This window comes from Dermacentor variabilis, unplaced genomic scaffold (assembly GCF_050947875.1).
Source record: "Dermacentor variabilis isolate Ectoservices unplaced genomic scaffold, ASM5094787v1 scaffold_12, whole genome shotgun sequence".
NCBI lineage: Eukaryota > Metazoa > Arthropoda > Arachnida > Ixodida > Ixodidae > Dermacentor > Dermacentor variabilis.
This window is the reverse complement of record NW_027460280.1, coordinates 53,090,437-53,162,205: the sequence shown is the minus strand read 5'-3', so window position 1 is coordinate 53,162,205 and position 71,769 is coordinate 53,090,437. Positions and strand designations below refer to the sequence as shown.

Below are 71,769 nucleotides of genomic sequence, written 5' to 3'. Positions count from 1 at the left end.
TTAACGGCCCATCTGGCGCTTTAACTGGCGCGCCCCGTCCGCGACAGCGGGCGTGACAGATCACCCATCAAACTCATGTCGGTATTATATGTGGTGTTGCTCTTGAAAGCAACTTGTTTTTCTGTGCGACGGGGAGCACGAAAACAGTAGTAAGGTCAACAGTTGTTAGCGTTATTAGGCCTTGGTCAAGTTCTTAGCGCGTTCAATTCCTGTGTCTGTGGCCGAATGTAAACTGACACGTGCACACCTCCTCTCGCTTTCTTTTCGTGTCTTTTTTTTTTTAAAGAAAGTTCTTGCTGTGCCACGTCGCGCCCGGGCACATCGGTTCAGAGTGCTAGCTCGCGTTGGGAACGAGAGAAGTACTTGCATGCGTCTCTGGCTCAATGGGCAGATCGTTTGGGCTGTTAACAGTGCTGGAGGTACTTGGTTCGAAACCTACCATCGGACTCGAATTTTTCCTAAAGAAATGCATTCTTTGCGTACTCGGACCCGAAGCGAGGCGAGACAATAATCTATCTACACCGCAACCTGCATGGTATGAGGCAAAGAATGCTTCGCGTTAAAACTGCGTTGTGTTGTGGGGAATCGAATCAGCGTTTATACGCCTTTAATATCGCTCTAATCACTGCTCCACGTTCGCCTTCTACAGTAATCCACCATTATAAGCCAGGAAATAGGCTAAACGTGTCCGTCTTTGGCTGAGCCGAGTCCCCTAACCGCGTGCAGCGATCCGCAGGGAATCAGAAATGTGGACATAAGGTGGGCATAAGGGGTTGCGTGGACATAGATGAGCATAAAAACAAGCCTCGCGCAGGCTCTTATTAGCAGTGCAGGATGAGGCTACGGAAAAAGAAAACGCTCGCGATCTGACCGCACGATCTGACCGTCTAATCGAGTTAAGGCAATCAAAGTGTCGCTGGAGCCTTCCAGTTGTTTTCTTTTCTTTATTGTGTGTTTTTTTTTTTGGTCAGTGCAATAGAGGAATATCATCGAACTCAAACCATGCAAAATTCGATGATCACGTATGAGCATTATTGCCTGCTTGCAAGCTTGCCCTCGTCGATCATCTATGGCTGAGCTGAAACACGGTTGTAGAAGATAAAACGTGAACAGCATCGGCAGAAGGCTTAGGATGAACGCCCGAATTTGAGACTGGATCTCGTGCCTCATGCGTATGCATCATAACTTCTCGAGGGTGGCAAGCAGGCACGATGCGCGCGTCGCGTTTTCAGCCCACGAGAAGTTTGTAAAACGATGTCTTCGCATATGCCAAACTAAGCGCTATGTGTGAAGTACTGACTTTGGAAGCATGTTAAAAAAGTAAGGACGAATGATTATAAGTATGCACATTGTTTTCTACATGTTTGAGCCAGCATTTAGAGAAAACAATTCTGAGAAGAAGCGCTAGCAGAACGGCATGATCACCTTTGGAGGCATTTTTCATAAGAAAGAATAAAAAATGACTGCGTTAGCGCGTCTTCACTGTGCTTACACTCGAGGGCGATGTCGTTATTGAACAAATCATGGTGATGCGCGCGTGCTTTATATGCATATATTTCGTTATTTGATAGCTGCGAATGCGTCGCGCAGGCTATATTCCTTTTGCAGTTTGAGCACTTGGCATCGTCGCCTTTCTTCATGTGCCTGTGTCCCTTTCTTACCGTGCATTGTTTAACAGCTCGCGCGACAACAGGTTCTATTGATGCACAATGTTGAAACACCAGTACATTGAGAATTCCAGGGGAAACAATGTGATTGAAGTTGTTGAAGTTAACTCGGAGCTGTCCAACACACCATCCTTCACGGTTAAGGTGCAGCCCTGAGGAGTAAGCACATGACAATCATAAATGGCATTTATGGTTTTGTTAAACGACCTTGACATTCTACTCGCTTACTCGGCAGGAGCTGGGCAGGTAAATTAAATGTATGGAGAGGGCAGATTTTAAATTCCGGGTTGTACTAGGTGTGACGCCTCCTGTAAAGTTGACCGGCTTTTCAAAAGACTTTGCCAGCGCTTCCAGTGTTAATTGAAGTGTTTTTGTTCCGCACATAACCCAACCTCTGAGTTTTAAAGCTAAAAAAATAAATTATGGGATTTTACGTGCCAAAATCACTTTCTGATTACGAGGCACGCCGTAGTGGGGGACTCCGGAAATTTGGACCACTTGGTGTTCTTTAACGTGCACCTAAATCTATGTACACGGGTGTTTTCGCATTTCGCCCCCATTGAAATGCGGCCGCCGTGGCCTGGATTTGATCCCGCGACCTCGTGCGTAGCAGCCCAACACCATAGCCACTAAGCAAGCACGGCGGGTCTCATTCATTAAGGTTAGAATACGTAGTTACAGCAGGCCTTTCATAATGCTTCTTTCGTCCTTGCATTCAAGGGAACTAGGAAATACTTAACAGGATCCTCGCTACGTGCAGTACAAACTACAAGCAACGAATATTGCGTGGCGCAGAAAACTTCCTACGCGGCACTGCGTACTTGAGATTGAGCCTCGAAAAGAAAGAAAAAAAGAAAGAAAATAAGGAACACGCAGACAGAGAAAGAGAAAATAGCTTCCTAAATATGAGCGCAGAGTCACAAATGAGCCGTCTAAACTTGTCTTAATGGACGCTGTTACGTTGGCAGTATGAAAATAATAATAACAAAAAGAAAACAGAAATCTTATGCAGTCATAATCAGAGAGTCTGCGTAACTGCAGACTCCGTGTTGACACACACACACAAAAAGAAAGAAAAGAAAAAGAGGCCTAAATTACTTATTTCACCATCTATTTTTAATCAAGTTTATAAATTTTGTAGACGACTGTCAGAATACCCCTTTACGAAAATTTTTAAATAAAATGGATGTAAAGAAAACAGATTTAGTCACCTTATAACGGTGATAGCTCCTCCTTAGCACAGAAAATTCGCTGACGCCAGACATGAGCTTACCGCACGAGCTAAAAACAAGCCTGCCGTGTTTATTGTTGCCAGTCTGTACTCAGCGGTACTTTATGTGGTTCTCCTATGCATGCGTATATGCAGGTCTAACCTTTCGAGAAGATTCGCAAAAATGACTCCGAAGTACTTAGACACGCAAGTTTTCCACTCAGGGCACAGCGTTTGAGTTAGAAATATTGTTACCTGGCAATCCATCTGCGGAAATTGTGAATTTGCGCATCGGCTATCCATGTGCAGAAAAGAATGTGTTCATTAACGTGCACCTAAATCTAAGTACCGGGGTGTTCTCGCATTTCGCGCCCATCGATATGCGGCCGCCGTGGCCGGGATTTGATCCGCAGACCTCGTGCTTAACAGCGCAACACCAAAGCCACTAAACAAAACCACGGCGGGTCGGGTGTGTAAGTGCGTGCGTGTCTGAGCATGCGTGTGTGTGTTAGAAATGCTTTTACAAAATTACAGTACAACTATAGGGTAGTCACACCACAGCCGAGATTAGGCGACGACTTTTCTGTCAACGCATAGTAAGTCAAATTATTTTAATGGTCAGCGTAACGTGGGCCCCGTTATGCTCACAGAATTGAAAACAGCAAGGATGTAAAGCAAACCCATTCGCTTCAATTCTTGCGACAAACACCAGTTTCGAGAGGTAACCATACGAGGTCAAAAGACAACGAAGCCGAGTAAAGCACCTGGAAAATTAACTCCAGTTTAATGGAAATGCCGAATTAATAATAAAGCGGGAATGGAAGCGGAAGAAAATACAATTTGCCTCCGGTGGGAGCCGAAACGACAACCGCCGTCATCGCCGTGATTGGCGCACCGACAGACTTGCTGTGCTACCACAACTACGTATATGGCGCGGGAAAGAAAGAAGGGGAGTGAGGCATTAAAAAAAAAAAAAGAAGAAGAAGAAGAAGAACGTACATTCACGCCCAAACGTGGTATGACAACTTTCCCCGGAACTTCTGTGTTGAGTGTTTAGTAGTGTTTGATTAAAGTTCCCACTTTTTTGCGCTTTACGCCAGTGCTGTCACGACTTCTGAAGGACGGTGCTTTTTCGTGAGCTTTACGTTACAGTTCCTTTTGGCCTTATTATTTCTGTCGTTTCCTTTCCTCAGTTTTAATTGAAGCTGCAGCTATGAGTTATGTGCGTTCATTCGTGCTGTCATGCTTTCTAGGTTAATTAGATGGGCGTGTTTTTTTTTGTTTTTCCTTTCTTTGTAGGTTTATGGGTATTGGATTTGTTTTAGTTCTTTTAATCGTGTCCTCCAAACGCATCCCTTTGGCTTCGGTGGCAGATGGGGAGCATTGTTTCCTTGTTACACAAGATTTCTGCTTTGGTTTGAGCTTTGAAGTCTCTGAAACTGTGCTATATTATAGATACTCGTTCTCTCGTGCAGCCGGCCCGCTTCCTTAATCAGGCGCGCACGCCTGTACCGTGACAACCCCAAGGCCATCTAGTTTCAGCTCCGGCAACGGGGCATTCATGTGTTCTGTCTACCGGTCATTTGGGGTAGGGCCCCACGTTTTCGTGTAAGGTTGGTGGCCAAGTTTAAGTCGAATTAGATTACGGTATCGTTCTGCCGCACTGCTGTTACTCTTTAATACTGCCTTACGCGCAAATTTTTCAAGTGAGCATCCTGGTTCCACGCTCTTGTCGCATCGTTGTATGCTTACGGGATCCTTGTTTCGATCCTTGTTTGGATCCTCCTGTTCTCGCGGGGTAGCTGTTGTGTTCTGTCAACTAATATTGCCTGCATAAAGGCCAGATCGCATGTTCGGTACATTTTCAAAGGTGCGTGACAGGTACTTAATCGCAATATTCCACAATATCAAGGAGCGAATTGATCCCTGATGCACACCAGTTCTCAGCCGATGCGTGAGGCCGGTATACTGTCCTGTTTTTACTTTCTATGTAGTTCGGTAATCGGGGAAGTTCTTTATATAATTATAGAGGCGTGTTCTCAGCCTCTTATTGTTGAGTTTCGCTGAAATGACTGCGTGCGACAAATTGCCAAATGCTTTCCCGCTGTCTATACCGACGATCAGACTTGCTGAGCTGAACTGTTGCTGTCGTATACATCGTGTTTTGTCGTTAATCTTGCGGCCTTGAGTAGATACGTGTCGTCTAAATCCGCCTAACGTGACGCGTAGAACTGCTCGCTAATCGCGGTGCCATTACAGCCACTGTGGTGTCATTTCCCCCCCCCCCCCCGTTAATTTGTGCAAGCATGATACCTGCGCTGTTTCCGCACCGGTGCGCTCCAAAAGGCGCCACGCATGCACGCAGTGCTCGGGCGTGTACACAAGCTCCGCGGATCGGTGGCTCGAGATCACGCGAGGGCTTCGTGAGCGGCTGCGAACAGCTCGTATACATCTTGTATTACCATATTGTAACCGGCGCACGGCGCCTTGCCCACAAGCTCTCCCGATTCTTCGGCTGTCATGCTCCTGGCGCTCTTCGCTGTGTTTGTTTTTCTTGCGCCAGTGCCTCCACACTGCATACGCGGCAGTGCAGATGCCGGTCTCGCACTTGCCCAAGCACGTACCCGCGCTCCGGGGCAATACGGCCTGCTTGGCAGCGGCCGCGCGAGGAGGGGAAAGGGAGGGGGGGGGAGGGTGCGACTGCTACCGAACGCGTTGCGGCGTTTTCCCACTCGGAGGCCCCTGCACGCCTTTCTTGGGCGTGTTCCAGAACAGGTTCATCGCTGATTAAGTTTGCCGCTAATGACTTTGTAATGCTTTCCTTCATAACCTGCCTGAGCGGTGTCAGCGTTCTGTGTACGCTCGTGCTGGCGGGCCGGGCTGCGAAGGCGTTCCCTACGTCTTTATTGGAATGCCCTAAATACATCTTCACAGAATCGCTGTTTAAGGAGGCATGCGAGTCAATATAGGGAGAGCTCAAAAGGCGCCGCGGTAAACTAGCCGGGCATAGTTTGCTTAAAGAAAGGAGGTTAAGAAACCGAGAGCTTGTTGCGAAGCTAATTACGGGTGAACGCGATACGCCCGCGCATCTGGCGTGCTCTTTGCGTGTACGCCCTTGTATGCGTGGCGACAAGCCGCCACCTGAGAACTGAAAATGACGCAGAGTTGTCATTGCGTCTTTGAGTGTTTGATTTCGCTGGGGATAGTGAACCAACGAAGAACATGGCCGTTATGAATTATCACTGTTAACAAAATATAACCTATTTAAAAAATATATTATAGCAAATGAAGCTGCCCAGCATGAGTTCAAAGTGGCATTCCTCAGCGTGTAAAAAGTGCCATCCCCTTTGCTCGACGTAAACTGCATTGCATTCTGGATCACGTTTCGTGCGGCAGGATACAAACATTCTTTTCCCGACCGAGAGGTCCGCACAAGTGGTGCGGTCGTCTCCGCATCAAGCTAGCGCGGTGGCAAGGAGTCGGGCCATGAAAAACATGACGACACAAAGCGCGTGTCTTCCTGTCTCCTCTTCTAACGTGCCAGTCAACCCTTTCAACAGCGGCTCACCACGGCCCGTCATAACAAGGCTCCGTGCGCAGCTATATTTTCCTCTTGCATTTACTCTCTTTCAGGCCACGTGCAGCATGCGCTCAAAAGAACGATGTCGCAGCGGCTGCGTCGCCGGAAGCGCCACGAATTGGAAGCATAGTGCGTAGTTTCATCCGCGAGTGCCGATTTTGCCTTTCAAACGCAGCCCCTGTGGCTCTCCGGATGCACATATTTTTTTTTTTTTTGTATGTAAGTGACAGGTTACATCTTAGTGGTATAGGGAGAAAAAAGAAGTGGGGTTGACAGAAATCGTGTCTTGGGACTGGCAGGATGACACTCGCACGACATGCGTCCAAGCGAAAAGAAGTCAACCCTCCTTACTTATACTATAGATGTAGATGCCAATGAAAATTTGATGATCACTTTCATATTCAGCCGGGAACAGCGCTAGGTACAAAAAGTGGGCACATTGGAAAACGGCCCGTTTCTACATCGTGCCCTCACTTTGACCATGTTCTCAGTGCTGTCCGTGCCTAAATATGAATAACCAACTAGCCGGTGCCACCACCTTATTAGGTTATCTCGTGCTCAGACCTAAGATGTGCCATCGCACTTCTATAGCGCCTGCTTTCTATATGCCCTTATATTACACGTATTTGTATTAGAGTTAATTTTGCCATATTAATTCCTCCCGCGCACTATTCGATTAGGTTTCAATAGAGGAACCGCTGCGCATAGAGCGTGCCCAGCATGCTCACTTTACCAGCGTCTGCTATTGGTGTTTTACGCACATGTTTTACGGCGGTATTTGTAAATGTATGTGACGGTTGCCACACCTATGCCAAATCTGCTCGATACTGTATTTTATCAATTCTAGATTTTCATCAAGCCCCCTTGATATGGCAGCCTACATATTCCCTCCTTAGCAGCCGACTGTAACATCGACGCACGGCAAGTGGTGCGTCGACAAACAGCACCGCGTCCACAAAACACGAAGGACCAGCACCGAGCCCGCCGTTGTTCGCAAAAGGCGGCTGCCCTGTTCGTGCTCAAGGTCTGGTGGCGGAGCTAAAGACAGCGTCTGCCATGTTGACAGGCTGCGTTCCAGAGGGGAGTGATGGGGATCGCCCACCTGGCGCAGTCGTCCTGGTGCCATTTGGCTCCGGGGGCGGGGCCCCTCTTTCAGGAAACGCGAGCGCAGTTCTTGTCCCAAACGCGGCGAGATGCGGGCGTGCTGATGATCCGCCCTTGGTTCGTCGCCCACAACACTCGAATTCCCGTTCACAAACAGGAGGGAAATCGAGAGAGAGAGAGAGAGAGAGAAATGCTTAAGTAATCGTTGTTGTTGTTGCTCCCGGGACGAGGGCTATAAATAAGTGTCAAGAAAGTGAAACAAAGTGTCAGCCCGACAGTGACGACTCTTGGCAGCTACACTGCGGCAAGGAAGCTGCAGGTGATCGTTATCTGGAGTGTTAAAATACCTTCGTGACGCCTGCAGATAAAACGAAACGAAAATCTTAATCAGGTTGGTTTTTATTCTGAGCTGTGTTATGAAAGCTGAAGGCAATAGACAAAAGAAAGCTGGCACATATGCCAGTTTATTGCGCAATAGGACGTGACACCAAGTGTCTTGATTACTCTAATTCGGCTCGGCAATCACTTCGAAGAATTTCAGGCCAGTACAAATGGTAAGTGAGAGTTCGGGTGCCTAGTTTGCGAGAAACTAACACATAGGCTAGCAATGACTTCGATTCGGTTTTGTTGGGCCCCTGCACATCAACTGCACCCTCGGCCAACCCTGAAACGAGCGATGCGATTGCTTCAAAATGGGGCTTTCAATGATGTGTGTAAATCAGGCCCGTTCTCGATACTTACTAATTATTTCAAGGCCTGATAGTACGTATAATCAAATTCTAAACAAATGTCGGTATACTTCATCTACATATACTAAACACCCGTCATAAGCAACGCATGTATACATACTAGATTAACTCAACCCGGGTGCATGAAAAATTTTAAACTGACCCTCCACGTCTTCACACGACCCTACTACATGTGTAGTACTGTGATCAGACTTTATGTGCCTTTATGCGTCTTTTTCATGTGCCTTTATGCGAGTTGTGTTGGTAGGCCATGAACTTTATGGGCCTTTGTGACAAGTGGTCGGAGTCTGCTGGATATATCTGTTCTTATTATTCATTTTTGTCTTGCTGTATTTGCACTTATTATTGTAGTTGCTTTGCGTTCTTTTCCAATTTTCTAACGATGTTGCTAAATAAGTCATTGTGTGCTTACGTGCGTTGTGTACTACTGCATTTTGCACTTGTATGATCACTTTGCAGCCCCTCCCCTCTATAATGCTTAATAAAGAAGTCCTGAGGGTATCACAAATAAATAAATAAATAAATAAATAAATAAATAAATAAATAAATAAATAAATAAATAAATAAATAAATAAATCCCCACCCAACAAGTGAACTATGTTATTGCATCCTTTTTGTATATTCATCCTATGTGAAAATGCATAGCTAGAGCCCACTCACCAGCCTCGACGTCTCCTGATAAAAAGACAGCTGCTAAACCCCAGATAGCGGCATTGAATCCCGGCCGCGGCGGCCGTATTTTGATGGGGGGAGAAATGCAGAAACACCCGTGTAGCGTGCATTGGGTGCACGTTAAGAGCCCCAGGTGATCGAAATTAATCCGGAGCCCCTCACTATGGCGTACCTAATAATCAGATCGTGGTTTTGGCGCGTAAAACCGTGGAATTAAAAAAAATAACAGACAGACAGACAGACAGACAGACAGACAGACAGACAGACAGACAGACAGACAGACAGACGGACAGACGGACAGACAGACAGACAGACGGACAGACAGACAGACAGACAGACAGACAGACAGACAGACAGACAGACAGACAGACAGACAGACAGACAGACAGACAGACAGACAGACAGACAGACAGACAGACAGACAGACAGACAGACAGAAAGACAGACAGACAGATGGGCGGCCAGACAGACAGACAGACACGAAAACCTCGTTAAAATCTGAGCGCAGTCATTCATTATGAGCACAAGAGCGTCCAATTTGGCCTTTGAAGCCAGCCGAACTTGTTTCGATTCAATGTTCCTCCTCACAACGGCTGAGTGAATGTTTTCCATGCAAGCCCACTTGCGGGGGCTGCTGCGGCACGCCTGCTGCGCCTCCCCAGTGATGACGGAAGGCTCGGACAACTCGGGGAGCGGCTGCCGGCTAATAGAGCGAGGTCGTAGAAAAGATTCCACGAGACGGCGGCGCAAAAGCGGACAACCACGCTGCGCTCTGGTGATGGATACGACGCCACCTCGGACACCATACTCCCTTTTCTCCTACGCGGCTCTTCGTTGCAATGCACCCCAATGGCAGCATTCTGCTTGGTTGGCTAGCTGCTCCCAGCCTGCCCCACTTTATTATTTCTTGAATAAAAGAGCGGGTCCCTGCTTCTCCTTGAAGGGACCCGAAAGCGGTCGTGTCCTCCTTCGAGCGAGTTTCAATTCATCGTAATCTTTCGTATCTGCTGCCGCACCAGGATGGCTTCCGCAGCGAGCGAAAAAAAGCTTGCCGGTTTACAAGCATAGAGTGCCTTGACTTATAGTGCATCAGTCAAAAACACACAAAACAAAACAACAGCGAAAAAACAAAACTGCAACGTGGTTGCACTGTGCACCACCTAGTTTGCCGCCATCCATTGTGCTTCCAATGTCGATAGAAGTGAGAGAGCAGAGGAGACGAAGTGACCAGCCGCAGTTTCGACGATTGGTATTCTAAGATGCAACTTTCTGGTTAATTTATACTCGTGATAGTTCAAAGCGATGATGATGATGATGATGATGATGATGATGATGATGATGATGATGATGGGGAGGGGGAGGAGGAGGAGTCGGTGTTACGTGGCGCAAGGGCCAAGTATTGCCAAAGAGCGCCAGACTAGTATTGCGTCAAAGTTCAAATTTGCTAATGCACCGCAAACATTATTAAACGCGCATGTTGTAGCCACTCTCTTAGTGCTTATTATTTTCTCAAACAATGCCAGCATTTAACGTAACTGCGTGTGCCAAATCAACTATGCCCGATGTATCCTTCTATTCAGGCCTGTTAAATATGAACGCGCTTGAACCTGGGATTGATAACGCCTACACTGTAAGTGCAAAACAAAAAGTAACAAGCAGCCCGAAAACTTTGGTGAGCGGTGCCGAACAAGCCATTCAGATCCGTCGCAAGCCCAGGGCCGCGTTCTGATTTAATGCGGTTATGCAGTCGCGTGGACGTGAAGGAATAATGTTGTTCGGGAGCTGATTCCGGGAATTCACCCGCGTTAATCGTAGCACAAAAATGGTTGAAGAAGGTAAAAAGGGGGTAATACAACAAGAAAATTAAAATGCCTAGCCATGTAAACACAGCCAGAATTTTCTTTCTCTGTTTTAGCTGGGTGCTTTTCTCTTTTGTTTGGACGCACAATACAACAGCAGTCTAGCTAACGGCCTCCTCACCCTGCACACTGGCCTGGTTCACTTGTTCTGTTCAGGTAGAAGACGAATTGAAAACGCATTCATATCAGAAGCTGACTTTCTCATTAAAGAAAAGGCATAGAATGAGGTCGGTTCGTCCGATTTTACACAGAATCATTTTACGGCGCTTATAGTTCAGATTCGTAAAATAAGAAGCGAAATTTTGACGAAGCGGTTTGTGCGTGGACACGATAACCTTTTGAATTCGTTGCTTTATTTGGGTCATAAAAAGGGGAAGTAGTTGACAATCACGTATTTGTAATAGACAGTTTCTAAGTATTGCCTGATTTGGATTCTTTACTGGTCTAACACTACGCGTCCTCTCTGTTAGTAGACAGCTTTAGAAAAGCGTTCGTCACCTTACGTAAGCTTAAAGAAAGCTCTCTGCAGGACGCTACGGTGCACGTTCCTTGAAGATACCCAACAGGGTTACGCAAAAGCTAAGGATACGGTAAGGGACAGGACGTCATCTGGTGACTCGTGCTAAACCTCTCCAAGACAAGACCATCCACTAGCAACCTTTCTGTCGTTTCTATGGCAATGCACCTCGGCAGGCATTCCAGCATCGCCGGAAAGTATAGGCGCGCACAGCTATTGCACTTCAGGCGAGTTCAGAGGAAGCGAAAGCTTACTTCATTTATCGGCTGTCAGGGAGAACGCCGCCATCGGGGCAATTCGCACTGAGTCCATGTGTGCTGGCAAGTTTTACAACGATATTTCTTAGCCTATTTATTACGTACGTTAAGCTCCATAAAGATAATGTACGTTAGCACAGTGTACGTAAGCCAGCCAAACCCAATGGAGCATGGAACATAAGCAGTGAGGGTGTGCTATTCACGTGCGTAAGGCATTTGCGTTTGCTTGGAAACGCTATTCTAAAACTCTTTTTAAAGCTTCCAGAGTGCTTTAATTAGACGTGTTTGAAGTCGTACTACAGCCACATCTGCACGCGAATTCTGCCAGTCTTGTGGAGAGCGCTTAGGCATTGTGCTGCGGAGAGTGCAAAATGGGCATTGTTTAACAATGGCCATTAAAGTGCGCAAAGACATACATTGGACAAAGCAAAATATGTGTGAATCAGATTGCAAGAGCACAGGCCTTCACTCTCTGTCCCCTCGCGCTCCGCATTGCCGAAGGTGTGGGTATACGTATGCACCCCCGTTTTTTGCGATACGATCCCATCATGGTTGGCCCGTGAAGTCATTGAAGCCTTTCATAGTAGAAGGAGAGGTGTCATGGGGGGTTATTCAGACCTATTTTGCTCTGCGCGATAAAAAATGTCAATATCTCGCGAGCATCTGCAGAGTACCATGAGTCTAACCCTTATGCTTGTTGTGCAGTGGTGATCATAACCCTTTCCTAATTTTCGCTCACCCATTTTGTGTGCATGCTCACGTTTTTTTTTTCCCAATAAATATTAGTTGAGAGTTGAAAGCACCGCATCCTGTTCGTATACTTTCTTCAGTTCTCGCCCAGTTTTGCTTTCAGTTTACTGCGGCACTGTCTCTACGGCCGCCCTGGCATTTCACACGGCGGGAAACCCACCGAGCAGACGCGCCCAACCCCGACGAAGAAGGCGTACAAATGTTTGCAATTTAATAAAATACTTATGCACTTGAAGGCGTGCCTATGTTGCCGTGAGGATATTTAGCTACCATATTATTGCCTCATTGCGCATTTTCGTCGAGTACAGAGCCGGCTACCGGCACATCTGTAAGGGTAGTACAGATGGCTACATATAAGCCCGTTCGTTATTAGAGCGCTGCCCTGTGTGTGGGCTATTTGGCACGATAGCATCAGCAGCAGCCGTGGTCAGCCAAGTTCCCGTGGTCACCCGTAAACATAGTTTTTGAGCCGCTATTAAAGCGCAGTCGCTTCGTCCCTGTTGGCTTCACACGACGGAGCAAATCGCTGATCCTCTGCGGCGACAAGCATGGCGTAGCTCAGTGCTACCGAATCACGCTGCGGGCACCGGAAGTTAGCTGCTACCGCCGCCATTTGCTACAGCTCAGCCACGTTGCGCTCAGGCGCGGCCTGAATCAGCTCTCCACCTAGGAATGCTTGCCTGGATCGGTGAAACAATACTTCTGTAATACCAAAACACGTCAGTCCTGCTGCTACCGAATTTTTGGTGAGCCAGACAAAGATGCAAAAGCGAAACACTGATGGCGACACAACCTCGAAATGTCCGCCCATGGCGCACTATAGCTCGTCGAGCGCCTTTTCCGGGGCAGCATGTGGCCGGCTGCGATCAGCCGGACCAGGAGGAATTTTAATTCAACTCGGATTCAGATTCAGATTCATTGGTTCCACTGCGTAAACTATCTTTGCGTATGGGTTTCCTTTGTAGATTCGGGCTACAGGCGGGAGCACGAAATTTCTTTTTCTTTCATGAACTGCCGATCATCACCACAGCCTCGCCCACCTACATAGGCGCCGCTGCCCACAACCCCTTGGCCCTGTTCAACCGTGCCGGCTGGAACGAAAAGGGTGTCATTGGCGAAGGAGAACAAAGGGCGCAGCCACAAAATACGATTGTCCGCATCCCTTCCCGTTCTTCATCTCGACGGTGGTGGCGCTCGTTTTTCATACACGCGATATATCCACGACCGAAGAGCACGGTGACTGCTCCCTCGTTTATCTCGAGAGGTCGCGCAAACATCTGCATGGATGCACCGCGAGTTACGATAAGGCCTCGTTTTTCAGCGCACTGCTCGCTGATACGAAGAGGTACACACGGCCTCGTATACACTGGATATATTCATACTCCAACCCGCTCTCGTGCAGACAGATCTCGCTATACGGGCAGATCTGATCCCAAAGCAGGACCATATGACATAGTTTCATACCGTACCTCTCATATATACGTGTATACAGTTCATGTGCCAATTTATTACCCTCCCAACTAGAGTTGCGTCGCTTTCAAAGGGAAAATCAGAAGGGAGTAACCTCAGTTCAGTTTCACCTCGACGCAAGTAAGCTGCACGCTTGTCCTCTAGAAACAAATGATAGCAAGAGCCCAGTAGGACGAGGACGAAGAAAAACTGTGGCAAATATGTTTGTTGCACATATTCTTCTTGGGGTGTTCGTCGCCTCACGTTATTGTTTTCGCTGGGAACTCTGACAACCAATCTGCACACATGCCGCAGCTTTCACTAAAACATGGCGGAAGAAAGACTAGACACAAAAGAGCAGTATAGATGAACCAGGCTAGCGCTGACTCACGACCTATTCCGGAAACCTCCTCTGCGTGCGAGGACTCAAGCCAAAACGGATACGCATTAATCTATGTGTGCAGATACAGATAAATTGTCGGGAAAAAGAAACACAAGTTAAATGCGCAAGAAATTCAAGCGATAACATTGCAGCTGCGCAGAAGAGCTGACGCAGATGTCCAGGAGTAAAATAGGTTGGACTTGCTAAAGGAAATTAAATTATGGGGTTTTACGTGCCAAAACCACGCTCTGATTGTGAGGCACACCGTAGTGGGGGACTCCGGATTAATTTTGACCCCTAAGGTCTCCTTAACCTGCACCTAAATCTAAGTACACGGGTGTTTTTTGCGTTTCGCCCCCATCGAAATGCGGCCGCAGTGGCCGGGATTTCATCCCGCGGCCTCGTGCTTGGCAGCGCACCACCAAAGCCACCAAGCAACCACGGCGGGTGAAGGGCTAGTTGGATTCCGCTCATCATGAATATAGAAAGCGCAAAAAAAAAACTACGGAGGCAAGATGGACCGTATAGACGAGTGCTCAATCACAACCGAATGTTTACATTACGAACGTCATGTCACTATACGTACACATGTCAGTACCAACTCGGCAGGCAACAAAAACCACATCACCAGCAGTCTAAAGCTAACATCTAGCCAAGCGCTTTCACAAGGACCAACCGAGCATCCGTTTACACCGATGTGATGCACAACAGTTGTATGTAGGCTTGCATGTAGTGGCAGTTGCTTGTGGTGCATCGGCAGTGGCGGCAACGAATGAATGAATCTGTGAACCGTACCTACTGAACAAGATCTAGTTTAAAAATAACACACAGACTGACTTAGACAACTTCAGCAGCCTTGAGTCATTTACTGTGCACTATAGTTAATGGCACGAAAACGACGACACAATGGCCACGACGACGCCGGCACGACACCAACGACGGTGACTGTTGTTGGATCTGGAGGACAATGCCAATTGCTGTCCCCCATATTTTGGACCTTGCCGTTGGGTGCGGGAGTTGGCCGAGGTTGAGGAGGACTTTGAGATGAAAACTGGAGGTTTATTTACATTATTTACAGTGAGAGTACAAAGAAATTAACAGTCATAAAGTCATTACGGGTCGGCAGCAACTCGGACGCTGCGGCCCGTGGCAAGAAACTCGAAAGAGGTGAATGAAAGAATGTTCCCTTGCTGCTCCCGGTCTCTGGCTTTTAACCCCTTCGGTGTCTCGAAGTCACGTCATTTTCGGCCAATCGGCGAGCCCACTCAGGTGGCGTCATTTTCTGCCAATGGTAGGCGCCCGTGCGAGTGCACGTCACACTCGGCTCAGAGGGTCCCTCCTTGGGCTCCAATTGTCCGAGGGATTACTTGTCTGCGGTATTGCCTTTCTGGTCTGCAACTGCCTTCACAAAGGCGGACGGGGGGGGGGGATTGCTGCCAGGGTTTCACGGTGCATTGCAGCCGTCTTGCCTCACGGCTTGCAAGTGCTCAGAGGGGCCAGGCGGTTTGTTCTCGAGCGACCTTTCAGAGCCGCAAAGCAGCGTTGCTCGGGACCTACGTTACCTGGAACCGTGCCAGGCTCCCGCTACACTTTCGGGAAGAGTCAAGCAGTGAATAGCTCCACATGCGGCGCACGAACTTGGGGACGCCAACTTGTTTGGACGTGCCGCGCCTCGGGAACGTGGTAGATGTGCTTCTGCGCTCCCTAATTCGGTGTGACGCGTTCGATGTGGTCTGGTGAACTCGAAGGAGGCTCAGGAAAAGGTCCCGTATCTAACACTGTGCTGTGACGACGAAGGCGCGACAATGGCAACAAACAAGGGGACAGAAAATTCTAAATGGCGAGAAATTACTGAGCCATGACACAACAGGTGGTATATAGTTGCAGGAGTGAGCTTAGCCTTAGGTGACAGGAAATTATTCACAATCAGAAATCAGCTCAGGAGGTCAATTCCATTGTCCTACTGTGTCGGCGGGAATACTTTATCGCGCGCACTGCCTCACGGCTTCCCGCGGCGAAGAAAGCACTTTCGAAGCCATAAGAGACACTAATGAAGCACAATAGCTTGTATCCCGATTTAAGTGCAATAAAAATACTCTAAATAAAAGTTTGCACCCTTTGGGACTTGTCCCCAAACAATAACCGTCATCTATTTAGCATGCATTTTATTTACTTTCATTAACACTGCGCTCTCAGTTCACTTACGGCATACGCGTATCAGAGTGACACAGCTTTCCTCACTGGAAAGTAGCGAAAAAATAAAATGCACGATAGATTGGTGGCGATTATTGTTGTGGAACAAGATAAGCCCCAATGAACGTAATTTTTTTTTCTTTTCTTTTTTAAAGCGCACGTAGTTGGCGAGCTAACGCTAGCATTGTACGGTTCCTCTCAAAATTTCAGATTTCTTTTACGATGCATGATGCCATACAGCTTACCGACTCGCCCGTGAAAGCTGACGTTTCGGCGAGTTGATAAGGATGCATGGCGGGAAACAGCGCCACGTCACACGAACGCAGAGAGACAGCGCCGGTCTATAGCTTTGTTTCTGCCCGTCTGTGTGTATAGTTACACTGCTTGCGCCATGTAACTCGCCGGGCACTCCGCTGGCGCGTGCACTTTCACGCAACTGTAAAAGGCCACCATTCTCGCGGCCAGAGCGCACCAGTCCATGCGAGTTTGCGCTGTGCTCGCCAGCGCCTTGTTTGCAGCAAGAGTGAAATTCAGTGTGAAGCCCACATCCGGCTTCATTCTGAATGCGGCCGCCGCGGTAGCGAGTTATTCCCCATCGCGACGGCTGCATTTCGATGTGAGCTTAATGAAAAAAAAATTGAAAACGCGCGTGTCTTCCATTACGTTAAACTACACCAGCTGGGGGACCAACTTTAATGCGTAATTACTGAACACGATCGATTAGCCCCAAATTCAGACGCGAGAAGGCTAGATACGAACATATTTAACGGCGATAAATGCGTCAGCGTCTATATATAGTGTTGCTGTAAAAGAGAAATAGTTTTGTCGAAACAAATTGATGCCTAGTTTGCATACACGAAAGCTGTGACCGAGTATGACAACTGAGGGCCGAGTGATGTCTTTGCGACCTCCCTGGGCAGCGAGCGACTGCACCTTATGGATGCTGTGACAATCTCGCACAGAAGTAAATACTTTAGAAGTGTGGCGTTGCCTCTTTGGAGGTGCCCTGCTTTGTCCTGTCCCGATTCTGACGCCGGTAAATGCTGCTTCCCAATACTTGTAACCAATTATCCTAGCATTCGTTCATTAAACGGGAATCTACCCCCCCCCCCCCCCCCCCGGCCTCACTGAGGCGACTCTAATGGCACTGGTGTTGCTTTCATACATCAATCTATACGTAAGCGTTGCTGTCAACGACGTCGGCTGACCATAGCTCCAAGCGACCAAATTTGGGAAACTCCTGCGATAAGACAGGTTGCATTGCGCCGGCGACATGTAGTGTAATGCACTACGAGTTACATGCACATGCGCAGATGGCACGAAGGCATGCCCATGCCAAATCGGTTACACGAATACATCCACTCGCATTGGGATCACCGAGCACATTGAAAACGTTTATTGGCACGATAAATTGTCATCACGATCCTCAGTTAAAAAAAAAAAAGTTTTGTTGAGCGAGTTCGTTCATAACGAGGAAGTAAAAATTATAGTGCGAGAAAGACGAGCAAAAAATAAAAGAAAGGTTCAACCAAGTGTCAGCGCTAAGGAAGTCAAGGTCGACGTACGTGGTGGTTAAAATGAGTCGATGATTACATTTTGATTATATCTTTTTATTATTTCTCTGCCTCTTTTTCATGTTCGTTATTCACTCATTTCGTACCTTATTCATATCGTATTTCACGCACAATTGCGTCGACCTGGTCTTGTTTAGCATCGACACTTGCTTGAGGCTTTCTTTTCTCAGCGTTTGACCCTCGGGAATGACGCCCCTCGCCTCGGTTTTCTTGTTGCTCCTCCACGCTACACTCTGGGCCCACTAGTCCAGAGTGTTTACGGCCTTTTTCGAAACACCGCCTCACATTTATTGTGGCCCCAAAGTGTTCTATGTTTCATTCCGCTTCCGCTTTATCTTCAGATTATCTTGGCGGGCGCTTCAGTAAGTCTTTCCTTCGTATGCATACACCGAGGTAATTGTACTGCTTGAGTATGGGTATGACTTGCTGTTGAATTCATACCGCGTAATTACTACTCGTCTCTTCATTAAAGATAATAATTGCCGATTTCTCTGTGCTAAACTCGCGCACTGGACACACACACACACAGAGAGAGAGAGAGAGAGAGACAGAGAGAACCACCAGCATCAAACTCTCTAAACTACTATCGGGAACTTTGTTTTTGGCGTGAAGTGCCCGTGGAGGGCGCGGCAGTTAAGTTAGACGGCACTTGGCGGCACGGCATAGGGCAATAACGACACAGGTGCTCACATCTCATTCCACTTTTGACTAATTTTACTCGTTTTTGATTATATACTTAGTTGCTGACTATTACTATGTGTTCTCGGCATGCCGAGGTATCATTTCGTACCATTTTCATGTCCATACGACACCTACAAGTCACCTATAACCTATTTTCTGGAAGTGATTATAAGATGCCCAGATCTCAGATATGTCAAATCCGCCTTAAGTCAGCTAGGACCTTGTCTTCAAACCCCTGTACTGTGTTTTTTGTCCTCGTCTTTTATGTGCTGTAGTTTCTGCTTCATCGGCGAAATGACTCTCGGAAGTTCTAGCGTTTTTTTTTTTCGGGAGTAATAATAATAATAATAATATTTGGGGTTTTACGTGCCAAAACCACTTTCTGATTATGAGGCACGCCGTAGTGGAGGACTCCGGAAATTTTGACCACCTGGGGTTCTTTAACGTGCACCTAAATCTAAGCACACGGGTGTTTTTGCATTTCGCCCCCATCGAAATGCGGCCGCCGTGGCCGGGATTCGATCCCGCGAGCTCGTGCTCAGCAGCCCAACACCATAGCCACTGAGCAACCACGGCGGGTTTTTTTTTTTTTTTTCGGGAGGGATATCTGGCATTGCAGAATAGGGAATGTGTTTTGTAACGATTCATTTAATTTTCCATTCTTGCTGCCCTTCGCTCAACAAGTAACCGTGTCTGCGCTATCGCCATGATCGGCCACTTGTTGGGAAGTGTAAGAAAGGAATAGAAGAAGAGGAAAATAATCCTTACAGAAATACCAGCCCACTCCAGTGTATCCCATGAGGCACATCCATTCGTGCCAAGCTCACGAAGAAGCTTACCCGGTTCCGTACACGATCCTCCAAAAACAACAAGAAAAAAAAAAAGACTGAACACTTGGCAAAACATTGCCTATGGAGCAGTCTATCCTATACTCCGTGATGTTTTGACAGCTAGAAAGTAGTTCTTCAGGCCAGTTAATTACAACTATGCTTGCGTAATCTCTATGCCGACTGCTAAGCAAGTGCTTCCGGTTCCGATGTGAGCGTAGTTTTCTTACTAACGAGCTGTTAAACGTTCCAGGATCGGGGGCTACCTGTTTCTCTTGGACATTAATTGACTGCCTGAGAGATAATGATGCCAACATCGGGCGCTATAGCGGCTTAATTGCGTTGTAGCATGTCAACCACGTGTGGATACTAAGTGGCTCTTCGCAACACTGGAAGCTTTCCTTGCGCTCTTCAGACCAATTAGAAGCGACATTTTTTCACAGCAAAAAGTGCACTGCCTCAAGTGTTTCGGCGAAACAGGTCGAGAACTCGGAGCAGACACCGAAGAGGCCACAGAAAACTTTCTATTCATTTTCGACCCGCAGTGGTGGCTCAGATGACATATGGCATTCTGCTGCCGAACAAAAAGTCGTGGGCTCGACTCCCCGCTTCATTCCGTGAGGGTTGAATGCTAACACTCTCATTTACCGAGGTTTCTGTGCACGCTATCGGAATCCCAAGTGGTCATGATTAATCCAACCTTTCACTATATTGTGTCTCATAGCAGGTGGGGTGTTTTGGAACACTAAACATTATGAGTCAGAATAAATCTTTTTGGATTCGAGTTTCTGGCGCTTACGCTATTAGTTGAATCCTCTTTCGTAGGGCTAATTTCTTTGCTGCTTATCTCATGCCTGGTATAGCTGACACTGCCCTGAAAGATTTTGCACTTTTTGGAATTGACGCGCATCCCCTACCTTCACAATCGTCAGAAAAAGCACACTCTCATCGACGCATCCCTCTAGTGTTGTTCCTGCGATCGGAACTGGATCCGAACGACAGGCTGTGTTCGGCATACCTTGAAGAATTTGATCCGTGGCAGATTGAAACAAAGCATGCACATTCGATACATCCTAATGCATTCGTCCGAACCGAAGTATCCCCTGGCGCTGCATCTTGACAGTCATAAGTTGTTGTAAACGGCCTAGTATATAACAACGCAGAAGATATGATGGACCGTGGCGGACAATTATTGCGAAAGCATCGAATTTATGTATACAGGAACAAGACACGTTAGCGCCAAGCGATGCGAAAACAAATAATTTTTCAGCCTGTTAGCAAACATCACGGTACAGTACCATGAAATGGTTGCAAAATATTATTCTGCAGTTGTGCAATTTCGCCAAGTTCAAGATAAATGATACACATTCTATAGAGTACAGTAAGGTGTTGTCCACCGTGCAACAACCGCGATGATATCGTCGGGCAAATGAAGCGGCTAGCGATCTACTTTTAAGTGCATATTATCTGCCACGTTATAATCTCTCCGGCGCTGCATGCACCGATGTATTCTTCGTCGGGACTACATATAACCAAAAACATAGCCCAATAGCAGTGTTGGGTGATGTTGCCGCTTTCTTCAGAAGTCGTAGCGCCGTTTTTAGTGTTCGTTATCACTCATTGTTGCATTCCAGACCACGGCACCCGGACGACCGGGGAAATAGCTGGGGCTCACTGCATTTATTCTCACACACATTCGCAGCGCGCGTTGCATGTCGTCTCCACTTTTGTTTCGCGGCGCGGCGTCGCACCCCCGTAGCGCTCCTAATGTAGCCGCAAGTGCAGCCGCACATAATCGGAATGACCTGGCCGCGAACAAGGTATTATCACTAGATCTTGCCCGCTCGCAGTCCCGAGCACGCAGCTCCCGGGTTCTAGACAGGTGCATTACCCTCTGTACAAAACATAAGAAGCCAACCCTTAATCAGATTCATGCTCTATGTGTAAACGAGAGCGTCAGTGATAAGGCGCTCGCACGTGCATGAGCAGTGTTGGGTAGAAACAGACAAGATACAGAGTCGTCCGGAGTCCCTCAGCACCGTGCGCGCCTCATAATCAGGTCGTGGTTTCGGCACATAAAACCTCAGAATTTAAACTACTTGCGCACATACGTATATGTACGTACTACGTACAGAGACGACCGTCTAAGGCCGTCAGGCAAAAGGAAAATCAGGTGGGGCACATGACCCTCGTGTCTGCGTGTTCGCCGGCTGACGTATCATTCAAACTGCAATGTAGGTCTAGCGGCTGAGCCGTCCACCTAAAGCGCCCACACAGAACATTCGCGAGCAGATTAAGGTCGCTGGCCGAGTGGAAACGCCCCGCACGTTTGGACGCCTCGAAATTTCGCCTCCTACCAGGTAGGCTGGAATGAGCCTGAACATACACACAGTACTTGGCCCAAAGAGCGTAGTCGTAATAAAAAAAACAATAAAACAAAGCAGTTATAACATACCGGTCTGCAGTTATCTTACTTAACGATGCGACAACAGTGTTGCAGTGTAAAAAACACCATTCAAGTGCAATGTTGTAGTCTAAAAGCTACCCACCGTGGTTGCTCAGTGGCTATGGTGTTGGGCTGCTGAGCACGAGGTCGCAGGATCGAATCCCGGCCACGGCGGGCGTACTTTGATGGGGGCGAAAGCACCCGTGTACTTAAGTTTAGGTGCACGTTAAAGAACCCAAGGTGGTAGAAATTTCCGGAGTCCTCCACTACGGTGTGCTCATAATCATAAATTGCTTTTGGCACGTAAAACCCCACAATTTAAAGAGCGTAAGTTTAGATATGTCAGTATCCCATTACTTTTACGGTTTTAGCGCACGAAAAGGGACGAGAGACAGAAGTACGACGCTGTGTCCGCGTGGTACTTCTGTCTCTCGTCCCTTTTCGTGCGCTAAAACCGTAAGACCCATAATTTATTTTTTCAAGTCTAAACGCTGCAATGTAATATGTGGCTAGAGATACGCTGGTTTACCTGCACAGCCACGACGTTGCTTCGCGATTCCAGTAAAGAAACGCTTGAACACAGTGGGTTTGTATTAACACAAGGCAACTCAGTGACTGGCACTGACCTTTATCTGGAAGATAAGGATGGCATAGCTAAATCAAAAGCCGTTGTATACAAATTTATGTATGCAAGCTTTGTGCTTGCTTTAACCCTGTAAGGTGCTGCGCTGTTGAGCATGAGGTGGCGGGTTCAATTGCTGGTGGCTGCATTACGTTGAGGGCAGAATGCAAAAAGAAAAAAAGAAGTCGTGCACCGTGCTTTGTGCCTACGTTAAAGAACCACAGGTGGTCAAAGTTAACGTGTAGCCCTCTACCATGCGGCGTCCCTCATGACCCACTGCGCAGTTTTGGGCACGTTAAACCCTAAAATTTAAATAAAATTTGTCCTCGCTTACAAGGGCAATGTGTTTAAAAAGCTTGACTCAAGAAGCAATGTCTAGCAGTGTTAAAGGTGACAGTTAAAAATAATGCTTCAAAATAAAGGTCATTACCAAAATAGAAATAAGCTGCGCACAAATGCGCTATCACTGCTGGTGGTCTTTAAGAAACGATTCAAGCGGACTAATAGATGCCTTGAATAAGTGAAACTTGCCAATTAACTCTAAATTAGTGGCCTCCAGTTGCAGGGGCTGAAATGAAGCGAGTCATTAATGAGGCCCGGTCCCTCGTTGACTGGAATGAACAGGCTGAATGAGAACTGCGCAATTTTCGGTTGCCGCGCGTGGTCTGGGGACGTTCTTCCGCGTGGTCGGCGGCCTGCCGCGAGCGCGACCACGTGGCAGCTTCCGCGCTTCGCCGTCGCCTCCCTTCCTCATTTCGGCGTGCCCCTGGTGTTCGTGTTGCGCGCGCTGCCAACGACAACCGTCGCCTGCGTCGAGGACGCACCAACGTCGACAGTTCTGACGTGGAACCGAGCAACCTGACGAGAGAAGCATTTCCGACGAGAACGGAAAACGGAACTCTGTCGAACTTCAGACTCGCGCCGTGCTTCCGCGCAACTGTAGAGCTCAACAAGAAAGGCGCAGTTTCGCCGGAAGGCGAAGCACTGATTGTGACAGCAAAGTAGTAGATAGCTATACGAATTAAGGATAGTAGTTTTATCGGCCGTATAAACTTCTAAGCATTCTCATACTAACTAAATTAACAGGCATGGTGTCACGCACGTAAAGGTAAACATGAACACATCTGACTCGATGACCGCGGCAACTCGTCAGAACGCTGGCGTGAGGAAACGCGGCAGCAGCAGCGAGCGAATTAACCTTCGTGCATCTCTTGCGTCTACGAGAACGAAACGTCGAAAGCACAGCGCATACGAGGCTACCGGTACTACGATAATCTGCAAACATCTCAGATCACTTTGAAGATGAGGCCCGCGCGGGTGCTGTAGCTACGCCGGTTACACGAACATCGACTGGCGTTACTTTTGGGTAGCGTGGCGTTGTCGGCAGGCTGCAGGCGTCCGGTAGACCATGGCGACCAGGCAGGGACGAGACGATTTCTAGTGCGAAACTTGTACTGTTTATTCAATGGTTGGTGAAGGATAATCAAAAAGAGAATGAATGGATTGAAAAGGTACATTGCGGGGCCCCTTAAATAGGCCCACTAAAATCGTAGGTGGGATCTTGCTCACGTCAACGTCACGTGACGTGCACTGAGTCCCCATCGTTGCTTTGCGGCTGCTCCTTTTCTCCTGGGCGATGTTGCACGTGCTTGCCTCCTCTGGCGGCAACCCGCGGAGTCTGGTCGGGGATGGGCGGCTGATCCTTTCTCCAGAGTAGGACAGTTGGCGGAAAGTCCTCCCCTTGGTCGCACAGTTTACGAAGAGAGTTCTCCCCCAGAGTCGCACACACACAAAGGGGCCTGTCATCACTACGGGGCGCCTGCCAGACCGGCAACCACTCGAGACAACCATAGCAAATTAGGAATTCATCCTCCGTTTCGATTAGGCATGGTCTTTGAGCCTCCTTCTTGCCCGGGGTGTTACGCGCAAACCGTAACAGAATGCACTTTGGCCACGTTGCAGATCGCTTTCCACATACTGCCCCTGCACGGCCGCGCCGTATGCAGCAGTCGCCGGAGAAGAACGACCCCCCCCCCCCGTCCCACCCACTTTCTCGTTTCACCCCCGTGCCTCGCGCGCAACAAAAGAGGGCGCGCTTCCGCCCCGCCTTCAGCGCTCACGCACGCGAGGTTGATCCGCGCTCGCCGGCTCACCCTCGCACGCTTTCACTCGCACATACAGCAAACGGCGCACGGCGACGATTTTGTCGCATTTGGACTTTATACGGAACTCACGGCGTCGTCGACGGCGACGGCAGAAATGCGCCTGGAGTGTCCATATAGTTGCTATATCGCAATAAAAATGCAGGATAAAGCTTCAATAACCTGACGAGCAAACACCAGCACCAACAGAAAGCGAAGCTGCATATATTTGGAACGGCAAAATTATTGTTGCCACCATCGCTAAAAAGATTCAAAATTTGCTAGAATGCTGAAAATACTCTCGTGGCTAGTACAATTAACCAATGTCCCTCAGTTCCCAGCAGCTGCGAAGCACCTGACCAAGGCGGCGGTCAGAGCTGCGATGCGGCAGAGGGTGCTAAGAATCTATGAACCCGGACAGGCCGTCACTAAAAACTGAACCTGGCAACGTTCAACGCACGAACCCTCTCAAGTGAAGCTAGCTTAGCAGGACTATTTGAGGAACTATCAGGCATTACGCGGGATATTACTGGCCTTAGTGAGGTTGGAAGAACTGGTGAGGCTTATACAGGCTTGTACGGACTAATGGCCACGTCCTATACTACAGAGGACTCCAAGATCAGAAGCAAAAATTTGTAGGGCGCTTAAGCTTCGCCTTTATGAGTGGAACGTGATAGCATTCAAAGATCACTGACTTCTTCTCCCGGCAACTGGAGCGTATGTAACCGCAATGTTTACCGGGAAACGCTGGCCGCGAACGCTTTGCGCGAGGGCGGGCTTTCTGGTAGAAACGCGGCCTCTTGCGTGGAGTATTGGAGGTATTGGAGCATTTGGAGGTATTGCAAGGAGCCGGGCTCGCCGCTCGCTGACCCCCGCACGCCAGCGCGCGCAAAAGGCGATCCCCGGGGCCGGTCTGTGTATGGTAGAAACGCTGGAAAAGGGGTTTGTTTGAGTTTTCGCCAAACAGAATTATGTTTTGTCGTTTATTCAAATTACGGTCCGAGAGCTATCATGTCTGTAAGTTGCAAGTCATAGTTTATGATTTTTTTCACGTATTTTAACTTTGTCACATGGAGGGCCTGGGTATAGGTGGTTCGAAAATCTTCACGCCGAAATAACGTCTGATGCCGACACCGGAGTTTCTGCGATACGGGCTCCTTAACGCTGTCGCGTTAATACGGGGTATGATTCCTAATCCATAAGAACATAGCGGGCAACATTAACAAATTCTACATTAATGAGATGGTAGCAGTAGTCGCAATAAAGCTAAACAGGGGGACTATCGTTGAAAAAAAGGTGTACAGTTGTGGGGTCTTCGGGTCTCACAGGAGTACCGACCACCTCGGGTTCGAGCTTAGCGAGCCACAGGGCCGCGTCAGCCGTCAGCCTCTAGCGCCGCTGCGCGCGAGCTCGGGCCACGAGTGGCTACCGAGCGACGCACGCAAAAACACAGTATTGCCCTAAGTTAACGGAAACCGTTTATTGTGTCCGACGGCACCCGAAACTGCACCAACGCCCGGTCCCGGGACGGCGGGGAGCCAAAGGGGTCCCACACCAAGGGCGGAAAATACAGTTAGGGCCGCCTGTAGCACGTCGCTGCGAGAGCACAGGCTCAAGCTGGGACACGCCGCTAGCAAAAGTCCCGGTGGCTATGCTACTTGCTCTCGCGATAACCGATGGGCCAACTCGCAAGAGCTCGGGCAATCTCCTTCGGCTTGGGCCTCCTATAAGTGCGGCTCGGCGTGGTACGACCTCGCGCGAGCACTAGGCACCCGTTCTTCGGCTTAGCGTCGGGATAGGATCAACACGAGGTACGCGCTCCCCGCACGGGCAAAGGCAACGTGCGTGAGCTCAGTCCTAGTCACAAAGGTGTCGGCGGACGAGAGGAAGCATCTACGTACCGGGCGCCGTCCCAAGGAGCAAGAGCCGCTACCGTCACGGCAGTAGCCACCAGGGGCCGCTTCGTGACGTCACTAGCTCCGCCCTCACCGCGAACCACCGCGAGTGGAGCGCCACCGCTGACAACTGGTTGGGAGCCAGGACGATGTGGCTTAAGGATTGCAGAACATGGGTGAAATGCGCCCGCGCAATGGCGCGTCGAATTCCCCAAGTTCCCCACACAGTCAATACATTCTACCGGTGCTAACATATGGGGCAGAAACTTGGAGGTTGACAAAGAAGCTCGAGAACAAGTTAAGCACCGCGCAAAGAGCAATGGAACAAAAAATGCTAGATCGTAACGCTAAGAGACAGGAAGAGAGCGGAGTGGATCAGAGAGCAAACGGGGATAGCCGATATTCTAACTGGCATTAAGAGAAAAAAAAAATGGAGCTGGGCAGTCCATGTAATGCGCAGGACAGATAAGCGGCGAACCATCAGAGTTACAGAATGGGTGCCAAGGCAGGCGCAGTCGAGGACGGCAAGAAAATAGGGGGGGGGGGGGGTGATGAAATTAGGAAATTTACAGGCACAAGTTGGAATCAGTTGGCGCAGGACAGAGGTAATTCGAGATCGTAGGGAGAGGCCTTCGTCCTCCAGTGAACTAAAATAGGCTGATGATGATGACTATCGTGGAATTGATAAAAACGCTATGATAATAAATGCATGCGAAATCCACCAAAATATTCACTATGTGCTAGAAGAATCTTCTTGCCGGCAAACAAACAAGAAATCATCCAGATATTATAGAAAATCGGCTGAAGGTGGCAACATAGGCTAGGATAGAGCGTACGCTTTCGCCTTCATTTATAACACTCCTCGCGCAGCGTTGTTGTCTAATTATTCAAACTCCCCTTTTATTGCAACAGCAATTACATGGGCACTCCAAATGCATTTCCGCCGTCGGCTTCGCAGTTCGCGGTGAGGTTCCGTATGATATCCAAGGGCGATAACACCGTCCCTGCGCGCCCTACTCTGTATGTGTGAGCGAAGGCGTGCGAGGGGAACCGACGATCGCGGCTCAATCTCGCCCGCACGAAAGAGACGAAAGCGGGAAGGAGGCGCGCCGACTCCCGTGATGCGCGAGACACCCAATGTTGCGAGGCACTGGGGGGAGGAGAGAAAGGGGGGGGGGGCGGGGGCGGCGTTCTACTCCGGCTGCAACTACGCATGTGGTGGCTGCGCGTGGTCGCCCAGCCGTATCTTGAGAGCGACCTGCGTTGGGGGCAGGGTATAAGGGCCTAGGTGCGTCGGCGGCTCGTAGCTTCGTGCGTGCTGTGTGTTCTGGGCGCTCACTTTTCGTTGAAGCGATAGGCAGCACGAATGTCACTTCGCTCGCTGCTGCTGCCGCGTTTCCTCACGCCAGCATTTTGACAGCGAGTTTACGCGGCCATCGAGTCAGATGTGTTCATGTTTACTTGTGCACGCGTGGTAGCATGCTTGTTGATTTAGTTAGTGTGCCTATGTTTGCAAGTTTATATGGCCGATAAAATTTATATCCTTACTTCGTATAGCTGTCCACTAATTTGCTATCGCAATCGATGCTTCGCCTTTCGGGCGAAACTGCGACTTTCTTTAAAGCATGAAATGCTTTTAGCTCCCGGTGTCGGCGACCTTCAAGTGGCCTTGAGCCAAAAGTCAGAGCCCTTATCCGGGCACTTTAACGAGGACATCAGGGCAAGTTGCGAGAAAAACAAGATCTACCGGGCAATCAGTCAAAACTTAATAAAATGCGGCCTCTGGCCCCCAACCCTTTGTACAGGACCGCATTACATAGTATGCGCTAGTTACTGCCCAACAAGTTACCAAAAATATTGCTTCAGAGTTCTTCTTAATGTTTGTTCACGATATCACTCAAGCTGTAACTTCTAGTACGCTGAAGTTTTATTTGTAATTTGCGATAGCGACGTTGAAAACGTAGATACAGGGCACCGTATACTTGATTGTCATCTTTTGGCGCTGAGACAGGGTTCTGTTCAACGCCAGCGCTCCGTGAATTCCGCGGTGCGGGTTTTGCACCAGGTTCGAGAGATGGCGCCACGCTGCGTGACCTGGGTCTAAAGAGACCTCGGTTCAAAGAGCAAGGCATTGCTGACTAATGCCATACAGCAAGTATTAGAACTAAGAAAATTCCGGTTGGATGACGTGAAAGCAAGATGAACCTCATCTATAAAGGTAAAGCTGATAAGGATAAGAGAAGCTCCTACGGGCCAGTTACAGTAACGTCGATACTATATAGAATATCAATGCAAGCCATAAAATTGGAACTGTCGAAGTGGATGGAGAAAAATTATGTACTAGGGGAACTGCAGAATGGGTTCAGGCCAGGCAGACGCTTAGAGTATAATGTTTGTACTAACTCAGTGCATAGAGATTTCCCTAGCTCAGAGTAGACCTTTATCGATAGCATTCCTAGATATTAAAAGAGCTATGACAACGTAGACAGGGAATTCTTATGGGATATTTTTAAGCATGAAGGCATAGAGGACGATTTTGTTGAGCTGCTTAGGGAGATATATAGAGACAACCGAGTACAAGTTGTATGGGAAGGTGTAAAAGGCAATGAAGTGGTGGGAATTCACCTAGGACTGAAGCAACTATGTCCGCTGTCTCCATTGTTGTTCACGCTTTATGTTAAGGGCATAGAAAGATGACTGGAAAAAAGCGAATTGGGGTTTGATTTATGCTATATGCGTAATGTACAAATAGTGCAACAGAAGCTCCTTGGACTGTTGTATGCGTGCGAGATAGTAGACAGGTTTAGTATAGCGTAAAGCAGCAAACGCAAAGAGTTAGCGTTAGCGTTGCGTGCACCACACTGCGCCTGCGCTGTACGTAAACGGTGCTGGAGCTCTTACGTACGTACGCTATTTTCGAGATTTAGCGGTGAACGCTAACGCACGCAAGGGAAGCCTTACGTACGGCAACATGGCGGCGCCAGTCGAAGTGAGAGCAGCCCGCTTCGGGTCTATCGAGTCGTCGGCCTGCACTGTTCGGCTCATTCGTTTCCCACTAATGCTCGTGTTTGCTTTAGATTTGTGTGATGATGCTTCGACAGTGGCGCACAGGTGCAAATGGGCGTTGTTTACGATATACGTTCTCGATTAGCGGCGCAGTAGGCTTAACGAGAGGGTTTGCTAATGTTTGCTCATGTTTGCTGTATCCGCCTCGAGATGGCGCCCAAGTGTATTTCGCTCGTTCGCTTGGTGTAAAGCCGCATGTCAAGCCGATGCATGTCACGTTTTCCGCGGCAAAACACAGTAGTGTGGTCGGTGCTGTGGTCACAATTCGTGGCGTTTTACCGACGACGACGATATGAACCTCCTGAAGGAGGTTTTCGCCGTGAACCCATTCGGACGGACGTCAAGATGGGCGTCCTTTGCAAAAAAGTGGAAAGAAGTGGGAAATCGGATTTCTGGAAGCGAAATTGCCGGCGAAACGTCCCCTCCGGAATAGCTTCGATGTTGAGTGGATCTTGAGGACACGTAGAACCTGCGCGGTCACTCTCGTTCCCGAAGCATGAGGGCGTCGATGTCATCCCAACTTAAAAAGGACACGTAATATGGGTCCCACAGAACACTCGATCGCGGCATGCTAAGAATAATCGGTGCGTTTCGCGACTCTCGACAAAACAACACTGAAACCAAACACCTACATGCGTAATTAACGTATCGACTGTGGCTTTCGATAAGCTTGACTTAGGGACACACTTGCGGATTCGGCATTGGATAAGCTCGACATTTCGTGTGGATTTGGCTTTCCAGTACTTTGTGTTTTTACATCTAGATGGCGCTGTATTTGTTTGCGTTAACGTTAACGCTTTTCTCCGTTCCGCTCTTCTAAAACACTACCTTGTGCCGCGCAGTGCAGTCTTTCTTTGCGTTAGCGTTGCGTCGCACGCTAACGCTAACGCAAGCATTTTACGCTATACTAAAGCTGTCTAGTGCTACTACCGGGCAATAAAAGAGATTTACAGACACTTGGGAATATCTGTGGCAATGCAGCGACAAATATAGGCCTCGAGTTTAGCACAGGGATATCGGGAATTAGGGAATTATGACCTTTAATGAAGATACGAGTAATTACGTGGTGTTAATTCAACAGTAAGTCATACCTATAGTCAAGCAATATAAATACCTGAGCGTGTACATAAACGAAGGAAAGGCTTACTCAAGCACCCACCAAGAGAATCTGAAAATAAAGGGGAAGCGGAACGCTGCAATAATGAAACACAGAGCACTGTGGGACCACAGTAAGTATGAGGTGGCGCGTGGGATCTGGAAAGGAGTAATGGCGCCAGCGCTAACGTTCGCAAATGCCATTCTATGCTTAAAATCAGATATCTTGTCTGGGTTTGTAGTTAACCAAAGATCGGTAGGCTTGTTGGCTTTGGGAGCGCACGGTAAAACCACAAATGAGGAAGTGCAGGGTGACATGGGTTGGGCATCTTCTGAAGTCAGAGAAGCACAAACCAAAATTTGTTTTGAAGAAAGGCTCAGGAACATGGATGAAAATAAATGGGCAGCTAAAGTGTACAAGTATCTGTACTTAAAAAGCGAGGACACAGAACCGAGGAAGAGGTCAAGAATCTTGGCAACGAAGTACAAGGTCATTGAAACTGCAAATAGTCAACCAGGAGTCATCAGAAAGAAAGTGAGAGAGACAGAGACAGGTAATAAATGCAAAGAATGGAAACAGAAAGGACCAGAGAGATTTACAAGAATGAGAAGAAATTAGAAGAGAAAATCTGTACAATAACAGAGGGCAGTGCCTTGCTATTTGAGGCTCGAGCCCGTTGCCTAAGGACAAAAACATACCGGAGCAAATATTCGGGAATAGATAAGGCATGTGTAGGCTGCAGCGAAAATCCGGAGACAACTCAGTACATCCTAATGGAATGCGGAGAGATTGAACCAGAGGGAACAGTAGGTAACATATACCTTCCAGAGGCGCTTGGGTTTAAAGTGGACGCAAGCGTCAATTCGTCAGCAGTCAAGATAAGCAAGAGATGTTTAGAGTATTGGTGAAAAAAAAAGCAAGAAAGAGATTGATATGACTGTATCTCTTACAGTTATGGCTAGCGGAACAAGGTAGATCTTGAAGGGAAAAAAACTTTAAGGAGATGTATACAAAAATGCTAGATAAAAAACCTCTGTTTTTTATCTGTTTGGCCGAGACGACACTTGCAATGAGGTTCAGTTCAAAACAGGTTCGTGTGGTGTGTTGTGGTGGGGTGTGCCGTTGCGAACATGCACTATACACTTCTTAAAATTGTGGCTAGTATCATCTCCAGCCAATCTACTTTGCCGGTAGCCATTTCATGCTTACATCTACTCTCCATTGCGGGAGAGCCATACTTCTTTATACTTTTCTTTAGCCACTAGTAATACTCGTCTGTTTAAAATTTTGACGAAAAACGTGTTTTTATTCGTTCTTGGAGGTGTGTCGTCGTTTTTTGTTGGGGTGGTCGTCATCGCTTAAACCGATTGCCTGTTGGTTAGAATAAACGCGAGCAGCGCCTGTAGACAAGTCCCAGTGACCTTCTTTCCGACGTACGTCGAAGCAACCGAACGACTATCACCGCAGCTGTAATGTAGTTTCCCGGCTACTGAATAACAAATATAAGTGTCCGGTGCGGGGCGCCGGCAAGTTGAGAGGTAGTGTGTAAAAAGGGGCGTGCCTTGAACCCAGGCCACAGTTGTGCATGCACCCGTTGCGTTAAGAAGGTGAAAATGGTTTATCGGAGGGCGTTTCTCGCTCACGGCTGCATAAAAATTTGGGACATTGTGAGCAGCCCTTCCGGAGAGCCGTGGCAGCTCTTGTTTTTGAAACTGATAGCAACCGAAGCGTCAAGCCTTAGTTAATATTCTCATTCGTCTTGTTTTGTCTATACCCGAGGACTTGAAAAATAACGCAATACGTCTAACTCATAACGATATGACAGAATTCGTCTTCATGATGAAATTTCGCCCTTGCCCTTCGTATCCTTTGTGAGCGTCACCTTTCATGGGTGTAGTTACTACAAGTGACTTTGAACGTCCCTTAAATGACTCAATTTAGATGCTTCAGGTGTACTCAGATCTGGTGAACTTGTCGATTTTGCGTAGCAGTGGTTCGGCTACAGCATTCAGGCAGAATTCTGATCGCCGGCTAATGTATATATTGTTGTTCAGGTTATCTGAATTTTAGTCCAGACATTTCTTTGCAGTAACAAGACAGCGAATTCTTGTTGGACATTCAATTGTACCTGGCGTCAAATGTCACCTCCGCCAGTGACCGAGTATAACGGAACAACGATGGCTGTATCGTCGGTGACGACCGATCGAGTGACGGCGGCGGTATTTTGTTGAGGTAGTCGGTGCACATCAACTTTTCCGGCCAGCATAACGTTGCACAGGGAAGACAGGAAAGAAACAAGAACGCGGCTAACTGAAAACTTAGTTTTATTGCAAGGAAAACTTGTAACTACACGGCGAATTCCAAAAGGACAAGTATAGAAAACAGGAAACCAAATATCGTTTAGGAGTGCTGCCGCAGACTTCATTTTCCTGCTTTCTGTAGACATCTCTTGATTTATTTTGAATCGCTACATATAAGTTCTCGCGTACCTTCAATAAAATTCCGTTGTTAGTCGGCGATGTTCTTGCTTCTTTTCTGTCGTCCCTGTGTATACTGTTATACTGGCCGAACCAGACGACGACGGCTCAATGTATGTGCGCCTGCATGCACATAAAGCGAGAAAGCACCCTGCCATAAATAGTGCATGTCATGCTGTCGCCCTCCTGGCGGGGTCTCGTTGGTCGCAAAACTAGGACACGGCTGTTTGCTTACCGCGAGCCTATCGTTCCCCAAAGCACGTCACGTGCACGCTGGCTATCTGCAGGCTGCCGTGCACGTGCTATAGTATGCACGGTTTACGCGAGCAACTGAACGCGCAGTTTGTCGAGAACGCATAAACTGAAAGCGGTACGTGCCGTAAAAGTTAAAGGTGAATAGTCACTCTGCTTGCGCGGCTACGAACTGATCTCATCGTATTAACAGTCGGCACGCGTGTGGCGTCGGCGTTTCTACGCGGGCGCTTTGGCCAACTCGCGCCCACGTAAATTTTGCTCCGTTGGAGGAAAGCGCGCTACTGTCCAAAGCAGGGCTCTGCCAGTGCTGAGCCGTAGCGAGAGGCGTACGAATGTTACAGAAGTTTGTGAACGTATTCTGTCAATAAATGCGCCGCTTTCCATGACCAGTGAAAAAAAAATCGTTCATTTGGTGTCCATGGAACATGATATATACTTGCAGGCTACAAGTTGTAGCGATTACCAGCGCCTGAACTAATTTCAGCTGCCGAGGCTCGGTTACTGGCAATCAGTCTTATTGGTCGTGCGCTAAAGGAGGGTTATCATAGCGATACACCAGCCGAATATTTTTTAACGCGAAAGCATTATATGGCCCCATTACGGGAACATCCGGCGTTGTAGTCGGTGGCGTATACCGTATGACGCCACCAAAAATGGCCGACGGCAACGAGTAAAATCACATAAAGATATACTCAAATTCACGTCAAATTTCTCAAGGAGGTTCCTGTAAACAAAGTAAATTAACGCCCTTGAAAAGAATATTATAGGTGAATTTCGGTTTGGGTGGGAATCGAGCCTGGGCCTCCGGGGTGCCAGACAGGCACGGCTCCTCCACGGCCCTGGTTGACTGAGTGTGTCCCTATAGCGCGCGCGTCATTGCGCGCCTCACGTCGCAGCCATCTGGTGGGCTAAAGGTCTGGCCTAGTGCGTGCGTCGTTATGGTACGTGACGGCGCAGCCAATAGGTAGGAGGTGGCGCCACGTCGTGAGCGCATAAAATGAGTGTATAAAATAAAATAACAAGCATTAAGGTCGTTTTGTACAACGCACAAAACGGGACAAAATTCTGCAAAAAGCAAGAAAGCAGAGGATGACTACAAAAGATCTTGATTATGGTGGAGACGGCACACCCATCTATGTGAACGAACACCTGACCCGCTCAAACAAGATAATTCTGGGTGCTGCGATCGCTCAGAAAAAAGTAGCAGGATGGAAGTTTGTGTGGGTGACTGGCGGGAAAATTTTTGCCCGTCAGGACGAGCGAACCACAAGCCACAGAATTAGCAGCGTTGCTGACATAGAGCAGATAATTGTATAGAAAAACTGTGCAAGCTGTACAGTGCACAACAGCTCAAATGGAAGACATACCACAGGAATGCCACTATTATGAATGTGATCATTTCAATGAAAAATACAAAAAAGGCGAAAGAAAGTTTTCAGCAATTCATCTAAATATGAGAAGCCTTAAAAATAAGGTTCAAGATCTTGAAATGTTTCTGCAGTCATTTAGCTTAAAATTTACCGTTATAGTACTCACGGAAACTTGGCTGTCAGATGAAATCGAACCCCCTTACCTTCAAGGTTACAAATGGGAAAGCATAAGTAGAAAAAACAAAAGAGGTGGTGGGATAGCCATTTACTTAAAAGATAATTTACCGCATAAGGTATTAGACAGCATGTGCAGAATGGATGAAAATGTCGAGAGCTTATCGGTGAAAGTGCTTAACACCATTGTCTGCGCCGTGTACAGGCCACCTTCTGGCTGCGTATCTGAATTCATGTCATTTTTTGAAAATTCACTTAGCTCTTTTAGCTCGGCGAATGCGCCGTTTATGATCCTTGGAGATATAAATATTGACACAATATCCGGTAACTTACATGCTAACACATTTCGAGACGCTCTTCACCAGTACGCGTGCAACAATGTGATAACACTGCCCACTAGGGTGACCGTTGACACGGCCACATCCCTTGACATCTGCGTCACAAACATAGATAGCGATGGTCTTTCCGCTGGTGTAATCTTGAATGACATCAGCGATCACCTGCCCGTGTTTTGCCTAACAAATGCATCCTACAAGAAACAACATAATGATGAAGGAAACCTCTTGCTCCGCACGGTAAACGAAACTACGCTAAACATGTTCAGCTGCCTTATCAACCAAGAAAGCTGGCAGGCCGTTTATGATCAGCATAACCCCAGAACTGCGTACAAGATCTTCTTGGATAAATTCAACCAGTGCTACAATACAGCCTCCCCTCTGCGAAAACAGAAAAAAAGAAATAAAAAAGTTAGAAAACCATGGATAACTGCGGACTTATACAAACGAATACGTAAAAAAAATAATTTGTACCACAGTTTCATTAGCTCTCGTAATTGTGACATATTGACTGAGTTTAAAAAATTCAGAAATAAATTAAACTTCGATTTGAAAAAGGCAAGGGATGATTATTACGAAAGAAAATTTTACAAAATTCAAAACGATCAACGTAGACTGTGGAATACAGTGAACGATTTAACTGGATGAGGGCGAAAAACGCATATCGTGAATGAAATTGTAATCGATAATGCCAGTGTAGTTGGGCAACAGCTTGTTGATGAAATGAATCGACACTTTGTAAGCACAGGGGTATATAGCGGAGAAGACTTGCAAGCGGATATTTTCATGACTACAGGGCAGGTTGATTCCATTATGCTTACACCAGCGACTCCTACTGAAATTGAAGCAATTATCACGACCCTAGAAAACAAAGCTGCAGGCGGAGAAGACGAAATAAAGGCCTTACCTGTCAAGTATGTCGCTCATCATATGAGTCCTGTATTAACCCATATAATAAATGAGATGCTTACACGCGGCGAGTTCCCAGATGAATTAAAAATAGCTAAGATCACCCCTGTCTACAAGGGTGGCGATGAGAAAAAGCTTACCAACTACAGGCCGATATCTGTTTTGCCGGTGTTTTCCAAGATATTTGAGCGTGTTATTAATGATAGGCTTACGTCTTTTTTTCATAAACACAAAATAATTACGAAGTCGCAGTATGGCTTTCAAAAGGGTAAGTCTGCAGAACTAGCTTTAACAAACATAAAGGACAAAATAATTGAAAATATTGAGAACAAACTGCTCACTCTGGGGATTTTCTTGGATTTAAAAAAAGCATTTGACACTGTGCAGCACGATATCCTTCTAAAGAAGCTTGCTGCGTATGGTGTTCGAGGAGTAGCACAGAATTTAATTACATCATATCTCTCAAATCGGTATCAGTATGTATGCGTCGACAATCTGGTATCACAAAAATTGAAAGTCGAATGTGGCGTTCCTCAAGGATCAATCTTAGGACCCCTCTTATTCCTTGTATACATAAATGATATAACGTCCATACCAAACTCCCCTGAAATAATAATGTATGCTGACGACACTAATATCTTCTTTACTGGCACTACAAAAGAGGTCATAGAATCATCAGCTAACAGTTACCTCTTACACCTCTCCAGGTGGCTTAAAAGCAACCGGCTAAGTTTAAACACAAGCAAAACCAAATATATAATTTTTAAGCCAGCAAATAAAAGAGACCCCTATTGTGTTCATCTGCACTTTGAGGACACGTTACTGGAACAAGTTACAGAGCAAAAGTTCTTGGGCGTATGGTTTACAGAGGACCTTACTTGGAATACTCATGTTGACAAATTAAAAAGTGAGCTATCTCGAGTTACTGGCTGCATGTATAAAATACAAAATATACTACCCACCTGGTTGAAACAAACATTATATTACTCACTTTTCTATTCAAAACTCAGTTATGGCATTTTAGTCTGGGGAACTACGACAGCTTCAAACTACAACAAACTAATCATTGTACAAAAGAAAATATTGAGAATGTGTGAAAACTATGTGGGTGACAAACGAGGACTCCGAACAAAACCGCTCTTCATTAAATATAGCATGCTTAAAGCAGATCAAGTTTATTATTTCAAACTACTCCAGTGGATATATAAATATAGGCTGCACACAATACCTGTCGACAGTTGCACCTCATACCCAATACGTAAACCACACTATGTAAAGCCCGCCACAAGAACTAATTACGGAAAGCAAACATTGAATTATCAAACGATTAATATATTAAACAGTGATCACTTTAACGTACAATACACACAATCCTTCCACAGTTTCAAAAATGACTGTAAAAACCTATTAGTGGGCAGTGACATTGCATTTTCATTTTGAGTAACTTGTGCTCATCCCTGATAACACATGTAACCTCAGTTATGTTACATTTTTCTCAGCGCTTGTAAATCATGTTTGCCATTGTTTCGACATTTACATTGTGTATCAGTCTAAACCTTCGTTTTTTTTTTCTTCTGAAATGTTTCAATGTACTGATATACTTACTGTATGTGCTATTTATTTTCGAGCAAGTGATTCTATGGTCTTTTTTCTTTGTTGACTGCTGGTGTAAGCCAATTTTATTGTTATATAATACTTATTGCATATGTATCTTCTGCTTTTTCGAAATCTATCCCGTTGAAGCAAAAGTAATGCTTTGGAGACATGTGTTCTGAATAATTGAATTTTTCGTTGCTGTGTGCTGTGTGTTAAAGATAGGTTCGACAAATATGTATGTGAATGATATGTCATGCTGCCTTGAACTGTAGGGGCGCAAAGGCTCTGTCAGGCATTTTGCCTTTACCTCTGCCCCCTACACGGAGAGAATCCGTGAAACAAACAATAAAGAAAAAAAAAAAGAATTGTACGCCACTGAGCGGTCCTTCTAGTTACCAACTCCTCGCGGGCAAGCGAGCACGTTGAGACGCTTGCCGCGTTTTCATCGAGGCGCAATCACAACGCAGGCGAGAGCTTGCGCGGACAAGGGACGCGCAGAAAAAAAGAAAACATCACCAAAGCGACTATAACGCTTCCGCATTCCCACAGATACGCAGTCTTAAGTGTTCCTACCATTTTTTTTTTTTTAGTTTATGAGCTGCAGTCACTTCTGTCATGCAGGTCCGCCGCGAGCCTTCAAAATATTCCATTTGGATAACCCACTGCGCCAACTGCGCAGCGGGCGTGGTGAGAGCATATCGTAAATCGCGCGGCGAGGCCAGCTCGCAAGGCCCCTTGCCATTGCGGTAAGCTATTATCCGAAAAAGGGAGAGATACGGATTCCTCTTTTTAGTCTGTTTATCGGCACTTCGAACAATGCGCGCTGAAGAGCGCGCGGCAAGGCGCTTAGCGGCCCAGAGATGGAGTGGCCACTCCTTGAGTCGACCTAGACTCTCGCGCGTGAGCACTTGACTTGTGGCCGGTGACTGCGCGACACCAACCTACACACGGAGGCTCGACACCGCGGCAGCAACAAAGGCCGCGTGCATGAGGAACCATCAACTCCAGGCACCGGATTTGACAAGAAATGTTGTGCGCGCAACTTCGTTCTTTAAGAGATGCGCTTTAAGAGATCCATGCGGCGGCCTTCCATCTGGCCAAAGAGGGACAAATGCTCACTTTAGTCAGAAACTGGACACGTCCTGGCTAACAGCAGCCCGGCATGCCACTCCATATCGATGAGAAATGACGGTATACATATATATACACCGTGTGGTCACGCTTACAACGGCACATACACCCACGAATGCTTACAAACGCACCACGCTAATAATAAAAATAATGATAATAATAATAATGAACTCGCGTTAAGACCTGTGCTTTCTGACGAACCAAAAGCGCCTTGACTCGGGCACCGCGCAGGAAGTGCTTCTGCACAGAATTTCCTTATTTATTTCAATACCCTAAAGGCCCAGAAGGCATTACATAGGGGGAGGATTATTATACAATCATAGGATACAACAAGGTTGCAGACACCAAGGAAAATAACAATTATAATGAGTACAATAGAAATGGAGCATTTACAAATAGAAGAGCACTACAGATGTCGTCTCACATTCAAGAGATATACCGTATAAAATATCAATTTAATGCATATTGACGGGATTAAGATTACTGAATGTCGACTCGATCAAGGTACAGCAGCAATTCTGTCTTAAAGGATGACACATGAGTAAGAGTAACTATTTGTTCCGGCAGATCATTCGAATGGTCTTAGAATGACCGGCCGCTCTAAGATCGAGTCGCGCTGCAAGTGTAGCGCGAACCTCACAAATCGTATTCTTTAAAGGGAAAAAAAATGTTTTAGAAAATAAATAAATTTTGGGTCTTAACTGCCTAAAGTAACGATAATATCACGAGGCACGCCGTAGTAGGGAACGCCGAATTAATTTCGACCACCTGGAGTTCTTTAACGCGCACCTAAATCTATGTACGCGGGTGTTTTTTGCTTTTCGCGTCCATCGAAATGCGACCGCTGCGGCCGGCATCGAACCAGCGACTGTGTGTGCTCAGCAGTGCAACGCCCTAGAGTCACTGGGCTACCGCGTGGGCTTAGGAAAAAAGCGTCATCCATCCGAGTGAAGCGCGTATAGCTACAGAGGAAACCCGAACGGATTTCTCAGAAAGAAAGCTCCGCAGTTGATGGAACTCCACTTTGCGGGCTTCCGCAGAACTTATTTGCCATATTCAGTGTTTGCTTTATCGATTCAATATATATATATATATATATAAATATATATATATATATATATATATATATATATATATATATATATATATATATATATATATATATATATATATATATATATATACAGGAAAGAGACGACGAACTTTTTGGGAGACTTCTTTTACTTAACGTTTTCGGCTGGTGGACCAGCCTTCGTCAGAGTACAGTCATATATATATATATATATATATATATATATAGGTTGTCCCGCGTAACTTCAGCCAAACTTTAAATATATGCAAGTGCCACGTAGCTGGACATAAACAAGCTTCTCAAATATTATGATTACATGAAATGTGTGGATGAGAAAATTGTAGAGCGGCATGAGAAACTCCCGATACAACTTTCTGTTGTTAAATGCGTACTACATAAAAGTGGTTTTCAGAGCGTGAAAGAAGCCCGCGAATACACGCAAAGTGCCTCGACCTTCAGTCGCGGGTGGACGGACGGATGGATGGATGGATGGATGGATGGATGGATGGATGGATGGATGGATGGATGGATGGATGGATAATCTTTATTCTGTCTATTTGAAGGTGGTTGGGCCCGATGCACCAACCAGAACTGGTCATCCGAGCCGATTGCCCGACTAGAGATCTATCACGAGGAAAGAGATGGGTTGTGGATGGGGTCTACCACCAGGGGCTTGGGGCAGCTCCAGAAACAGCGAACGAGATATGTGTCCGGAGCGCCTGGCAGGGGGTGCAACGTGGAGAGTGTAGACCGGGGTGAAATAGATGCGTTAGGTATAGGGGGAAAATTAAGTGCTAAAGGGTGTCAAAATATTTTCCGCCGGCTTTTATCGAATCTGTAGCCGTGTAAGCCTGAACCCCTCGACAATGGAAAAAAGAAAAGTAATCGCCATTCCGGCCCTGTGAAAGTGGATGTCCAGTGAATCTGTTGAAAACCACCACTATAACTGCTCAGAGGGGAATGCCAAGCTTTATGGCTTTGCAGTAATGGTAGTAGTTGTATTTTAGAGTAACGGTAATTTTGACAGCACGCCGCCGCCCATAGCGCTGCTGCAGCAGTATTGAAATCAGTTGCTAGCCTGGTAATTTTATATGCGAAAGGCTAGGGACGCGATACGTCACGTCGCAAGCTGGCGTCACGACGGCAGCTAGCTCAACGTCCATATTTGCTCAACGTGATATTTACCGGTAAACGTATGCGGGGAGCGCTACGTGCTTCGCATTGCTATCACGGGCCTATATTATCATCAGTTATGTTCTCCGGATGCTTGTTTAGAGCTTGTTCTTTACTTTTTATCTCTTCTTTTTTGTTCGTTGTTATGGGATTTTACGTGCCAAAACATCGATCTGATTATGAGGCACGTCGTAGTGGGGGACTCCGGAAATTTTGACCACCTGGGGTTCTTTAACGTGCAGCTAAATCTAAGCACAAGGACGTTTTTTTTTGCATTTCGCCCTCATCGAAACGCGGCCGCCCTGGCCGGGATTCGATCCCGCGACCTCGTGCTTATTAGCCCAACACCATAGCCACTAAAGAACCACGGCGGGTTGTTCTTTATTGAAAAGTATATATGCCGTTCTGTAGCACGCGCGATTCCAAGAATATATGCACTGTTCGCTTCACTTTCCTGAGTGCTTGTAGCATTGCCATTGTGAGCCATTACATTTTTTGCTTGCTTACGGGAATATGAGCGCTCAGTGTTTACGTGGGTGTGAGCCGTTGATGACGATAACGTTCTAGTACGCGTTTTTCGCGCATCTTAGCACGCGTACGATGACCTACACTCGAGACCGGTGGCTCGCGCCGGCGGCCGCTGGCGCATGCGCGATAAAGGCGAGGGATTGCGCTGCCGGCAAACAAGGCGCATAGCAATCAATAACCGTCACTGTCCGTACGAATTTCACGACCGCAACGGCACCGATATACAAATCGAGCATATCTGCGGAGGCTCGCGAGCTCTTTAGTGGTGCGAAAGCATCAAATCGCCCGTTGAGCGAAAAGGCCGGCTTCTGCAGCAGCGAAACGGCACCTACATTCCCGCTGACTGCGACGCCCCGTCACGTGCGCGCTTCGCAGAGCGAGCGAAAGGGAGCAGCTGCTGGGCCACGCCGAGGCGCCAGGTGTTGCGTGCGGGGGCATCGGCGCTACGCGACGTCACCCTCGCTCTCGGGAGTCGGCGTTATGCGCACGTTCCTTGTCCACGCAAGCTCTCAGGCCTGAGTTCTAATTTCACCTTAGTAATCGCTGTAAATAAACAATGTTAAAAAACTATAAATCCGAAATTAAAAACGCCGAGCTTCGAACCTCCGACTCCGCGCTCAGAAGCCGAAACCCACTGGGCTAAACCAACGCCTATTACGTAGCAGGCCTGTGTACTCTGCTTTAGGACATCGTGCTGCTGGGACCGAATTTCTATTGTCAAGCCCGGCGCGATGAAAGCAGTGACGTCATAATCACCGCGGCTTACTCGGGAGAATCCCCATTAGATTCCATGGCAGTCGGGCAAAATAGCATTACGTCACCGATCGAAGTACACTGGCATTGTGCTATCTATAAAGCGTTGGCCAAGCCTCTCAGCGCGCTCGCTTGCCCGGGAGGTGTCCATAACTCGCAGGAGCGCTCAGTAGCGTTCAATTGGACATTAATGATTTCGCATTCACAAGTCATAAGGAGTGCTTATGTGTTCTCGGATTCTTTGCCGAGTCTAGCCAGATGACTTGTGCAATTGCTGTTACTCGGCTGAACCAGTGAGCAATACTTGCTTTATCAGCCCGCTGAGTGCTCGGAAGTTCTACTACATGCAACTTGTGGCTCGACATAAACGCGGATAATCGACATCGTATAGCATCTCAATCTGGCGACAGGCGCCTGCGTCACACACACACCGCGCACATGTTCGCGCAGGTTGTACTTTCAACCACGCGCACACAATCATCCTCATCGCACGCACCACACCGTCTTCTTGGCACCGAGAGGACGTCGCCCATGGCAACGTTGCAGACATAGCGGAGTCTTTCCAAGCGAAGCTACCGTTACTCCTTTCTGACAAATCACCACAATAGAGCGTCATAGTTTCCGGATTGTCACCATCGCAGATTGAAGGCACGAAGACAGCGCGGCCAGATGCCACAAGCTTCGTTGCACCCTAAAGAGGTTCATGTGACACCTTGGCGCTGCTCACTGCGTTACGAGGGTGCCCATTCTCCACGGATGCTGGCATATACATTCCACGCCGTCCATAAACGGCTGCGAACTGTAGCTCGAAATGCGCTTTGATCGCTGTTAAAGAGAGACCCAAAGTATGCAAGAGCGGTCGGGTCTCATGGGCGACCCCACGCGACACTCGTAGACTGCATGGAAGGAAGGTGTGTTCCAAAGAGCCACGTTGGTGCGGCGCTCCGCGTCGTTTCCGTCGTGGCAAAACCCAAGTGCGAAGTACACGAAAAATAGCTGGTCGAGACTTAGGTCCTCAGCATTGCGCAGCCTCAGCTCTTGCCGCAGTCGCCGGCGATGGCGGAGGTTGTCGCGGAAAAGGCGCAGCACGGGAGCCAGCGCCAAACTGTCTTCGACTGGAGCCACTGTGAGCATGGTGCCATACTGGCGGGCCAGGCAACGCCGCGCACGCACGCCCTCGTCCCAGGTGGCGTCCGTCTCGGCCCAGCCGAAGAGGAGCCGCAAGAGACAGCGCGCGAGTCGGAAGCCGGCCCGCGGAAGCTGGCTCGACTGCAGGTCATCCAAAGCTACAGCGCTTCGGTTGAACATGAGCAGGGGCACGTCGACGCGATTAGCTTGCACGTCCAGCACACAGTCGTTGTCCATTGAAGACAGGAGCCATGGATCTGGAGAGCGCAGCTTATGCTCGAAGGCGCGCGAATGGAGCCTACAGTAGGCAAGAAGCCCAACGTCCAGGTCATGCGGCGGCAAAGAGGTGGGAGCCGAGCCGTTCCGTAGCTCGTCGGGCATGAACAGCCGTATGCGCGTACGCCCAATAAGCGCGGCCGCCTTGCGCCGATCACCCGGAGAAAGCCACGACAGGCCGGGCAACGCGCGCACCATGGTGCGTCGAACGTCCTCGGCGAGCCTGGAAGCGCGAGGGGGCGCGCCTACGGCTTCGATGCTTGCAAGCAGAAAGAGATGCGGCAGAGCCGGTTCGAGTTGCAGCAGACAACCGCGCCAGCGGGGCCCTCGCGACTCAGCCAGCCGGAGACCGAGCTTGTCGGGCAGAAGGTAGGCGAGCCGTAGCATAAATCGTAGGCCCATCAAGTTGAGCACAGTATCTACTGGAGTCTCTGCAGCCGTCGCCAGGACGCAGCGCAGAGCATCTGTCTCAAGCAGCACCTCTGTTCCCTCGTGGACGCCACTACCCAGAAGACGGGCCAGGAACTCAACCAGTTGGGGGAAGCCCGCCAGTCGAGTCAAGTGAACTGCGCCAGGCCTGCAGCGCAACAGGCGTTGCTCCAGCCCAGAGACCTCGGCGGCGTACAGTGGCACTAACAGTCGCGGCCGAAATGCACCCAGCGCTGCGGTGAGTGCTTCTCGAGAAGTCGGGTTGATCAAGTTTGGAGGACCCAGACGTAGCACGCTTTGTTCCGGGCGTGAGCTGTGGGTGCCAGGCACGACGCTGAGCAGAGTATTGGCACCAGTGAGCTTCAGCACTTGGGCGGCCGTCGACCAGAGCGAGACGGCGTGACGCAGCGGCACTGCATAGGGCCAATCCGGTAGGCCGGCCATGGACAAGGCGTGGCGTAGCGCGTGGATGTCGTGGCGGCTGGGCGCCTCGCTGCACTGACTGTAGAGTCGTCGCAGTGGTTCCAGCACGGGGCTGGTCGAGGGCCTTCGCAGCAGCGCCGAAAGGCGCAGCTCGAGGTCCCGCCGCAGCTGGGTGTCTCCCGATGTTTGTTCCTGTTGCCAGCCTTGGCAGACGAAGCCGTAAAAGTTCTCGCATGGGTCATACTCCCAAGTGAGCAAGTCCACGAGGTAGCGGCCCTCGGCCTGACACGAGCGGGACACGCACACTTCGTACGGTGGTTTCTCGAGGGCAGAGCGTGGTGGCCCAGCAGTGGTCACGGCATCGGGCAGCTTGCGACGCGGCTCCAGCACGACAGGTGCAACGCCTTTGCCGTTCAGGTTGTTGACCACTGTGATGACGGCAGTTAGCACGGCCATTAGTGTGAGCAGGTAGGCGAACACCTCGCGCTCTTCGCTCCATGAGCTCGGCTGCACGGCGCTCGTTTCCCACTCTTCCTCGCTGGACTGCTCGGCGACTGTGGCGTCGGGCGCCTCTGCTGCGGCTGCCGCCGGCTCCGCGGCCGCACACATAGTCGACCCTCGATGCCCGCCACCAAAAAACGGCGCTGCTGATGCCACGTGGTGCCACGGCACGAGGCCCTTACCGATAAAAAAAAACGAAGCCAAGCTATTCTTCCCTTCGGCGCTCTCTTAGCCGCAATGGTCTATTCCTTACGAAGCTTGCTTGTTCTCTCCGTTTGTTCTCTTCTTTGTATCAACATTTCATTGTCTGACGGCTATAGGTCTCTTTCAGGTGTATTTTTAGACAGCTGTTAAAGGAGTACTGACATGATATTTTCTAATATCCCATTTCTTTTTTTCTTTTTGCATTATATAAAGTTCCAGAAGAAATACACTGGGAAGCCTGAAAGTGCCCTAAATATTTTATTAGAACAGATTTTCTGAAGGCAGTTTCGGTTAGGTTTTCCAGGTGGTTATTGTGTCGTGACGTCATGACGCAGCAGGTGATCGCGTGTGAGCAGGGTAGTGCGGTGTTCTGGCACTCGCTGCGGCTCGCTCGGTCACCTCCTCTGATGCACTTCTAGCCACCGCCGTAGACACATATGGCGTTCGGCAGCTGAGCTCGAGGGTACGTCTCCCAACTGCAACGGCGCTTTCCGATGAAGGCAAAATGCGAAAACGCTCTTCTACCTACCTCTAAAGGCCCGTTAAAGAACCCCTTCTGTAAATACTAGATGTCAACTACGGCGTCACTGTTGGGTTGTGACGTTAAATATCATTCATCATACGACATTCGCAAGCCTCTGAGACTGAACGATCGCAGAATGTACAGGTACTGCGGTTCTCTATGTGTACATGTATAAAAGATACCGCTTTCCATCAATTTCCATTTCAGTATGGCTGATATAAGCTAATAAGGACACCTCTACAGCTCTTTTACGCCACATGGCAAAAAGCTTTGGAATAAAGGCATCAGATCAAGTAAAGTTCAAACGGTCCACTTTCTGTGGCAGTGAAGGGAAACCTTCGAAGGAAAAGCGTACACAAATGAGAGCGCTTCTGAAAAGAGTGGAACATTCAGTAAGAGAAAGTTTCACTTATTTTTCTGCTTTCTCTCTTCCGCGTCTGCGCAAATGCGAAGCCGCCGCACACCCGTCGATGTTGCTTAGTGGCTATGGTATTGGGCTGTGGGATCGAATCCCGGCCACGGCGGCCACATATCGATGGAGGCGAAACGAGAAAACGCCAGTGTGCTTAGATTTGTGCGCCATCGCATAAGGAATACCATACCATACCATACCATTTAGGTGCACGTTAAAGAACCCCAGGTGGTCGAAATTATTCCGGAGTCGCCCCACTACGGAGTGCCTCATAATCAGATCGTGGTTTGGCACGTAAAACCCCTTTTTCAAACCGTCGCACGTGGAAGCTACGCCGATTTGGAACCTGCTCCAAGAACATGCTGTCGAACGCGGCCGGACTACTTGGCGCGGTAACGTATGTGCCCCCGTAGCTTTAGCCTCAGTCACAGGAAGTTGTCCGCGAGTATACAATCCAAGCACGTTTGTCTAGTTGGTGTACTTGACAAAACACGCTTGAACAAGACGACCTCAAGTAAAACTGTACAGTTGCCGGCTTGCTCCTGTCAAATTACTAGCGCACGCCTCGGTTCCACGGTCGTGTGTAGAAACTAATGAAGAGTAAAAGCCCTTGCACCGCCACAACCAAAGACAGCAAAATCTGACCCGCCCGACACAAACTTTATTCGCAACAACCAACCCCGTTCTGAAGCCCTTTGAACACACACGCAAAAAAAAAAAATTTTCTCACGCGCACAATTGCAAAAAGGCCACTGCATATGCCTGGTGCACATGTTAGCTTGTGTGTACGTGTGGCCGACTTCCGACGCAGTCGAATACCACGCGTTGTAACAAGGAACAAGTGAGGGCACATGCTTCATAGAACTCGCAGCCAGCTCGCCAGCCCTTGGAAAAATTTTCGGCCGCGCACCGGGACCATTCACCAGAAGTCACAGTTCTTGCGTGGGTTCATCGGAGTGCCAGCGTCGCAAGTGAACGCTCGCTGGAAACCACCGAAGTTGAGCAGGGCCAAATTGACGCGTCGCGCCACATTGGAGTCGGCTGTGCAGTGTCCGAGCGTGTAGTGGATGAAGAAGAGTTGGTCCAGGGACATGGAGACCGCGTTTTCGAGTCGGAAGTCGAGCGCCGGCACGCGTGCCTCGAAGGCGGTGTGAGCCACGACCAGGGCGGCGCTCTCCTCGGCGGCGGCGGGTCGGTCGCCGCGGCTCTGCAGCGCGTAGCACTTGCGCAGCTCCGCGAGACCCTGGCGCGCTGCAGGAGTCCACCATGCTCGCGGGTCCTCGGCACGGCTGCCGGCACCGTCCAGGACCAGGCGTACGAGGCAGCGCGCCGCACGTTCGCCCAGCCGCGCCAGCTGCAACAACACGAATGGCTCCTGAGACGGCGCACTCGCATTCAGTGCCGTCAGTGGTACGTAGAGGATGCGGCGACCGGGACCTAGCCAGCACTGGTCGTCTGAAGGAGGCTGGCCGAGCCACGGGTCGGCGCTCTGCAGCCGGCGATGCATCAGATGCTTGGTGATGCGTGCGTACGATCGGAGGCCTTCGCCCACGATCACGTGTGGCGCCTGGCGAACGTCGTGCTCTGCCTTCGCTGTGTCGGTCACCCACGGTGGGAACAACAGACGAGGCTCGAGCTGGTGAAGCCTCTGTAGAGCACGGTCGCGCGTCTCGCCATCCAGCCAGCGCAGGAGTGCCAGCCGTGACGCCAACGCCTGCTTCAGTACGCCGCCCAGGTCGGCAGCAAGCAGTGCGTCCAGCAGTGGCCGGTGCAACTCGTACGCCGCGCGGTAGAAAACCGTGGGCAGCGCGTGCTCGACAGCACGCAGGCACACCAACTGTCCCGGGCCACGGTCGCCCAGTCCCAGCTGCCGAGCCCGCAGAGGCACCAGCTTGCGCAGCGACTCGGGAACAAACGGCGACACGTGAACCAGCAGCCGGAACCCGATGTAGTTCAACACCACGTGCGGCGCCGTGTCATCCAGCAGGTAGCCGAGGCGGATAGCGTACTCTGGCGCCCTCAGGAGTAGCTCAGTATCGTCGTTCACGAGGCTGTCATTCTGCAGGAAGCCCGCCAGCAATGCCCGGTAGCGAGGCACACTGCGGAGGCGCTCCAGCTTGGTGTCACGGCCCAAGTCTCCCGATGCTCCAGGCGACCGCACAACGCTTGCCAGCTGCCGCGCGAAGTTTGTCACGTCCAGGGCTATCGAGTGTTTGGCAACACTCTTGCGAGCTACTGAAGATAGGGCCAAGGAAATTGCTTCGTAGTACCAGGAGCTGTCATTTCCCGGACGCATCAGCAGAACGGGCTTGTCCAAGGCCAGCAGAGGGCTGCGTCCTAACAAAGGGTGTTCACTGGGCTCTAACAAAACTAGCGTGGCCAAGCCGAAATAGCGCAGTGCCCGAGCCGCGGCCTGCCAGATAGCGGGCTCTCCTTGTGTGGTGAACTGCTGGTACGGCCAGTCTGCCAATGATGTAGCCTTGAACATGTGCTTCAGGGGGCCCCAACCTAGGCGATTGCGTGTCTCTTGATCTAGGCACTCTTTCCAGAGGTCTTGTATAAGCTTCGTTGCAGGGCTACCTGAAGTGGATGTACTTCGAAGCTTGCGCAGCAGCGAAATTTCCATGTCGGACAGAAGCAATTCATCAGCTGGTTTGACCGGGCTGTTCGAACATACGAACTCGTACATGCTTTCGCAGGGGTTCACGTTCCAGTTTAGCTGGTGCGACACGTAGCTGCCTTCCGCTAGGCATGCTGATGAACTACATAGCTCAAAGCCAGGTTGCCCGCTTGCGTTGACAGGAACGCCGTTCTGGCCTGAGCTGTCTCTGAAACCCTTCATGGTAGCGTTGGGAATTGCTATGTAGCTTCCATTTAATGAGTGCACAGCAGTACGTCGTCCGTAAATGTCCAATACCGTCCAGAGACCAATTATTGTGGCTAGTAACACTACAAAATAAACAACCATCTCAGTTTGAGAATTGCGCATTCTCGTTTCGATTGCAGCATGCCGATAGTTCTGTTTCCTATGTGCATGTGGGTGCGCATGCATGTGCGGTGGGAGCGGCGGTGGCTTCCTTTTTTCTATCATGTTTGATGCAGCTGCCAATGATTTTGTGTTGACAGTAGTATTGCCATAATCTGACGGACTGACCATGTCAGGCAAGCTGCTTTTTGTACCGCTGAGCATCTTTCGGCGCAAGTAACCTCCTCCATCAGTATCGCTTCCCATGCCCCGAAGACGATTAATCTGATTGGCTTGCTGCATTCTTTGCATACGGTACTGTTCTTGCATCTGCTGTTGCATGAACATTTGTGGTCCATACGGGGGCAAAAGATTGGGCGAGCTTCGGTGCATTGGGACTGGGCTAGCGGGACTTCTTGGCGGCCTTGGTGGACATTGTAGGCGCGCTGCGGCCATCATTTGCTCCTGCATTTGCTGCTGCTGTTGGTCTAAGATCTGTTGCTGCAGCCTTGTCTGGAATTCAAGCTGACGCAAGTCGGGAAACCGCGGTGGTGGCGACCGAGCACTGAACGACGGGGAGGGGGGTCTCGGTGGAAGAGGAGATGGTGTTCTGAGAGGTGTGCACGAGCGAGGTCGCTGCATACCGAACGGAAACCTCGGAAACGGAGGCCCTTGCATTGTAGGTTGGTAGCCTGTCACAGGTAGCGGAATCTGCTGCATACACGGCTCACTATTTTGCGCTGTTTCCTGGAGCTTTTGGTGAACTTGTTTCGGCTGTTGCTGCTGCTCCTGCGGAGGCTGTTGCTGCTGTGGTGTTTGCGCAGGCTGCGGAGGCTTTGTTGACTGCGGGGATTGCGATGACTGCGATGGCTTCGGCAGCTTCTGTTTCGGTGACTGCGACGGCTGTGATTGTGGTGACGGCTGCGTTTGTGGTGGCTGCTGAGGTTGCGGCGTCTGAAGCATCTGAGGCGTTTTAGGCTGCTCCGATCGCTGCACCAGTTGTGGAGTGGATTCGCGAGGTCCGCCCTGGGAACGGACATGGCGCAAGAAGCTTTGGTGAGCCTGGAGCCCCGGAAGTCTCCTGGGTAGTATAGGCGAAGGCATAGGCATCATAAATGGTCCAGGAAAACGCATAAGCGGCGATGCAAAAATCATTTCAGGGTACCCCTCCGCTCTGGAAGGCGTCTGGAAAGTATCTGAGGGTGGCGACTTTCGCTGAGGTGTACACCAGAAGGGCGGCCGTTTCCCCATTTCCTCGGGGCTGCACCACGGAAAGCGCGGCATGCGCGGTTCGCTACTCCTTGGCTGTGGCATCCTCTCTTGTCGAGGAAGGCGAATATCCCGATCAGACTTCTGAAACATAACTACAGTGTGTGGTTGGGATCTCTGCCGTAGCAGCTGCTGTTGAAGCGGGTCCTGGAAACGCGTTTCTGCTGAGGGCTGGACTTCCATTCTTCGTTCGGCGATTTGCACCTGCGGCGATGATCGACTAGCAAGTAGACCTTCCTGCATCATTTCATTCAAAATTTTCACTGAAGGACTTGGTGCTACCCTTCGAGGCATTCCATGGCTGAACGGAAGTTCTTGAGGTGGTGTTTGGTTGAACAACTGGCTTTGATCCATGGCCTGACGTCTGCCATCTCGCATAGATGGCCCTGGCATATGCATCGCTGACCCCCACTCTTGCATGTGTCGCATAGGTTCCCCTGGAATTTGCTCGCGGGTCCAGTCCTGCATTCCTTGCATATCAGCTTGCGGTGAAGGCATCCGATGTCCTGATGCTTGCATGGCTTGTACTGATTCCTGCATGAAGTTAGACATCGAGGACGTTCCGAGATTCATTTGCAGTGAGAATTGCCTTTTCTGTTGTTCTAGAAGTATATTCTGGGCAAGTTCTTGCTCTTGCGACATTTGCTGACATGGAAAAGGAGGCTGCAGCAATGGCTGGTTGGAGAAGTCTACTGAAGGCATCAGTGGACTTTGTGCCTGCATTTGAAGAAACAACTGATCTGGCTGTTGACCATGAGATACTTGCTGACCAGGAAATCCAGTTTGCTGCATTGATGGACGAAGCTGACCAAGCTGCTCTGTTTGATGCATCGACAGCTGAATCTGGGACATTGTTTGATATGGAGATCCAATTTGCGGCATTGCCGAACCGGCCACATGGACTTGAGGCATTAGCTGACCACTAAAATCCATTTGTGGCGTTGATTGTTGCAGGAATGACTGGTCAAGCTGGCAAGTTTGCGCCGTCTGTTCGCCAATGAACCCCATAGAAGCCGTTGATGGACTGTGAAATTGCAGCTGTGCTTGCATTGCTCCAAGTTGATCAGATTGTTGTAACTGTGCGAGTGGCTGTTGAGAAAAATCCATTAACCCTTGCAGTTGCATCTGAAACAGTCCTGCTTGATCCGATGCAGTGCTTTTTGGCTCTAAAGGGCTCTGGAGGACTCCGAGCTGGTCAACTTGCGAAGTTCCCGTCAGCGCAGAAAAATCCATGGCACTCTGAAGCTGCGTTTGTAAAATTGATTGCGCAGTTTGTTGAGTGGAAACTGTGGGGTCTAATGGATTTTGAAGCTGGACCTGCAGTACTCCTGGTTGCTCTGGATGCGCAACACGCGAAGTAATCTGACTGAAGGACTCAGTCTGCTGTGGTTCCGAAGGTACCATTGGACTTTGGAGCTGAACTTGTATCACACCGGGGCTCTCTGCTCGTGTCGGGATTTGAGCTTGAAAAACTTGAGGCACTGGCTGTGATGGACTTTGAAACTGCACTTGAAGCACAGACTGAGCTAGCGGCGTTGAAGGCTGCCCGGATGGATCAGCCGGGCTTTGAAATTGCACTTGGAGTACCGGTGCACCTTCTTGTTGTTGCAGAACTTTCTGCAGCTCTTGAAGTTGCTGCTGCAACTGCTGTTGATCGACATCCTGCAGTGGATGAAAATCCTGCGTTTGTTGAAGTTGAAGCAGTTGCTCAAGTTGAAGTTGCTGCTTCTGACGCTGAAGTTCCGCGGCGCACAGCTCATGTTCGGAGGAACTTCGCTCTCGTCCCCGATCTTTCATCGTTATCGTTACAGCCTGCAAAGCTGCTATTTCAGTTGGTGCTGGAGGCGGCAACATGGGCGGGACAGGGGGCATGGGAGGTGGGGACATGGTTATACGTATGGCTGAAGCTGACGTGCTCGTGCTCTCGAAACCAAGCGGTCCCATTGAGAAACCTTTAGGAGGTGGCATTGGTGGAGGCACTGGGGGTTTTGGTGGTGGCGGGGACAAAGGCCCATTCGGGAACAAACCATTACGTTCGAGCCAATCCGGAGAGGCTCTCCGGGTCACTCTGCGTGAACTTTCCGTACGAGATGATGATGTATCATAACCAAGGTGCAACGATGACGCAGCTCGAACCTTTATTCTTGCTAGCGACGCATCTGGTTTCCGGGGGGACGTACTGCGACTTTGACGAGGTGATGTGCTTCGTGCACCTCTGAGAGCACTGGCCTCACGAGCGAGCCTTGACGGAGAGCCTCTACGAGAGACCCTCGGAGAGGAGGTGCTAGGGCTGTCTCTGGGGAGGGACGCGCTACGGACTAGTCTCGAGGAGCTGACGCTGACTAGCATTTTTCCAGTCGAGCCCTGATGGCCTGCTTTCGGCGATGAGTATCCGCTGATTCTTGACAGTGAAACGTCACGGCCGTGTGTGGTTACACCAGAAGCATTTCGAAATCCTTCCACGTAACCTCTTATAGGTGAATGATCGCGATACGCTCTCGAAGGCGATTCCTCGTAACAAAGTTGTGGGGTCGAACTGTACGACTTTACCCTCGATGGTTCACAGTATCGATCGAGCTGGGAAGCGGTCCGATAATATCCTGGTGGGCTATCGCCCCGCTCGTAGTCCAGTGCTGTTTTTGAGGACACGCTGCAGCTGAGCGAACTCTCTGAATGGCTGCCATGGGATGGCACACGAGCCGCGTAGCTCACACGAAGCTTCGGCTCGTGCCATTTGCCGTCGCGCTGAGGCTTTGGATCGTCAGCGCTCATCTGGAAGCGTTGGTCTTCGCGACGCAGAAGGCGTGCGCGGTCACGAACCACTGGCTCGGCATAGTAGGCGCTCTCATCCACGACTTGAAACAATGTCCTCCGAGGGCTCGGCACACGCATGGGACTGCGCACACGTGTAGGGCTTGCCGAGTACATGCGCCCCGATGCCAACGAGTAGCCGGGCTTAGGCGAAGGGCTTCTCGAGTAGCCGCGCATCTGTGCCGCCCTCTGCATGGCGAGGTGGCGGCTGCACGACCGCGTCACGTGCTGAGTTGGCCGCGTTGATGTCCATGGGGGGCTCTCCGGCCGCGACCTTGGTGCCAGGACAGCACGCGCTCTCCTGGATTGTGGTGGTCCACGGGGATCGACGTCCTCACTGTCACTAATGGACACAGTCAGCACGGAAACCTGGCTAGAGCCCTTGCCCGAACGGGCACCACTGGAGGGCGTGCGCGCCTTGGCAGGTCTGGTTCGTGGAGTTCCGAACGTTATGGAGCGCTTGCCGATGATGGTGCCATCGCTCGAAGATTTCTGCACCACTGTCGTGGCTTCCGTGATGGAGTCGCTGATTGAGATAGATGACGATACCTCGGTCACAGAAATGGCGCTCTTCCGCGTAGTGTCTGGCGCCGTCTCCGTAAAATTGTCACCTGACTTGGAACGCCTTTTCTTTCCTTCGAGCATCTGCGCAGAGACATTGCACGCATTTAGGTAGGTAGGTGGCAGGTAGGTCATCTAGCACACGTATTTGAAACGCTAGAGTACAAATCGCTTCCAAAGACATGCACATCTTTACACTGCATTGAAACACTTCTGTTGTCTACTGTGCACAAAGGAAGACAGAAAACGCAGGTGTGTGTTATGCTGAGAGCGACTTCCCAACATAACGCTCAAGTTAGTTTTTTCACCTGAACTAACTTCTCCCGTGTGCGCGCAGAGGAATTTCCCACGTCCCATGGCGAAAGAAGTAAAATCAAGATGAGGCAAGGCAGAAATGAGGAGGACATTGTGCGTGTGATAATGCAAGAGTCCGTCCCTCATCATCATCATCAGCCTGATTACGCCCACTGCAGGGCAAAGGCCTCTCCCATACTTCAACTACCCCGGTCATGTACTAATTGTGACCAGGTTGTCCCTGCCAACTTCTTAATCTCATCCGCCCACCTAACTTTCTGCCGCCCTCTGCTACGCTTCCCTTCCCTTGGAAGTTCGTCCCTAAAATATGCTAAAACCTCCGTTGGCATTCCAATTAAGATCGCCTCTTACTGCTAGGTGGAGGCTTTTGGAAAGCTTAACTGGGACGTCTGTGTTATTCATAGTTATTTTCTATCTTTTTACCAGCATAGACAATTGCGATTCGCCAACGCCACGGGCTATTACAGGTTACAATGTCGTCCTTGCCCCTTCTTTCTTTTAAAGCGAAAATCAGGCGCACCGAAATGCATGTCCTGTTCAAGGCTGACATTTATTATCACGAGCAGAAATTTTGGCCGTGGACAGCTATCGTTACCACCGCCAGCTTAACGCCATTTTTCACAGATGTCTAGTCTGACAGGGCAATGAACTCTGTTTTGAATTAGAAAAAAACAATCTCAGTGCTCTTCCACTCTGTGAAGGAGGATGACCAGCGAAGCTGCGTATGTGGGCCCCTTAATGGTGAACTGCGCATCCACCGGGGGTTGGTCCGGTCGCACTATCTTCGGGATCGGCCCACGTATGGGGAGCGCTAAACGCCTGCGTCACCTCCGCCGCGGGTCGGCCCGGCATTGCACTATCTCTGGGATCGGCCCACGCATGCGGAGTTTTTCTTTTCTTTTTTGCTTACAACGACACGAAAATTTCCTTGGATGGTAGAGGTATACAGCTTCGCTGTAATAGATTCCTTCTTAGACGCTTACCCACGCTTGCAGAAGTGTACTGCTTTTTAACGCCGCGATTTTTAAGTTGAACAGTTCGTCGATAGTTTGAGAGGGAAAGAGAATTCTAGACATTAAAAGTTAAAGGGAGTCAAATAAATGCCTATGCACTTCTTTTTAAAAATCGCTTTCTGAAGGATGTATGGAATCAAGTGGATCTTACACAATGCTCTACATGAGCTTAGCGGTGCTCCATTCCTTTCTTTAAAAGAAGATACCATCAATTCATACCAACATAGTGACCAAAGGTTAACCGCGCATGCTTTCATGTGGAATTGAAAATGCTATGATCACTTGTCTACTTGAATGAAAAAAGCAACCTACCCGCGCCAAAGAGCATACACGCAAGCGATGGCTGAATGGTTTCGACGACCGCAGGGGCCTTATTCACGAAAAACTGTTCTACAATTCTTCTTGCGAGAAAATTCCAGCCACCCGCCGTGTTGCTCAGCGGCTATGGTGTTGGGCTGCTGACCCCGCGGTTGCGGGATCGAATCCCGGCCACGGCGGCCGCATTTCGATGGGGGCGAAATGCGAAAACACCCGTGTACTTAAATTTAGGTGCGCGTTAAAGAACCCCAGGTGTTCAAAATTCCTGGAGTCCACCACTACGGCGTGCCTCATAATCAGAAAGTGGTTTCGGCACGTAAAACCCTATAATTTTTTAAAATTCCAGCCAGTCTGTTAGAGGGCCAGCTCCTGCAGCATCCAGACTTTCAATGCGTCAGATAGAAAGATACTTCTTGGGAGGATATATCGGGGGCAGTGCGAGACATTGGCAAAGGAATGCGAGAGCGCGAGTGAAACAAGGAGGGAGAGCGGGAGATCAATTCCAGAGTGTCGAAACGAAACTTTTTTCGTTCCATGTTCGTTCCGGTTAAGCCAAAATGAGTTAATTCCAATTCACCTCCGGGGCGCAAAACATAACCGTTCAAATCATTTGGAAACGATTCAAGTTCATTTGCGTAAGCGAAGAACAAGTACAGAAAGATAGCATAAATTTACTTTGTGAAACAGCTCGATGCTGCTGCTTGACTGCATGGAAAGATGAGGCGTGTTGTTTTTCAGGCCGTCCATGGTTAGTAGTTAAAGAATTACCTAAGCCGATCCAACATCAATGCTGCAGTCAATGAGATGCGAAGGTTTAGCGAGAGAGGAAAATTTATTGAGTAAATGCAGGCAGGTCCTCTAGCCTGCTGCTCTTCTCTGCAGAGGGAAATGAGAAAAAGAGGGAAAAAAGAGGGGTACGAGAATTGATGACGAGGACAGCCAGAAGGGGATGCGAATATACACGCGCTCTTGTCCGAAGGCCCAATTCACAGGTTTGAATCTAAGCCGGCGTTAACCAAGAATTCTGAGAGAGCCTTGATGGCCCGTTACGTTGATATTATTTCCGATCAAGGGCCAGGGGCCGTATAACGTAAAACTATACCAATATGTTTTTATGCCAATCTTCTGACGTCAAATTTGCGTAACGGCCGACGGAAGCATCGGGCGGTCACCCGCTGGGTTGCCTCAACAGACCAACTAAACGCTCTCTTCGTTCATAGGAGGTCACTTTTGTTTGCTTGAAAAACGAATAACATTGCTCGCGCTGAGCAGCTTGTCTTATCTAATTGGCTCACAAGAGGCGAGGAGCATGCTCAAGTGGAGAGGGATTCGATGGGGCCGAGCCACTGCACTGAATATCGATAACCGGATGAAGAGGGTGGTGCCGGCCTCTCCTATTGGTCCACTCTCTCTTACTTAGCTTGCGGTGGCTCGTCGACAATCTCAGCGGAATGCAACGGAGGCTTAAGAATGACGCTAAAACGGATACTCAGCAAAGAAAAGCTGGCAGAACGAGGTCGTAAACGCGCTGATAGTTCTCGAAAACGTTACATGGCCATGTAACATGTTTTATTACACGCAAATAAGCCCATGCTCTCCGGCAGGGGCGAGCAGCTAGTGCCGGAGCGATCGGCGGCAGCCATCTATGATTCCTCTCGGAACGAGGCAGCCTGCGGCTATTCAGAAGAAAATTCAGTTTTGTTCGGCATATTAATGCATCTTGAACGCGTACGCGTCACTTTAACGCGGTAAGTTCTTGCGGTTTTGTGACGTCGCGTGAGAGGCAGGTAAAGTGGGTGCGGCCCGAAAACTTCTGACCAATAGCCGAGGACTAATGGCAAAAAGGCGTCTAATCAGAAATAACTATTTTTGTTTTGTTAGGTAAAATTATGCATAATCAGTGTGTACACGTCATATCAGATGGGGATCTATCGCGGTTTTCGTGACGTCGCGTGACAGACAGGTGAAGTGGAGGTGGTCCAAAAAGTTTTTGACGAATCGCGGTAGGCTGATTGCAGAATTGGAATAGAAAAGTTTGGAATAGTTTTACGTTATAGCGCGCCAGGAACCAGGAACATTTTGTTTGCTCAACTGCCTGTTATTTAACGGATGCTAACAAGCGACTTCGTGAATTCACAGGAAGCTTTTAAGCTAGAATTGCTCATATATAGGAGTGACTTGCCCGGAGTGCTTCGTCTGGGAGAGGAGGAATGTTACGAAGGGTCACTGCAAATAGAACACGTGGGAAGCGAGAGTTATATTGTTACGGTCTGCGGAGAGGGTTAAGGGGCTGCTTTAATGATCACCAAGGCACAAAAACCGTGGAAATCGTAGAAGCAACGTCGTCCTCCTCTTTCTCCACTCTCGCTTCCCACGTGTTCTATTTGCAGTGACCCTTCGTAACATTCCTCCTCTCCCAGGGCCAGTCACTCCTGCTTCCTGCGTGTGAATGGCTTCTGGCGGGCAACATGCTTCACCTCAGTCTTGCGTGAACAGCGGCCATTGGACGTGAGACGTGCAATCGTGTAGTTCACATCGCTTAGACGATCGAGGATATAGAACGGCCCGGCATAGTCGGCAAGCAACTTTTAGCTCAAACAACGTCTGCGTATTGCAGTCCACAGCCACACGAGGTCGCCGGGAACACAGGCAACATGTCAATGGTGACTGTCGTAGCGTGCTTTAGAGGTGCCTTGCACGCCCAGTGTACGCAAGTTAGCAAGTCGACGAGTCTCTTCTGCACGACACAAGATCTCCACGATAGACAAATCTTCATGGAGGACAAAAGAAAAGATAGTGTCCAGCGTATGACGAGGTGGGCGTGCGTAAAGAAAGAAGGGCTGAAACCGGTCGTTTCGTGTTTCTCAGAGTTGAAAGCGTAGGTCGAATACTACAAAGAAATACCACGTGACATGCCCGCTTGCGCGCCGTGATTGCAGCGCTCCCAACGTGCCGCGTACAAACATAGCATCTAGCAGGGCGTGCTGCCGCTTAAACGGCGACAGGGCGGTGACGCAGGCGTTCGCTGTGCGATTGAGGCCAGCGATGTGCGTCCATCGCGGCGGTTCATGGTAGCGATAAGCAGGCGCAGCGGCAGCACACCATGCTAGATGTCATGTTCGGTTCTACGCGTAAAGTTTGGAACCGCTGCAATCGCGGCGCGCAAGCGGGCATGTCACGTGGTATCTTTTTTTTTTTTTTGGGTATTTCGCGGGCATCTGCAGTAAGCGGGAAAACAATAATAACTAATGGATAGGAAGTTCGAAACTGTTTAATCCGACGTTTGCAAAGCGCTCTACAACTTTGTAATTAGAATTTTTTACCTAACTTTGTTGCTTCAGAAATCGGTTAATTAATATTGACTACTTATGTAATTAAGAAGAATACAAAAAAAGGTGTGACTTACTCCGTACTATAGTCAGCATCATGCATTTGGTCAGAGTGCAGCGGCATATTTTTAAACTCTGGCTAAAGTTGGCTAGGACACCCTATATATATATATATATATATATATATATATATATATATATATATATATATATATATATATATATATATATATATATATAATTATCGCCTCTGCATGCAAGTGGCGATGTTTTAATCCCTAAATGTTGTAAATTATTAGAAGAGTTCTGATTTTTTTTTCATGAGGCGTTATCATTATCACACATATCATTATCACATATCATTAATGTGCATTTCACATGCCGTTGATAAAAGATTCTGCAGAAAGGTCACTGTGAAGTCTGCAGGTTTTTTTTTTTTTCAGGATCAAAAAGCAAGGAAACCAATTTGAAGCAAGGTGAAGGTACAGCTACCTATTCATTATCTAGGCATAGGCTAATCAGCCGTGGCTCCTTAGTGGCTATGTTGTTGGGCTGCTGAGCACGAGGTCAGCAGGGCATCGAATTCCGGCCACGGCGGCCGCATTTCGGTGGGGGCGAAGTGCGAAAACACCCGTGTACTTAGATTTAGGCGCACGTTAAAGAACCCCACGTGGTCCAAATTTCCGGAGTCCCCCACTACGGCGTGCCTCGTAATCAGAAAGTGGTTTTGGCACGTAAAACCCCATAATTTAATTTTTAAGCATAGGTTATCCACATGCTATTAGAAACAATTGTTAGTTGGCTACCTCCTTCTCATGAAAAAATATAATAAACTTTGACCTGCGTATATACTTAAATATATCTGTGCACAGCGTTCATGATGGAACCTTAAAATATGTTGTTAATAATACGGATGAGGAAGCCGCCGCTGGTGCTTCTAATGCGCTTGTACTCATTGTCAGGATTTGCAGAAATAAAGCGAACGTATCAATTAAAAGCTATGCATGTCCGCACCGACAATGATGCAGTTAAGCTTTTAGCCACAATAATATTTAAAAGAAAAGCTGGAGGTAACTCAAAAGCAACCTCAAATGACGTGGGTAACGGAACTCGCGTAATGACACTTTAGGTGGGGGGTGGGGGTGTTGGCTTCGGCATAGCCGGGGGGGGGGGGGGGGGGACTCTGCCTTTGCCCCCGGAAACCTGCGGAGAAAGCTCGGGCCTCCCAGCCTACCCCCCCCCCCCCCCCCCGCAGTCGGCGCCTGTGCAAAGGGATGCCTATGAATTATCATTATCATCATCATGCAGGTTGGAGACATCATGCGGGTGGCAGTGGCGCTACGCTTTTGTAGTTAGTTTTCTGGGCTTTGGAAAGCGTTAACGTCCACCTGTGTGGCGAAGTCAAAGTTCACTTATGCTATCTGCATTCATCGCGAATGGAAGCACGAAACGCGCGCATTCAGCGCAAACCAGGGGCGGTATTGACAAGAGTTCTTAGGCTTAACTGTTCGTAAAAGCAGACGGCAGTTAATCGTTATGTCGCATCAAATACCACCAAGAGGGACAAGTCAATGAAAAACGGCACTCACGAAATAAAAGATTCGTCTGTTTTTCTCCAGTTTTGTTTCTTCTCAGCGGGTCGGTGTCGAAGCCTGCATATGCTCGACACCGGATGTTCTACCGTACGACAAAATGCCGCTCAACCGTCCAAGCACCGACCTTAATGCAGTTCGTGGAAAATGATTTTGGACACGCGTTTTATATCTGTGCGACATGTGCACAGTGGTCGTACTACAAGCAGTCGCAAATGTTAAGAAGGTCCCCCTCTCTCATCGCCGCAGCCTGCCAGTATATGTGCATTGACGATATATGCTGGACGGTACTCTGGACTTACTCGATGCCCTGCATGGGGTCGAGGCACTGTTTGGAACTCGTCTGTAGCAAGGGTACTCCGGACTCTTGCTGCCAACGAACGCCGAACAAATAGCTCCGATATAGAGAACGATCATTTTTAAGTTTCACAGAATATTTAATGAATAAAGGGAGAATCAGACATCCACCAGTTCGTAGCGATTGCTACAAAGGAAACCCATACGGGTTCCTCGAAAGAAAAGCCTCATAGTTGAAGAAAAATTCGTCCTGGTCCGGGACTCGAACCCGGGACCACCGCCTTTCCGGGGCAGCCGCTCTACCATCTGAGCTAACCAGGCGGCTAGCAGATGGCAGGGCGAAGTCGAATTTGTCGACAACACGAAGCAAAGGCAAGGGTTTGACGTAGTAGTTCTGCGGAAACCCGCAAGGTGGAGAGAAGTAATGAATAAAGGGAAAATCAGACATCCACCAGTTCGTAGCGATTGCTACAAAGGAAACCCATACGGGAAACCCATACGCTACGAACTGGTGGATGTCTGATTTTCCCTTTATTCATTACTTCTCTCCACCTTGCGGGTTTCCGCAGAACTACTACGTCAAACCCTTGCCTTTGCTTCGTGTTGTCGACAAATTCGACTTCGCCCTGCCATCTGCTAGCCGCCTGGTTAGCTCAGATGGTAGAGCGGCTGCCCCGGAAAGGCGGTGGTCCCGGGTTCGAGTCCCGGACCAGGACGAATTTTTCTTCAACTATGAGGCTTTTCTTTCGAGGAACCCGTATGGGTTTCCTTTGTAGCAATCGCTACGAACTGGTGGATGTCTGATTCTCCCTTTATTCATTACTTCTCTCCACCTTGCGGGTTTCCGCAGAACTACTACGTCAAACAGAATATTTAAATACCGCCGGTGGCAGAAAGCATAATTCTTGTCCTTGAACTGGATTATTAGAAGAGGCAGACATTACTAGCACGAGAAATCGAAACACATTCATGAAACACAAAACGTATGTCTGATCGTAATCATCGTATGATAGCTAGGGCTAAAATTCCACTGCGGCCGTTAGACGCAAGTTTACAACATGCCGATCGTTGGGTTCTCAAGGTATACTGGACGGGTGTAAGGGAGACAAACATGAAATGTGGCGTCATCTGTGACTAAGTGCTATACAATAGTGCGTATCTGCGCATATGCCATGTGGTCTATGTCACCCGCCATAGTGGCGCCATCGCTTTGGCGTTGCGCAGCTAAGCCCGAGAGAGCGGGATCATGATATACCGGCCGCGGCGGCCACATTCCCATGGGGGCGAAATGCGAAAACGCACGTTAACGAACTCCAGGTCGTCAGAATTAATCCGCAGTTTTTCACTACGGCGTGCCTCATAATTATAAGATGTCAAAACGACGATGGTGTTTGTGCTCCGCGGCAAAGAAATGTTCGATATGAGTTCGAAATGTTAGAAAGAAATGTGAAGAACTGTTCGACACGAAGAAAACCTGTTCGATATGGGCCGATCACGAAAGCGGTACAATGTCTCACAACCTCTCACGTAGCGTTAGTTGCTGTAAGGAAAGGACTAGGGAATTTGGACCGCTCCCGAAGGCGGGTTTGGTCTGCACAGCCGTCATCCGCTCCGTCACCGACAGCTTGGCGTCCGTCAGGAGATACCGTTTCCTATCTGGTTTCTCCTAAAGAACGGGTCGCTGGCGGTGTTGTCCGAAGCTCTTGGCGTCCCGAACCAACCGCTCTCTCCTGACGGATGCCGTTGCCGTGACGGGACGGGCCGAATGACGGCTGTGTGAATCGGGCTAATCACACAACTTCTCAAAGCGCTAGCTGCCACAAGGGTAGAATTCGGGAAACTACACGCGACGCACGCGCCAGCTGTCTCAAAGAGCTTTTTTCGCATACTTCATTCGGCTTTGGTACCAGTGAAGTATGCGTGCGACCATGATCTAAGAAAGGCAACAGAGAAACAAAGTCGTGATCCTATGGTTAGTTATGGCTATGGTAGGTTATGGTTATGGTTGCTGTGCTGGAAGACGAAGTTTCAATCCCACCATCGGTCACGCATTAATTTTCATTGAAAAGGCCCGAAGTGAGGCGAGACAGGAACCTACCCACCTACCAACCGCAAAGTGCGCCTCTAACGAGGCAAAGAATGCTTCCTTAAAAAAAAAAAGATCATGAGCCATTACACTCTGTGAGGGTGGCTAGCACACGACACAGAGGTGATATAGAATGTTGAACAAACGTACGAGCATATTTATTGTCCTGATCGGTGGTCATCGTGGCAATAGGTATGCACACACATTCTCGTATCACCTCTGTTATTAAATGCGTCCATCACGCAAGGCAACGAATGGCTCATACCCCCTTAAGCAATGGTTCATACAACCGTAAATAAACATTTTAACGCCCCCCCCCCCCCCCCAATTACGACGACAGAAGAGAAACGAAATTCTGCGATGAGCGGCAACGGAGCCAGCTGCGGAAGAAGTCTATAGACGATGAACGCGCGAGCGCAAGCACGAGCTTGTTCGAGCCAGCTGTGGAAGAAGACGACAATGCTCGAGCCATTACTGACCATGACAGTTGATGATGATGATGATGATGGTGATGACGTTGATAGTTTCCTCCTCCTAATGAATGGTTCACAGCCCCTTAAGCAATGAGCGGCAACAGAGCCAGCTGTAGGAGACGACGACGATGAACGCGTGGGCACTGGCACGAGCGCGTCCGCGCGGTTGCGCGGAGGGGCGCCAACGAGCCAGTTCGCGGGTTGTTCGCGGACGACGGCAATGCCCTAGCCATATAGAGCTTCGCTGTAAAAATGCAGGCGGTACTTGCGACTCAAATGTGATGTGGTCCCTCTGAAGGAATGTCGCTTGCGGACGCTATAGTCGAGACTAAGGGAAAGTGTCTGTCGGCATTGAAGATCGCCTGTTGGCATCATGGCGACGAGACATTTAAATTTCTCCTCTCTCTTCTAGAAAAAGCAACACTATTAAAATATGACGTAAAACGCTCTCTAGAAGGTGCTTTATACATTTTGGGTGCTTTATAAGAAGAAGGCGCTTTATAAGTTTACGATGGGGCCTCGTTAAGTTAACAACCTACTCCGCTCGGCCTTTATAATACCGAGTAACAAATACTAGAATGTGAGGCATGCGCGCTCTTAGCCTGCGCTCAACGGGCGCACACTTGAAGTGCTAACCCTCTGCAACTAGCCTGGACACATGAGCGAAAGAAAGAAAGAAAACATCTTGATTATGTTCGGCAACATAGTATCCAGTCAGAGCCGTAATGTTTTCAATTTAAAGGAAATTTTCAATTTAAAGGAAATTTGGACGCCCTACCCATTCCCTCCTACCCCCAGGAAAAAAAGAACAATAGCACTAAAAGGCGTCTTTTTTATGGACTACAGTTAGAGATACAAATGTTGTCCAGTACCATTAATAATACGTACCTGGAGCCGTATTTAGCAACGATCTATTTATACTGCCACTCTTTTCGCCATTTCTCACCAGCACAGATACCACAGGGTTGCCATTATTTACTGGTGTCGGGCTCTCGGCGCGACTGACGGTAAGAAAAGAATGAAAATTATGGATCGCTGCTAAATACAGTCCATTTGACTGCATTTGCTGTTACCGAAATCGTATCATCATATTTCGTTGACACTGAAAATACAATTTTTTTACGCTACGTGCTGGACTGCCGAAGAGTTCCCCGTTGTCGGCTTTGTGGGCGGGAACGTATCTGTTCGCTCTCGTATTCTAATATTGTCCACGCGATGCATTTGGTGGGTTTCTTTCTGATTGGTAGACATGTTCCCTGGCCTGGCGCTCGGCTCTCGGGGGTTAACATCTCGAATAGGGGGCGCAATAGAGATTTCGCGAGTTGTCTCTGGACGCCTGGTTGTCCAGCCACAGACTTGAAGAGCATCCGCCGCGGCTGTGGGAGGCAAGTGCTGTCGCCGGGTGCCTGCCGGTAAAATAGGTACAAGCGCGCTCCCGGCCTGGTGCTCGGCCATTATGGGACCTCGTCGCTTGGAAAGGGGTACTTGTCTCCAACCCGAAGGGAAATGGAAACATGGGAAATGGCCGCCGTGGGAGCGAGCCAATCACTTTTTTTGTTTCTGTGAGTGTGTCGACGGGAATTTTAGGAGCAGGCTCCTTTCCCAAGCGTATCACTCCTGAAGAAAGCCAAACGCCAGGCGGGGGTACACATGTGCCCATATGAGAACCGGTGGGTGCCCGGCGACTGTGGGAATCGAACCCACTATCTCCTGTAGCCGAGGCTGGCGTTTTACAACTAAGCCAAGGCTACCAATTGTGCTACGCATCGACGGCTATCAATTTGTCCACTAGCTCGGGTACAAATTATGCTTACTAGATCTAGCCCTGGCAGTGTCAGCCAGAGCCACTTAGAGCCATGATGGGCGGATGTGGAACATTTTCTTCTTGCACAATGGTGCCACGTAAGACGTCAACAACCTCCGCGTAATGCGGAGGTCGTGGGCTCGGCTCCCACCGGCGGCCAGGTATCTTTTCGTGTATTTTCATTTCCATTTTTTTTATTATTTGCTACATTTCATTTTCAACCACAGCTAATTTTCCCTATGCTTTCCTTGGCTTCATTGTCTGTTGGCTTTATACGGTCATGATTAACAAAAATCGAGCCCACATAGTATATGAGAAGAAAGGCAATCGAGGGGCCCAATCTTTAGTAGTCGTATTAGAAGGAGCCAACAAACAATGATACGAAGGACAGCGTTAGGATAATTACTTGAAGGTCTTAATTGAAATAAAGAAATTATAAATAAATGAAAATGAAAGCAGATGATAATGTGAATGCGAAGACGTGAGTTTGCATTCCACACCTGCGGCCAGTTATATCACCGCGATAACGGAACGATTTAGCTAAACTCTTTCTTCGTGGAGAGAGTTTACGGTAACCTCTACATGTGTACGGACAACTAGCTCGGCGTACGATTTTGCGTATCACCGCAGCAGTTAGCCCGCTCGAGCACAATATGTGCCCGAAAATGCATCGATCAAGTGCGCGTAAGGCCGACGAAATCTTCGAGTGGTCCATTGAGAGCGCTTTGACAGCGCTATACAGAGGTCTTTAAGGCAGCAATGAAGGTTGATTGTGAAACAATGTCAGAGCTCCAGTATGAATGCTGAAGCACTAATTGTGCGCTATTAGTGGTCGGCTTATTCGCCAAATGCAGCCTAAACCTTGTATTATGCAATTGCGCAGATTCGTTGGAACGCTCCGAAAAGACCACTCGAAGAAGCCAAATTGATTTGGCAGTCACATGGCTGTGAACACTGCAGTCTGTAATACCGAATATCATGAATATACGGACAACGGCCTAATAGCCTTGCTATAAAAAATTATGGGACTGCAGTGAACCGAGCCGTGTTCACTTCACGAGTCTTACTTCAAAAGCGCTCCTTTAAGGGCAGGTAAAACTCCGTCGGAGAAAATTTAATCGAAGCGAAGGCTCTCACCACACTTCTTATGGGCCAGAAAGCGCTGAAATTGTTCCTCAAGACAATAAGAAGGTACTTCAAGTAGTAAACGTTTTATCGGATTCAACCTCATCTGCTTGCCTCTATACGCTTAAGAAACCTTGCCTGTGAAGTTTTTTTTTAATGTTATTTGACATTTTTGCTTTCATTTTTCTTCTAAATATTAAGATTGACTACGACCACCTCGCTTCCTGGAATGTTTCGGTTGGGGGAACCCAAGTACCTGGTTTAACGAGATTTTATATTAAGGTATTGGCAAAAGGATACGATAGCCTCAGAACAATAAAAGGAAGCAAGGAGGTGATTTCACTCGATCCGGAACACGAGGTCGCAGTTTATCATTAATAGTGCATGCCTACCATAAAAACGCCCGCATGGAAATTGAGACTACGCTGAGTAACTGAAGTGAACAGAGCCTGATGCGTGGTAGAGAAACTGCAGTGTAATCAGAAACTCGAGTATTCGTACTGGCAGGGGCTGCCAAGGTGCGACTCTTACCTTTCCGCTGAGGCTGATTTTTACGGGTACGCCTTCCTGGACCTTGATCAGCTGCCTGTGCGTCGACTTGTTCGGGCTCCCACGCCTCTTGGGTGACCGGTCCTGGTCCCGGCGTCTGCGGGGCGCTGGACTGCCTCGTCGCACCCAGGAGGAATCTTCGTCCTCGTCGGCATTGCGAGTCTTGGAGGAGCGTTTGCGCAGCCACTCGCGTGAATAGTCGTTTCCGTCGTCTTCGACCGGCAGCAATCGACTTCTCGGCTTGGGTCGTCTCGGTACCAAGTCGATGTCCTGCTCCCGGATCTTGCGGCGCGGCGTCCGCATATCGTCCTCCTCCACCGCGTCATCCCGCCGCCGGGACCTGGGCCGCGCCGGTCGCGAGCTGCGCCGCTCGTCCGGCTCATTGTCGTCGTCCGTGTCAGCACCCTTCTTGCGCCGGCATTTTCGGCTCTCATCGTCAGCGGCCTTGGACTTCCGTCCGGGTGCACTGTCTGGAAGCATATGAGGTAGTAGCTTGCGAGGCTTCTTCGGCACATTCTTCGGCATCCCACGCACTTCTGTGCCGTGAGCTGTTTCTTCAAAGGCGAAGCTGCGCAGGGCGCCTTCAGACATGGCATCGGAGATTTTGGACTTGACTGAGGACTTGCGCTCGGCTACGAAGCCTTCCGCTAGACGAGACTCGACGTCGATCAACTGACGGATTTTCTCTTCAGCGTTGAGTACGCTTATACGCGACTCTTCGTTGGCTACCATGTCAGAGTTTCTGAAGTTGGAGAGTTCATTTGCTAGTCTCATCTCCAGGTCGATTAAGTTGCGCAACTTGCCCTCGGCTTCCAGCATGTTGCCCAAGCAACGGTCCTCGCCGACGCCGCCGAGCTCAATGGCGCGCCGTGCGAGGATGACATCCTGAGAAACCTTGATGACGCTGTCGATCAGCTGGCGCAACTCTTCCTCTTTCTCGCGGACCCTCTCATCGCGGTCCCGACTCCGCGATCGGCCCCGATTCTGGGGCATTGGCCGGTCTTGCCGTTCGGCGGTCACGTTGCAACGAGCTCCTCCTCGGGGAGAGTATATGCTTTGGCAGATCCACTGCCAGAAGGACGGTCCCGGCGGAATTTCGTCATCAGTGGTCACGCGGCGGTCGGCTAGCTCCGGGATGCGCGGCCCCGACGGTTCATCGTCATCGTCCTCATCCTCTTCTTCGATCACGGGAGGGCTCGGCGACCGGACTGCGCTCGGGGAACGTGCCCGCTGAGCTTCCTTGGAGCGCTTTTTCTTTGGAGGGGGAGGTGGTGGTTCCTCCTCCTCGGTCTCTTCAGCTTTAGAGCGCGTCAGTACCTCAGTCTTCTCTGCCATGGACATAGGCTGCTTGGCGCCTTGTGGTATAATCTCAATGTCGATGGCAGTCTTGAGCTTCACGACAGTCTGCTGATCGTCAGCTACCTGCTCGAAAGTAGCCACGATGGGTTTTCGCCCGGGATCAATGCTCTCAACAGAAAAAGCTGGCTTGGATGGAATCTGCATGGCGTGAGGCTCCGCCGATCCGCAGCGGATTAACTCCGAGTGCGTGGTGTGCTTGATTACCTGAACACCAGATTCACCGGACACTTCGATATTTTCCTGGTGGCGAACCAAGTCGTTACCAATTTCTTCAACTGCTCCCAGGGTAGGTCCCGGACCACTTCGTTGAATTACTGTTTGTGTCATTGGCTGAGGTACTACGGGTGGTGGCTGTGGCAAAGGCTGCATCTGTGGCATCGGTTGCATCGGTTGCATCGGTTGCATCTGAGGCATCGGTTGCATCGGAGGCATAGGTTGCATCGGAGGCATGGGCTGCGTCGGCGGTGGCATCGTTGTTGTCATCTGCCTGAAGTCAGCACGGAACTCCGCCGGAGCATTAAAATCCATTTGACCGCCGTACTGATCCACGTATTCTGGTGGATAGTCACGACGATCATAGTAGTCCCTGCGTTCGTAGTAGTCTCTTCTGTCTGAATCTCGATCAACGTCACGGCTGCCTCGTCTTTCCCTCTCGCCGGGCGAGCGCTTGAGGGTAGCCTTCGTGATGGTGCCTTCAACATCCATAGTTCCTGATGCTTCGGATTCCTGGCCGAATAGTTCATCTGCAATCTGAACTTCCAGGTCACACAGCCTGCGTAGTTTTTCCTTGAGTTCTTTCGAAGTAAGTTCGCGGCCTTTCTTGCCTTTGTATTTACCTTTGAGCATGTCATTGGCAATTCTAAATTCTAGCTCGTGCAACTTCAGCAGGTTGTCATCACACACCTGTGAATCCCCTGTCTCAAGTTCTATCATGCTCACTCGTTGCACTTTTCCCTTTACTTTTTCTTCTGACTCTTTCTTCTGCTTCTCAGTTGCTTCCTTTCCCTCCTTGTCTTTCCCTTTTTGTCGGTCTACGTCGCTCTGGCGTCTCTTATCACCATCTCTACCCCGGTCTCGTGACCTGTCGCGATCTCGGTCTCTGTCACGATCTCTGTCGCGGTCCCTGTCACGGTCTCTGTCGCGGTCCCTGTCACGATCTCTGTCGCGGTCCTCGTGGTCCCTGTCACGGTCGCGGTCACGGTCCCTGTCACGGTCCCTATCGTGGTCCTTGTCGCTGTCTCTGTCATGGTCTCTATCACGGTCTTTGTCACGGTCTCGGTCGCGGTCTCGGTCGCGGTCTCGGTCGCGGTCTCGGTCACGATACCGATCTCGACTCCGATCCATATCCCTCTCGCGTCCACGGTCCCAGCCTCTGTCCATGTCATCCATGTCTCCTTCCGTATCGTCCATCTGGCCCATTGATGATCTAGGCTCAAGGCGCCGTCCTCTTTTCGACAAACGCATAGCCAGCTCCGACTCCATTCGGTTAAGTTTCTTGATATCTTGAATGGCACCTTTCTCCCATTTGTCAAGAGTCTTGAGCCTATCGGCAGTTTCTTTCTTTATCTCGGCATTTATCTCATCTATGGTCTCTTTTGCCAGCTTTAGTCTTGTGTCCATCATCTCAACGAGCTTGTCTTTCGGACCTACCTTGCCCGCAAGTTCGACTTCGTCCTTGTTAATTGTCATGAACTTCCGCAAAGCGTCGATTCGTTCCTCGTTCTCCTTGGACAGCGCCAGTTTGTCCCAAGCCTCGAGCTTTTTGGCGATGAGCTGCTGCAGCTCCTCTTTGGATCTCTTAACGAGCGCTTCTCGGTCGGGGTCGGCGGAGCCGGCGGGCGCGGCCGGCGCGGCCGGCGGCGGCGGAGGCGGCGGCGGCAGTGCGCCACCCTCGGGCGGTGCCTCAAGCCCCGGCGGGGGCGGCGGGGGTGGCGGAAAGAAGCCCGGCGGACGGGGAGGCGTGAGGCCCGTCGGTGGACCTGGCGGGAAGCCGGGTCGCAGGGGCGAGCCACCAGGGGGCAAACCCCTTCCAGGCGAGCCACCAGGAGGCAGACCCCTTCCAGGCGAGCCACCAGGAGGCAGACCTCTTCCAGGGGGTCCTCCGAGCGGAAAACCCCGGCCAGGGGAGCCGCCTGGCGGAAAACCCCGGCCAGGGGAGCCACCGGGAGGTAGTAGACCCCGACCAGGCGAGGCACCGGGAGGCGTCAGTCCGGTGGGCCGCAGCGGGAAACCGGGCCGCACGCCGGGGGAGCCGCCCGGTGGCATCCCCGGCGGGCCCGGGGGAAAACCCGGGGGTGGAGCCCGGGGCGGTCCACCAGGAGCGGCCATGTTTCTCGAAAGTAGTGCGGCGCGGTCGCGAACGTCGTAAGGGAGGAGTCAGAGGCAAACCCTGCGGAGGTCTACCGAGGCCACTGACCTTTGTTGGGCCTCCGCAGCGCTTAACGCGGGGACTTGCGCTGAACGGCCACCGCTTCTTCGGTTCGAGTCGGCATCGTACTTCGCGTGCGGCGGTGACCGCGAGCTCCGAGCCCACGCTGCTCGCGCCTGGCTGCGTGGCACCGGCAACAATGGTGATACTCTGCCGATGCTGGCTCCAGGGCACGAGCGCTTCGTCGCCATCCACGGCGTTTGCATGCGGCGAAAGCAACTCGAACTCCAGTGGCGCTATACTAAAACAAGCAATAAATGAAGATAGCGCACACTCAGATACCTACACGGTGCTCCAGTGCGCCAGCTTGCATGTTACTTTGGTAGCATACCTATAATACCTACCCGGAAATATGAGAAACCCGAGCGCACTACTGTTGTCTTGTCAAAACGTGCTGTTTTCTAAAAGTTTCCATTGATTACTTCTGTTTCCATAACACCAACTTTCGGCCCTCTTGAATTGTGCATCAACTGATGCTTTTGTCCTCTTTTGTTTTGATAGTTTCAACGGCGAGTTCTTGATTAAACATAATTTTAAGAACTCGGGCAGGTTTCATCGACCCCCTGTTGACTGTCATCTAAGGCAGCTAAGAGGTGACTATAGTAATGACGCTGTAAGTAAACCGAGTACAACCATTTCACGGCATCTTCACATCGTTTAATAAAAGCTGACAGCAGCAGACGAATCAGTAGCAGACAACGGTAGCAGAAAACTTGGTCTTGGCACCTGTGCACTCGCAGGGGCTGCCGGGAGGACCGAGAAAACGCCAACTGGAACGGGCGACACGCTGCGGTCATGCGACAGCGATGGACAAGACTTTATCGGAATGACTGGCGTTTTCGAAAAAACTGAGTTAGGGCAGAGAAATCACACTTTTCTTGTGCTGTTACCTGCTCGCTTTCTCCGCAAAATATGGCCCTTACCCACTGCTAGGAATTGGCTAAGGAGCCTGTGGTAAGTGCGAACAAAATGACGAAAGCTAAAGAGAAAAACGAAGTGGAAGTAGCACAAACAATAATGAAAACGCACTAGTTATAACGAACCTGGCAACGGTTAAGTACAACGTATG

At 49.4% G+C, this 71,769-nt stretch overlaps 2 protein-coding genes and 2 non-coding genes across 4 annotated transcripts; 1 reads left to right on the top strand and 3 right to left on the bottom strand.

The window, feature by feature from the left end:
* Positions 1 to 43,338: 43,338 nt before the first annotated feature.
* On the bottom strand, positions 43,339 to 45,375 carry LOC142565824 (neprilysin-21-like). The gene has a single exon (XM_075676370.1). The coding sequence runs from the start codon at positions 45,373 to 45,375 to the stop codon at positions 43,339 to 43,341; it is 2,037 nt and encodes a 678-aa protein (XP_075532485.1).
* Positions 45,376 to 47,075: 1,700 nt separating this feature from the next.
* On the bottom strand, positions 47,076 to 69,950 carry LOC142565766 (uncharacterized). The gene is made up of 2 exons (XM_075676290.1): positions 66,896 to 69,950; positions 47,076 to 54,096 (listed from the first exon to the last, which is right to left on the bottom strand). Exons 1-2 carry the CDS (start codon positions 69,893 to 69,895, stop codon positions 47,326 to 47,328), a joined length of 9,771 nt encoding a protein of 3,256 aa, XP_075532405.1. The 5' UTR covers positions 69,896 to 69,950; the 3' UTR covers positions 47,076 to 47,325.
* TRNAS-GGA (transfer RNA serine (anticodon GGA)) lies at positions 61,123 to 61,197 on the bottom strand. Its single transcript has one exon. It is a non-coding gene; the product is annotated as a tRNA-Ser (tRNA).
* On the top strand, positions 61,519 to 61,593 carry TRNAS-GGA (transfer RNA serine (anticodon GGA)). The gene has a single exon. It is a non-coding gene; the product is annotated as a tRNA-Ser (tRNA).
* Positions 69,951 to 71,769: the final 1,819 nt, after the last annotated feature.

Coding starts and splice junctions, on each gene's coding strand:
- LOC142565824 (XM_075676370.1), bottom strand. CDS start 45,375: ATGTGTGCGGCCGCGGAGCCGGCGGCAGCCGCAGCAGAGGCGCCCGAC.
- LOC142565766 (XM_075676290.1), bottom strand. CDS start 69,895: ATGATGGACACAAGACTAAAGCTGGCAAAAGAGACCATAGATGAGATA. Junction 54,097..66,895: donor AAATCAGCCTCAGCGGAAAG/GTAAGAGTCGCA, acceptor GTCTCTGCGCAG/ATGCTCGAAGGAAAGAAAAG.